The sequence below is a fragment of the Procambarus clarkii genome, chromosome 12 (genome assembly GCF_040958095.1).
Source record: "Procambarus clarkii isolate CNS0578487 chromosome 12, FALCON_Pclarkii_2.0, whole genome shotgun sequence".
In the NCBI taxonomy this organism is placed as follows: Eukaryota; Metazoa; Arthropoda; class Malacostraca; order Decapoda; family Cambaridae; genus Procambarus; species Procambarus clarkii.
Genome location: NC_091161.1, coordinates 19,768,134 through 19,832,910, shown reverse-complemented (window position 1 = coordinate 19,832,910; position 64,777 = coordinate 19,768,134). Strand labels below are relative to the sequence as shown.

Sequence of the window (64,777 nt, the reverse complement as noted above, 5' to 3'; positions counted from 1 at the left end):
GAAGATAGGGTCTTCAGTAGCAGACAAAAACCAATTGTATACTGCCGTTATGTAGATGACATATTCGTAATAGTAAAAGACTCAGATGAACTAATTGACCTAAAAAGACACCTAGAGAGAGAGAGTCAGTACTCCGATTTACACATGAAAATAGTGAAAATAACAGTCTGCCATTCTTGGATGTACTAATAACAAAAACAGGAACCTCTTTAAGCACCAACGTATATACCAAGCCCACCAACATAGGATTATGCCTGAACGGTAGAAGTGAGTGCCCCCAAAGATACAAAGCCAGTGTTCTCAATGCTTATATTCGTCGAGCGCTTACCCACTGCTCTGAATGGAGCAACGTGAGTAGAGAGTTTGAAAGAGTAACTCAGGTATTGGTGAACAACGGATATAGCAACGCGGAAATAAACGCTGCTATAAGAAGACACTTGGACCGTTGGTATAATTCAGAACCTAGAACAGAAACCACAACACCCCCAATAAAATTATATTACAAATCAACCATGCACAGTGAACATATAAAAGAGGAAAGAATAATGAAAGAAATAATCCGTAAAGGAGTAAAAAGCACTACTCCTAACCAAAACATAAACCTGATAATATTCTACAAAACCAAGAAGACTTCCGAACTCCTTATCAAAAACAGCCCGAAGCCGACGGAGAACCCTCTACAGCAGTCAAGCGTTGTATACATGTACACTTGCCCCCACGAAGGATGTAACCTTCAATGTAAGTACATAGGTATGACGTCGACCAAGCTGACGAGGCGTTTGACATGCCATCTTCAATCTGGTGCCCCTAGGAATCACATGAGACAAGCCCATGACATTACTCTAACAAGAGAAATGTTGAACAAGAATACTTGCATAATAGACAAAACCCAAGATTCAAGAAGATTACAAATTCTTGAGGCAATTCACATAAGAATAGAGCGACCTACCATGAACACCCAAATCACGGAACTATTTACTCTACCCACCATGAGAGTAAGGACAAGACAAGAACATATCGATGCCAACACAGAAGACAATGTCCAACATAACAGGCCAATTACACTGGATTAATCTTTGTGTTTAGATAGGAGATGCCTCGTATGGGCCAATAAGCCTTCTGCAGCCCCTATGTTTATCCCTTATGTATCCCCCCATGTTTTCACCTTCATTGTATTATCACCTGACCTAATGCGGGTATAAAATCAACTAGTATTGTAAGATCTGTTCACTTGAAAATGAACCATGGAGGTTCGAAACGTCGTGCAAATTATACAAATAAGTGTAATACACTCTATAGTAAATCACTTCTTTTCTTCACCTTAAAAGTACGAAAATGAGTTTTGGAGAACTCCTATTTCTATTAAGCCCTGATGCTAAGAAAATAGTTAGAGGATAGAAGCCCTAAACCAGAAAATAATAAATACAGAATATGCGGTCATATTCAATGAAACATGTTTGAAAGAAAACCTGCTGCCAGTATACACCAATATATATATATATATATATATATAATATATATATATATATATATATATATATATATATATATATATATATTATAATATATATATATATATTGTTGTACCTAGTAGCCAGAACGTCGTACTCGGCCTAATATGCAAGGCCCGATTTGCCTAATAAGCCAAGTTTTCCTGAATTAATATTTTTTCTCTAATTTTTTTCTTATGAAATGATAAAGCTTCTCATTTCATTATATATGAGGTAAATTTTTTTATTGGAGTTAAAATTAACGTAGATATATGACCGAACCTAACCTAACTTAACCTATCTTTATTGGTTAGGTTAGGTTAGGTAGCAAAAAAAGTTAGGTTAGGTTAGGTAGGTTAGGTAGTCGAAAAACAATTAATTCATAAAAACTTGGCTTATTAGGCAAATCGGGCCTTGCATAGTAGGCTGAGAAGTGCGTTTCTGGTTACTAGGTACGACATTATATATATATATATATATATATATATATATATATATATATATAATATATATATATATGTCGTACGTAGTAGCCAGAACGCACTTCTCGGCCTACTAAGCAAGGCTCGATTTGCCTAATAACCGAAGTGATTTTCTTATTTCAATAAATTGTTTCCAATTCGTTCATTTGAATTATTATTATTATAATATATTAGGAACTTAAATTATTGACTTAGTTGTGTAAGTTTTGGTAAGGTTAAGATAGATTAGGTTAGGTTAGGTAGGGTTGGTTAGGTTCGGACATATATCTACGTTAGTTTTAACTCAAATTTAAAACAAATTAAGTGATACATAATGAAAAAGCCAGATTTATCGTTTCATAAGGATTTTGTTTTAGAAAAATCTATCAATTCAGGAAAACTTTCCTTTTTAGGCAAATCGATATAAATTCAACATTACTAACCTATTAGTTAGTAGAGTTTGTAGATTATAATGTGGAGTACAAGAACAGTTTCCTAAAGTACTGAATGTTAGCAATTAAGTGTTGGAAATTTCCGACATCTGGAGTTTCCCTTCTTTCTATCCTGTCTGTCATGTCTCCTGTGTCTTCTTTCTCATCTCCCTCTATTCCTTCTTCCCATCCTTCTCCCCCGTCTCTTAGCTCTCCACAGCGCCTGTCTGTACAGGCTGTTGTCCATCACTCTCCCAGCGATCGTGTTCGCTCTCGTTCTTCTCCTGTTGAGATACTCGAGTCTGTTTGCCCACTACGTTGTTGCTGGAACACCTGTCTCTTTGAGTCGGAAGCAAAGCCTGGCTCATCTTCTTCCTTCTACCCGGCGGGTAAGACGCCTTTGCTTTCTTCCTCGCCCCCCTCCTCTGACTTTATCTCTCCATCCCCTCCCGTTTCGGTGGTGGAGTCCCCTGTTCCTGCTATGGAGGTTTCTTTGGCCCCTGCTTCCCTCTCGGTTGCTGCCCATGCTGAGGTGCGCTCTCCGATTTCTGCCATCCCCCCCCCCCCCTCCTGCTCTCCTTGACCGCCCCCTCTCGGTTTTTCTCCTCCTCCGGACCCTGCTCGTTGACCTCTAGTCTGTCCTCCCGCTCCCTTACCCATCCCCCCTAACCCTGACTTCGCTGAATCTGATCCTGAGCTTCTTTAACATGCTATGTTCCTTTTTAACTTTTGTTTCTTCATTGTTCTCTGTTGCTGTCCTTTCTCTTTTTGTTGATGTCTATTCTTTAATGGAATATTCGTAGATATTACACCAATTTCCATGAACTCCAACTTCGGATGTCACGGGTTTCGCCCCTTTGTGTCTGTCTCCAGGAGCCGATGATTGGTGCTTGTCCTGGTAGCTACCGTGGCTATTCCTTTCTGCCCCCCCCCCACCACCCACCAATTTGCTGGGGCCCATAACTCTACTGCTCTCATGATTCGTTCTGATATTCCTTCGTTCCCCTACTTTTTCTATCGCCTCTCCAATGTTCTGCTGCCCATGTCTTTGAGTTAAAGGTATACAGTTTGTCCACTGTCCACTGTAAAGACTCAGTGATGACACTAATACGTATCGTTTTTAACTGTAGTGCCAAAGTGAAGGCAAACAGCGTGTCCTTGAATGAGCGTCTCCAAACAGGACCTAGCCTAACACAAAAGCTATACGACTTATTATTACAATTTCCGTACTGGTATTTTTGCTTATACTGCTGATATCAGTAAAACTTTCCTTAGAGTAGGCTTACAAGAGGAGGATCGTGATTTTATCAAATTTCTCTGGATTAAGGATCCACTGGATCCTGACAGTGATGTCATTACCTACAGGTTTGCCTCTGTGCTATTCGGAGCGACCTCTTCACCGTATCTACTTCAAGCACGTAGATACACATTTGAAGAAGTCAAATAGCCCTTATAAAGCAGAAATTAGCGACAACTTGTACGTAGACAACTTTTAAGGAACCACTAGAGGACGCCAGGTACACATCCATACTCAGAACGCTGCCGTGTGTACTAGTCCTCAACATTGCCAAGACTACTTGTTAATTGGAAATAAATCTGTAGATCCATTTGATCAACATAAAGTTAATTTCTAAATTGAGGTTCTCTGTCTTTCAGTATCTCTCTCTCCGTCTCTCTTCCTCTCTGTCTCCTTCTCTCTCTCTCTGCTGTCATTCACGTCCAGCTGCGACTCCCGGAACCATCCTGGCGTTTAATTATCATGCTCAAACCCAGGATGTTTTGAGTGGATCAAAATCATAAAAGCACAATAGGTAAGTAACCTACGCCGCTTTCACTACTGGATTACTTAAAGTATTTACGTTCTAGAACATTCTGAAGGAAATTACACCCATTCACCTAAATGTTAAATTTGACCAAATCCTGAAGAAGATTACACCCGGTTACCTACGTGTTAAAATTAAAAAGTTTCAGGCGATTCAAATTTCTTGAGTGTCAAGCATGAGCCATGACGGCTCTGGCATGCAAAGGAAAAGGTATGTGTTCATGGGCTTGTGTTGGTGTGTATTGACTTGATTGTGTTGGGCGGGAGACGAGCTCCATCCTCTCAGCTATCATTTAACTGGTGTAAAGATATCAGAACCAAATGAGCTCTGATATAACTGCAGTGTACGAAGTCTGTCTCCATCCATTCACTTCTTGAAGTGTTACATAGTGTCACAAGGGTTGGGTTGGGCAAGCCAAGGGGGCTGCAAGGGGTTGACGAGAATGAATAGTCAGTCTCTCTGACTCACATAGCTCACCAGAGTCATTTGGTCCCCTAAAGTGAGGACCACGTAATGCCCACCACCGCAGGTCTATGCTCCCACCACCTGGGTGCCACTGACTTGTCCTGGGAGCCTTTCAGTCAACCACGGGGAAACTGCTACCAGCAATTCCGGCCTTGACCCACTGAGGAGTGTGGTGTTGTGTGTTGCTGAGGAAGTCTTGGTTGTAGGGTTGATATAAAGCCATTGCTTGGTTACTTTCTTTAATACTTAAACTGATACATGACTAGCAGCTTCCAAGCTTGGCAGGCGTCCTGTATGCTCTCTTGTTTATCTCTTGCTGGCGTCCGAACCGCAGCGCATACAAACGGATGGTGCCGTTTTCTTTGAACATGACATCCCTCCTTTTCTTTAAAATGAATGAATACAGGATGTCAACCATGCTTGTAGCACAAAACAAAGTTATTGACACGAAGTAAGTTTTTTTAACATATCAAGATATTGCATACATTTAACATTAATTAAGCACACAAAGAATTTAAACAACTTAATCTTTACCACACAGGATTTCAATGTTAAAAATACAAATGCAATGTTAAACAAAAATGAAAGAACCTGTACAACAAAGTTACAAATATTGAATGAGAGATCTGCATTATTCAAACAATATTAAATTTAATGAGCATAATCAGTAAATACTTAGCATTACATAGGAACACAATTAATCATCAAATCGCTTAGGGCGTTTAATATGACGCTTAGGACGAGAGTCCTTAAATACAAGAATATCCCTTGATGAATTGTTACCTGAGTTATAAGTCATTTTTTCTTTAGCCTTTGTACGACTTTGCACTTTTCATTTTCTACACTAGTTGGAATCACTTTAAAATAGGCCATATTACCTGTTATACTATGATTCTATTACTAGCTGTTACCATAGTTCCTTTTACACTAATCACTTTATATGGTTTTGTATCATACGGCATATCTAGCTTTCCCTCTTTTTTTTTTAACGAATAGTGTCTCCAACCTTCATGAATTGCCTTTGCACGTTGATCATGAGCAATTTTAATTTTGCCCTTGGCTAGTGCATCCTTCTGAGCGAGACGTTTATCCGTTACCTCGGCTGGCATGACAGGTAATGTGATCCTCATAGGACGTCCAAATAAAAGTTCACCAGGCGACTTGCCCAGTGTTCCATGCGGTGTTGCACGGTAGTTCCTGAGAAAAGCATACATAGCTTGTTTCCAGGATCGTCCTTCGGCATGAGCACAGCGTACCGGTTTCATGAGAGGTTGCATGAATCTCTCGACTTCTCCATTTGCTTGAGGATGTAGTGGCATCACACGGCGGTGTTTGAATCCAATATGCTCAGCAAAATTGACGAAGTCTTGTCCATTGAATGGCGGTCCATTGTCCGTCTTGACAACTTCAGGAATGCCAAAGTTTGAAAAGATCTTGTGAGTTTCGGGATGACTGCCTTTGCAGATGTGGAAGTGATGATTTCTACTTCTGGTTAACGTGAGTGATCATCAATGACTACCATCAAGTACTCTCCAGTTGGTAGCGGTCCGCAGAAGTCCATCGATACTTCCGTCCATGGTGCAGCAGGTAGTGGTGAAGGTTGTAGAGGTGTTGGTCTTGAAGTATCCACTGCAGCTTGGCAAGGAACACAGGCATCATGTATGTCCTTTGCTTGACGATCAATACCAGGAAACCACACCTTTTCTCGTAGCAGCTATTTGGTCCTAACAGACCTTGGTGTCCTTGATGTGCAAGTTTCAGAGCACGCTGCTGGAGAACTGCTGGAATAACGATACGAGTACCTCGCAGCACGGTGTCGCGTTGTTGCGTAACACTTAATTCTGTCTGGATGCGTTCAAGTGCTTTGAATGCATCTTGGTCAACTCCTGAGGGTGGGATGCGTGGAAACTTTTTCTTAGTCAATGCATCCACTGTTGCTTGCAGAGTTGGGTCCTCTAGGGTTGCAGTATGGATTTCATCAAGAGCGAGAGCCTTAGGGACTGCATCACAGGTTACAGAGTGTACATATTCCTCGGCAACTTGCTGATCCTTGGTGATGGTGAAACTGTTGGCAGGATGTCGACTGATGTAATCAGCGGTATTGCCTGCACCCGGCTTATACTTCACAGTAAAGTTATATGGTTGCAGACGAAGAACCCATTTCTCAATGCGAGCTGGTGGTTTGGACTTTGGATTATTGAAGATGGTCTCCAATGGTTTGTGGTCAGTGACTATCGTGGTGAAAGTTGCACCAAGCAGATACACATTCAATTGTTCACAGCCCCATACAAGAGCAAGAGCTTCCTTCTCTGTCTGACTGTATCGTTGCTCAACATCTGTGAGAGAACGGCTGGCGTAGGCAATTACTACTCTGGAATCTGGTTGACCAGGTTTGTGTTGGGCTAACAGCACCTAAACCAACAGGACTAGCATCCACTGTTAACTCAGTGTCTATTGATGGATCAAAGTACGCAGCAGTCGTATTCTCTACTAGTGCATCTTTCACAGCATCAACTGCATTTGCTCGATATCGCTCCAGTACCATGATGCATTTTTCTTCAGGAGCTCACGTAGAGGCTTCGTAATGGTAGCAAAATCTGGAATGAAGCGAGAACAGTAGTTTGCATTCCCAGAAAACTATGTACTTCAGTGGATGTTGAAGGAGGTGCAGCATTCTTGATGTATGCAACTTTCTTAGGATCTGGAGACAGACCTTTGTCACTAAGTACATGTCCAAAGAATTCAATTTTATGTTGATTGAACTCACACTTTGCTCGGCTTAGTGTCAGATTCTCTTCTCGTAAGCGTTGCAATGTTGCACGAAGAGCTTTGTCGTGTTTAGCTTGGGTACGGCCATAAACAATGATGTCATCCGACATGTTGTCAGCATTAGGTATATCTTGCAATACCTGGCTGATGATGTGCTGGAATACCTCGGCAGCACTGTTAATACCAAAACTCAGGCGCTTGTACCTATACAGACCTCGATGTGTCGTAAACGTTGTGATGAAGCGACTCTCATCATCAAGTTCAAGCTGATGATAGCCCTTGTTTAAATCTAACTTGCTGAATACAGTTGCACCATTCAAGCGGTAGATCATATCATCTACAGTGTGTGTAGGATGGCGTTCACGCATTATTGCCTTGTTGGGAACACGCATGTCCACACAAATGCGTATCTCATCTGGATTCTTCGGCATTGGTGGAGTGACAATTGGGCCTACCCATAGTGTTGGGCCTGTTACTGGTTCAATGATATCTAGTTCCATCAGCCTATCCAGTTCGACATTGACTTTCTTGCGAGTATGGAATGGCTGTCGGCGATGTGGTTGGGCAACTGGAATTATATCTGGGTTGATATGCAGATGTACTTTGCTATCAGTATAACAACCTATGGATTCAAATCGATCCGAAAATTCAGCAACAATGGCATCAACATTGTTTGCAGATTCCACTGCTACAGCATTAGAAAGCGTTTTTGGTTGAAGTCTTGTAACTGAGAAAGACTCCTTTGCATTCCTAACAACATGGAATGTAGTAATGAGCATTGCATTCTTTGACTTAATCTCTGCAGTGAAAGTTCCAATCACTGGCAAGGCTACCTTTGAAGCACAGGCAGTGGCTTTGCCATTGTAATTTTCAAGCTTTGGGAACTGTTTTTTAAATTTTTCATAGTGGCACTCAGCAATGGTGTCAATGTTTGATCTAGTGTCAATGAGAACTTTGAGAGATTACCAGCAATGTATATTAAAGTCTCTGGGTTGTTTGGAAGACATTCCATTCTGTGATTGTTTGTACTCCATAAGTATAATCACATTCACTGTCATCTGAGACTGGTTGTAATGACATGTTGTTTTGTACATTATTAACATTCTGGATATGAGGTGCAATATTGCGTTTACCACCTCGACACCTATGACCTGATCCTCGTACAGTGCTTTTATTCACTGACTGTGGTTTCTTGAGTGCGGAACGACACATAGCACCAAAATGACCTAGTTTTCCACACTTATGGCACTTCTTACCTTGAGCAGGACAAACATTATCTTGGTGTGGGTAGTCTCCTCCACAATTGTAACATTTATTGTTGACACCCTCTGATGTGGGTCATTGTGACTGCTTGAGTCTTGTTCTTGACCCCAGTTGTGATGTGGTTCTCGGCTGAATTTGCTGTTAGGTTTGCTATGATTTCTTCTTTGATCACGGTGTCCTCCCTGAACCTTACATACCTCATCACTGTTAGTAACAGTGGCAGAACCGTTGTTGGCACAGCACTCCATGACACGAGCATCACGTGCAGCATCTTCCATTCGACGAGCAATATCTAGTATCTTGGTAAGAGAACTGTCATCAACAACAAGTTCTAGAGCTCTTCGACGGAGACGTGTAGATGTGCATGTTTCAGTTATTTGCTGTTTAATTTCTTTGTCAACATCAGCAAACTCACAATGGGCTGCTAAACCCTGCAGACCTGTGTGATATTGATCTACGGTTTCATTAGAGAGTTGTTTTGCTCTCCTGAAATGCATAGTTTCCATTGCAGTATTTTGTCTTGGTTTGAAATGTTCAGTTAATTTGGCTTTATCAATGTCATAATCTTTGGCACTACCAGTGTCGTTCAGTGTGTCAAAGATGTCACAAACTCGATCACCTACATAATGAAGTAGAAAGGCACGCTTTCTTTCAGCACTTTTGATGTCAGAAGCTAGCAACAAATTCTCAAACCTTTAAAGCCATCTGGTCCACCTCTGTGGCAGGTTTGTCTGGTCACAGTCAGGATCAAATGCAGGAAACTGAGGTATATTTGCCATTTTTTACTGTATAAATGTAAACTTATCACCTAAATGTTCCTCGGAATACTAAACACTTACTGCACTGTATATGTTAGTTAAGAATTCACTGTAATTACTTTAATCTTGCAAAGCACACAAGCATTTTAATGCAAAAGTTCACAACAGTGTACAATACAGCAGCAACTGACCTCTTACCTTGCCTTGTGTACATGTGGAGTTGTTCCTACTCACAGCTGCACAGCAGTTGGCACAGCTGTTGGTACAGCAGTTGTCAGCAATGTTGTTGTTTGATGAGTTTTCAGCACTGTCAACACAGCACAGTTCACAGCATGATGAATTGTGTAGCACAAAGCGTCGTTTCGAATACAAAACATCGGGTTTTGTACATAGCGTCAAAGCGTCGTTTCGTACACAGCATCGGTTCCTCAGCACATAGCTTCATTCAGCACATAGCTTGCGTAGCACATAGCTTGGGTAGCACATAGCTTGGGTAGCACATAGCTTGGATAGCACACAGCTGTTGGTTAGCACACAGCATCGGTCAGCACACAGCATCGGTAGGGCGCACACAGACAGCACGATTTCTCTTCCTTCTCCAGGCAGCATGCTTCTTCCTTGTGTTTTAAGCTGAACAAATACCTACGTTCACAGTTCATCCTCGTCGCCAGTGTGGTGTTGTGTGTTGCTGAGGAAGTCCTGGTTGTAGGGTTGATATAAAGCCATTGCTCGGTTACTGACTTTAATACTTAAACTGATACATGACTAGCAGCTTCCAAGCTTGGCGGGCGTCCTGTATGCTCTCTTGTTTATGTTGTTGTTGTGTTGATTTAGGGGCGACGACGATCGTGGGATTGGATGCGCCCCGGCTGCCCGATACTGGGAAATAGCAGAGGGAAGGGGTCCCTACAGTCTCTTCAGGCCATAGACCCTACAATCTCCTCAGGCCACAAATTTTACAGTCTCTTCAGGCCACGGACATGACGGATGAAGCGGAAGGTATGGCGAAGGATGTCATGACGGACGTCTTCGTCTCTCGCACCTGCCCCGTCAAGGAGAACGGGAACTATGAGGCGGGGAATATTCAGCCTACGAACGGCACTCTGTAGTCTGACGCGAGCGCTATGAAATCGAGGGCAGTGAAGTAGAAGGTGCTCCACTGTATCCTCCTGGGTCGGACACCACTGGTAGTATGGGAAATCTACTAGCCGTAGACGATGGAGATGTGCGGCCAGGCAAGTGTGCCCAATCCGGAGACGAGTGATGGCAGTGTCGAGGAGTCGAGAATGACGACGAGTCCATGGACGCGGGGTGGAATCCTCCCGTAGACCCGCCAAAGAGGAGGACCTGAGTGCTGGCTCCATCATTGCCTCCCAACTCGCGAGGCAAGCCGCCCGGAGTTGCGGGAGAATTTCGGAAAGGTCTAGAGGCACATTTGTAGAGTCATGGAGAGCATGCGCCATCCCTGCTGCTGCGTCGGCCACCTCATTGCCTTTAATACTGACATGTGACGGAACCCATTGGAGATAGATGGACCAACCTGGAGTACCAGAGTATGACAGCAGTTCTCCACGGATCTGTGACATAGTATGACGATGGACTCGTGGATGCCGAGATGATACCAGATGTAGGGCTGTAACTGAGTCCACGTAGAAAACCACTGCAAAGGGCCCTGAAACTTGTCGAAGGAGTCGTAAGGCTAGTAAGATTGCAACCAGTTCCCCGGCCAGGCACGAATGAGCAGGGGAGAGTTTAAACGTCTGACAGAAAGAAAAAGGAGCAAAGTATGCTGCCACAGATGTAGATGGTGGCTGATCTTTGCGGGACCCATCCGTGTAAACCTCTAAGTATCCAGGGTATAAGGAGGCTCGTAAGTCTGCAAAAATTAAAGGGACCAAACCCTCTAAATCTCTCTTCCGACGAGAAGGCTTGGAAAAGTCGACAGAAACCCGAATGACCTCTTCTGCCCACGGAGGCACCGGTGAGATGATCGGGCCAGGGGTGAGTACAGGGAGGAGGAAGGGAAAACTGTGAATATGCATCCAAGGCCCGAACGACGAAAGGCAACTGACGGCGTCTGGAGTGTCCAGCCGGCACATTCCACCAGTTAGCCTCGAGCTGGAGGCGAGTAAGTGGATGGGTAGCAGGGAGACGCACTATCCGTTGAAGTTGGCGGCAGTGGGCGAGAAGACGTTGAAAGCTCAGGGGCCATAGCCCCGACTCGGCATGGAGAGAAAGAACTGGCGAGGAGGGCATAGCTCCTAACGTTGAGCGAAGGGCACCATTTTGAATGGGATCCAGCCTTGCCAAAACAGATGCTGCTGCTGAGCCATAGACTTCACTCGCATACATTATCTTGCTATGAATGAAGGCCTTGTAGAGAGCTAGGAGCGACTCCCTTGAAGCCCCCCATGCCGCACCAGAGACCCGTTTCATGATGTTCACGCGACGAAGGCATGAGGCCCGAAGGTAGTCGACATGATGCCTCCACGTCAGCCGAGGGCTATCTAGAACGACCCCCAGCCACCTGTGTTCGGTAGCGATCGGGAGACGACAGCCCCCGAGGGTCACCACTGGCTGGTCTGGTAAGCGGGTCCAGGTGAAGTTCGTGATGCAACTTTTCACAGGGTTAATGGAGAGCCCCTTCCCCAGCACAATTGCTGAGAACACAGTCACGGCATTTTGCAGGAAGCCTTGTGCCTCTAGGAGAGTGGCACCATCCGCCACGAGGGTTACATCATCGGCATAGGCTAAAACCTGAACCCCCCGGAATACAGGGAGATCAGACAGAAGAATAGAGAATAGTAGTGGGCTCAGAATCGCTCCCTGAGGGACATCACGCGAGACAGGGCGGGACGTAGAGACGACTCCACCAACCGCCACTTTGAATGAGCGGCCCTGTAGATAGTTTTGGAACCACCTTAACGCCGGACCCGAGAGACCTAGTCGAGCCAGACTCTGAAGGACAGCAGAATGAGAAGCAGAGTCAAATGCACTCTTGATGTCGAAGAATGCTGGAAGGAGCACTCTTCTCCGGCGATAAGTGTCCATTATTCGATGTTCCAAGGAGAGGAGGCAGTCCATCGTGCTTCTTCCCGGCCGAAATCCACTGATACCCTCAGGTAGAAGACCTGAGGTTTCCACCACCCATTGTAGCCGGGTGTGAACAAGATGTTCCATCAGTTTCCCGAGACATGGAAGCAAACTTATGGGCCGATATGAACTCGGGACAGACGGATCCTTCCCTGACTTAGACAATGGTAGAAGAATGGCGTGTTTCCACGGGGCAGGGAAGACACCAGAGGACCAACAGGCGTTGTAGAAGTAAAGGAGGTGGGACTGAAGGTTCTTGGTGCCCTCCGAACAAATTCATATGGGACGTTGTCTATCCCTGGCATAGTGCCCGACCTAGATAGTGACAGAGCGTCCTTCAGCTCAACAGATGTAAATGGGCGATCCAGGTCCTGAGCTAGTCCTATACCCTGTCGGGAGCCCCAACCTATGGAACTCACAGAGAGGAGCGGAGAACGGTAAACATCTTCAAAGTGGTCAGCCAAGAGTTCGGCTATTTGTACTTCCCCCAGGTCCCCATTACCACTGGGGTCTCTGAGTGGGATGGTAGGCCGGGAGTACCTACCTGTCATCTTACGAACAAAGGCCCAGGCTCCCGCAGAGGAGGAGTCGAATCGGAGAGAGGCACAGTAATCAGCCTAGGCCTTGCGTTTGGCAAGGAGGACTGTTCGTCTACACCTGGCATCCACCCTGCGGAAGGTCTGCCGCTGCAGTGGAGTAGGGTGGCGCCGCCACGAATTCCACGCACGTCACCGGTCCAGTACTGCCTGCCGACATTCAGGAGTCCACCACGGTGCCCCACGGCGGGAAGGATTGGTTGTCTGGCCACTAGTCCTCCTGAAATGCCGAGAGCCTACACTGAAGAGGGACTCGGAGAGAGCATCTGCTGACCCATGGAGATCTGCAGTAACTGGGGGAAGGGTCAACCAGTCATCCGCCTCATAGCCATGCCACCCCTCTTCCGAGAAGATCCATTTGGATCTACGGGAGGTCAAAGTAGGCCGAACAGTGCCCCCGAAGGAGATGACGATGGGCAGGTGATCACTACCCAGGTACGGCCTGGATAGAATATAGAATACTAGAAATATAAAATAGTGGCAAGAGGCGGCATCAGTGGTTATAAATCGGGTAACTGGAAACTGGTGACATCAACCTGGGCCACAAGAGGTCACCTGTACCGACCGGGGACCAGCTTTGCTACCCTACGCTAAGTACCTGCCATAAAGTTTGAACAAAATAACATACATAATATTACAAATATACGGTATACATATAATATTATAAATATTAAACATATAAATATATATACATATATATTGTTACAAATATACAATATACATATAATATTATAAATATATAGATATATACAACAAAACAAGGCAATATGGGAGTAAATAAACAAATTTGTGGCCACTGTAACAACTTCTTAAAGACGAAGGTAACGGGAATTGAATGTTATATCTGTAAGACTAGATTCCATTCGGCTTGTACAGGAGTGAGTAACACTACGGCACTGAGAGCTGGCCAATTGCTCTGGGTGTGTAAAAATGACCTGCCAGCTTGGAATATCCTAAAAAACCTTCTAGATAACATGACGCATGATCGGAAAACATCATTCATTGGAAGCCTACCAGCCATCCAGAAGGAGTGGGAAAGGAACAAAAATTCTAATATACAAGGGGCGGAGGATATAGTCAGGGATGAAACTGAGGCTGAAACTCAGGAAGTTGTAAACTCTGACTCAGTAGGCCAGGATGTAGATGACAGTAAACTAGAAAGTGTAACAGACAGCACTGACAGCTCGATAGGTACAGACACTACGGACGGTTCCCGATTGAGCAATCAGAACAGAAGGACAGACCTTGATCTAGATCCCTATACAAGCCGAACTGCCAGAGATACTTGTAGCCAAGTCTTATACGAGCTGTGACAACATCTGTTAGTCTACTGACTTTGTTACGTGCCCCATACACATGTCTTGCTTCATACATTTCATTGTGATGAACAATGGACCTGCTAGTTCCAGTTTGCACAGTTCTACTTTCTTCAAATTCATCCAGGATTTCTCGTCTATGACACTTTTAAGGGACCTATTTGAAAACTCAAGATTCCGTTCAATACTGTCTTTATTTACTAAAGCCTTAGCAAGTGCGTCAACTTTGTCATGTTCTGCAGGCCAATGTGAGAAAGAATCCACAATATTTTTATATTTACCCTCTTGCTAAGTATTCTTATATATCTACGTCTAGCTTCCAAGACAAGCACATTATTACTTGATTGCAAACTGTTTATTGCTCGTAGTGAGGATAGGAGTCAGATATAATTAAGCTGTCTACTTCAGTGTTGTCAATAATTTCGAGTGCTACCAGTATCGCTACCAACTCGGCTTGCATTGTGGACGCCCAGTTTCAGTCTCTCTATATAGCTTAATCCTGTCAGCTACGGAACGAGTTTCCATGGCATATCTCTGAACCTTTTCTAGTTTTGAATTTATCAGGTAAGGGTTCAATGCTCGGGAAGCATATTCAAGGGTGGGTTTCACCAAACAGGGCCCGAAAAGCCCCTGTGTCCAAGTTTCTGAAGGATACAAGGATGTTGGCCAGTATGCCTACATTTGGATCTGCATGGAGTCTGCCTACATCACGTCACTGCTTAGTGCTTTCCATTTGTTAACTATCTATAATTAATGTACTTACCTAATTGCCTAATTTACCTAATGTACCTAATTGTGCTTGTGGGGGGTTGAGCTCTGACTCTTTGGTCCCGCCTCTCACCTGTCAATCAACAGGTCTACAGGTTCCTGAGCCTATTGGGCTCTATCATATCTACACTTGAAGCTGTGTATAGAGTCAGCCTCCACCACATCACTTCCTAATGCATTACATTTGTCTACTACTCTGACACTGAAAAAATTCTTTCTTGCATCTCTATGGCTCATTTGGGCACTCAATTTTCACCTGTGTCCCCTAGTGCGTGTGCCCCTTGTGTTAAAAAGTCTGTCTTTATCTACCCTATCAATTCCTCTGAGAATCTTGGATGTGGTGATCATGTCCCCTCTAACTCTTGTGACAGTAATCTCTTTCATGAGAGATTTAGCCTGCTCTTTCCTACATCTCGTTACTTCGTTACGTCTGCAACATCAAGATACCACATTCACGAATATCATAGAAGTGTAATTACAGACGTCTCTACAGGGAGGTACACTCACTTCACCCCCCCCCTCCTTACTGTCGCCGCACCACCCTCGTCTATCACCAAACTACCACTACAAGCCAACGCTCTCCCTATAGTCTTACACGAGCAGTTGGCCTCAGAATATTCTTTGTGCTCTAGAGCTGACGCTTCTATCTAAGCTTACGACCTGTATACTAAGTGGAGGTTTCAGCCAGCCAATATTCTCAGCACCATTTACTAATTTTTTGTCTTGCTAATTGTAGAGTAACGTAACCATTATTTTATTTTATATTGTGTTTCGTCTTTGTATTTTTTATCAGCACTGTACATAGCCAAGGGATTATCTTTATTTGGTTTCTGTTTGTTTAAAGTAAATTAAAGTTCATTATTTATAAAATTTGTTTTGTGTGTTTTTCCCTCTAACTTTACCACAGAAAGACAACTGCCAAGCAGTCAACATTTTTTTTTCTCTTTTTTTTTTCTAATGTGATTGGCATTTCCACCAGCCATAGAGACGACTGCCTTAACACCTACATTTCTCGTCACACTCTTCTGTCTCCAAGTGACGTGAGGTTTATTTCTTGTAGTCTCTCCTCGTAGCTCATACCCCTCAGTTCTGGTACAGGTGATTCGCTCACTGGCCACCAGAGGGCCAGGACGTGCTCGTTTGACCTGCCAGTTGTCGCCTGGTGCTGAGTGGAGGCGGGTGTGGATTGTGGTGTGGTGCGCCCGCTGGCCGGAGGGCCCGGCTGGTGGTATGGTGGTTGGTGGTGTGTCCCGCGTACGGCGGGTGGACACGGCGTGCCTTGACTTCTCAGGGGATGTGGACTGGGCGATTGTGGAAGTCGCTGTCGTCGATGTGCTTCAAGCGGATGTCCAGGATTTGATAGGGCTGGAAAAGCTTTCCCCTACGCGAGTGGCGATGACCTTCTGCAGGAGCTCGCTGTACAAGGAGTTTGTGGCGCGTTGGGCCGGCCACTCGGTTCCAGTCACCGACACGGCTGTGTCTGTGGCCGTCTCGGATCCCTGGGGGGCCGTGCAGTACGTGAGTGTGCATGGTGTACCGGTGACGTTCTCTGAGGATGAGCTGCGGGTTGTGTTTGGAAAATATGGAGAGGTGCAGTTTCATCGTTTCAACCATCTGCGTACAGGTCGGCTGAGCGGGCTGCGTACGGGCATTCGTACGCTAGGTATGAAGCTAACGTCACCGGTACCGTCTCATCTTCTGTATCGTGGGCTCTCGCTCAGAATATTCTATCAGGGACAGACTCGCACTTGTTTCCGGTGTGGTGCTGAGGGCCATGTGGCAGCGAGCTGTGATGCTCCTCGGGCTGAGGCCCCCTCCGTTTTCTTGGAGGGTGACTTCCCCCCTTTGGAGACGCGTGGGGCTTCCTCATCGCTTTCTCGCCCTGGCGAGGTGCCTGGGGTGGTTCCTGCGGCGGGTTCAGCAAGTGCTCCCTCGGTCCCTGCTTGGTCGGGACATAGTACGTCTGCTTCCCCAGTGTGCTCTGTGGGAACGGGAGCTCCTACCACGGGGGTTCCTCGTTCGGTGGTGGCGGAGGTGCTTCCACGGCCGGAGGTTTCTGTGCGGTCCTCGGCTGCTGCTGTTGGTGTAGTGCCTGCTTCCCCTGCTGAAGATTGTCTGCTGCCCGAGGATGCTGGGGTGGTGGGGTGTGTGTCCTCCTCCCTGCCCTCTGACTCTGCGTCGACTCCCTCGTCGTCTACGAAGGTCGCCTTATCCAGTGGTTCGTCAGCTGCGATTGCCTCGGCGTCCGTGGTGGATGCCCCCTGTGAGCTGGAGTGTGCTCTCCCGCTTTCTGGACCTGCTCCTTCTGCTCCGGTCTCCGGGCGTGGTGGTAAGCTGTGGCCCCATGCTGTGGAGGTTGCTGCTGTGTGTGCCCGTGCTGCTTCGGCTTTGGGCTCGCCCGCATCGGGTTCTGCTGGAGCACCCCTTGCTGGGGGTCGTTGTACCGACGATCAGCAGCCTCATGTGAAGCGCCGTCGTTCGGCTCAGGGTACATCACCTCGTCGGTTGTGGGCGGAGGGCGGTGTTGCGATGGAGGTTGCGGGCGAGGACATCGAGGAGGTTTCTTCTGTGGTGCCTCCAGTGACGGCAGCTGCGCCTCCTGATGGTGGCACCTCTGGTTGGGTGGCTCATCGCGGTGACCGGGACCTGGTGGTCGTGTTGTCTAAGAGTACCTGTCGGGGGTCTTCGGCCCTTGTTCCGGTTGGTGGGGGCTCTGCGGATCCGGCAGAGGGCTCGTCCGTGGGGCTGGGTACGGCGACTGGCGGTGTTCAGTGTGATCGCCCTGAGGTCCAGGCTGAAGTGCGGCCTGTGTGTCGCGACGGGTTGGGGGTGTCCTGAGGTTGTTCCGATGGCGCCCTCTGTAGTTTGTGCGTTCTTGAATGTTCGGGGTTTGAATGCTCTTGGGGTCCAGTTGGGCTTGTTGGATGTTTTGCAGGAGCAACGTGTGGATGTGGCTCTCATACAGGAACATAATGTGCATGATGTGTCTGTGTTGCAGTGTCTAAGTGTGCATTATCATGTGGTGCTCAACTCGCCGAGGACGCCTTTCGGGGGGACCCTTATGTTATTCTCTCGTAAGGCCTCCTTCTCCGTGCTTCACACGGAGTTGGACGAGGATGGGCGGGTGTTGTTTGTGCGGGTGGAGTTTTTGGGGGTCGTGATTCCGTTTTTGACGGTGTACGCCCCCTCGGGTGCAGCGCGTCGTCGGGAGAGGGAGGAGTTTTTTCGGGTGGGGCTTCTTCCTTTCTTGCGCCATGATACGCGGGGCATGATTTTTGGAGGGGACTTCAATTGTGTGACGAGTGCGCGGGATTGTTGTAGCGCCCGTCCGCAGAATGTCTCGGGTGCGCTGCTGGAGGTGGTGCGTTCATGTGGTTTCCGGGACGCTGCCGTGCTCTTTGGTGGAGGGTTGTCGTTTACTTTTGCTGCACGTGGGGTGCGTTCGCGCATCGATAGGGTGTATGTCAATGGTGGGGAATGTACGGTGTATGATTTTCGCACTGTCCCGGTTGCATTCTCCGACCACAGTTTGGTGGTGGTCCGGGTTGGGGTACCCAGTCAGGTGCGGGTCGGTGCGGGGTGGTGGCAGCTAAACTGTGGGTTGTTGCGTTCTCCGCGTGTTTGTCGTCAGTTTCGGTGTTGGTGGGTCGGGATTCGAGCCCGGCGTTGTGAGTTTCTCTCTGTCTTGGAGTGGTGGGAGTGGTGTAAAGAGCAGTGTCGTTTGTTTTTTCGCGTGGTTGCTAAGCGCGAGGCTGCTGGGCGCTTTGGGTTGCTGCGGTTGTTGCAGGCGCAGCTGTCGAGGTTGTATGTACGGTACGATGCTGGTATTGATTGTTTTGATAAGATTGTGGACTGCAAGGCGCGTATATGCGGGTTGCGGAGTGAGTGGGCGGAGGGTGTGCGTGTGAGGGCTCGTGTAAGTGAGAGGGTCGACGGGGAACGGATTTCTCCATTTCTTTTAAGTAAGGTACGGGCCGCGCGGGACTCTGTTCTTTTTACGGCCTTGCAACGGCCAGATGGGACGGTTGTTTCGGACACTGGTGGGGTGTTGCACTATGTTCGGCAGGAGTTGGCTGCGCTGTATGCAGAGGTGGCTGGGGACGCCGCACTTGCGGAGGATTTCTTGGGTCGGTGCCTTCCTGGGTTGTCGGTTGCGGAGTGTGCTGGTCTGGTGAAAGAGGTCTCCTTGGCGGAGCTGCTTGTGGTGGTGCGGTCGTTTCGTTCCGGGAAGGTGCCGGGTTCGGATGGTCTTCCTATTGAGTTCTATGTCGCCTTTTGGGATGTGTTGGGGGATGTTCTGCTGGAGGTGGTCCAGTCTTGTCTTCGGGAGTGTGTTCTGCCTATGTCTCAGTGCGTTGGGATTGTGCGGCTTCTCCCGAAGTCGGGCGATCTACGGTTATTCTCAAACTGGCGGCCCATTACTTTGTTGAATGTTGAATACAAGATCCTGTCTAAGGTCTTGGCTGGTCGGTGTCGCAGTGTTGTTGCGTCTGTTGTCTCTGTGGAGCAGTTTTGTGGTGTTCCAGGTCGTTCCTTGTTGCATTGCAATGCATTGTTTCGAGATGTGCTCTTGTACGTGTCCGACGCTCGCTTGTCGGCAGCGATGCTTTGTCTGGATTGGTCGAAGGCTTTCGACCGTGTGTCGCTCGATTTTGTGTTTCGTGTGTTGGGGAGGCTGGGATTTCCGCCCTTGTTTGTTCGTTGGGTGCGTATGTTGTACGCTCAATGTTGTAGTCGGGTCTGTGTAAATGGGTTTTTGAGTGATTCTTTCCCTGTGCGTCGCTCGGTGCGGCAGGGTTGTCCGCTTTCGATGCTCCTGTATATCGTCTTTCAGGAGCCGTTTTTTCGGGCGATCAAGGGATGCCCGTTGATCGTCCCCCCCCCCCCCCCCGTTTGCCGTCGGGTCTTCGGTTGCCTATCTGCGGTTATGCAGATGATACCGTCCTGTTCCTGGCCTCGGAGGGGTCGGTTGGGGCGGTCCAGGTTGTGGTTGAGAGGTTCGAGTTGGCCACTGGGGCGCAGGTGAATCGTGCGAAGTCCGGTCTTATGGGTCTTGGTGGGTGGTCCTCTCGCCTTGTGTGGGTGGGGTTATGGTTTCCGGTTGTCACTTCTATGCGGGTTTTGGGGCTTACCTGGTTCGCTTCCTATGAGAGGTCCTTGGCTTGCAATTGGGATATGGTTTCCCGGAGTGTCGGTGTTGCGATTGGGTTGCTGGCTGTGCGCCCGTTGACGCTTTATCAGCGGGCGTTGCTTGTGAATTGCAAAGTTTTGTCCCAGGTCTGGTTCGTGGCTCGGGTTTTCCCCCTGGATCGTTAGCTGGCTTTCGGGTTGGAGCGCCAGGTTTATCGTTATGTGTGGTGTGGTCGTTACCACCCAATTCGCCGGTCGACGTTGGTGTTGGCTGTGCGGGAGGGTGGAGTGGGCATTCCTGATGTGTTCACGAGGGCTCGGGCACTCTTTTGGGTCTCGTTGTGTCAGGGGTTTGAGTTGGGTGGGGGGCTCAATGGTTTGAGTGTTTATTATTGCTCTGTTAGGTTTAGCTATTTGGTGGATTTTGGTGTTTGTCGGGAGGCGGCGGTCTGTACCCCCCCGGTTTACTCTTGGGCGGTGGCAATTCTTCGGGAGGTATGCCGTTGTCCGGGGTTCCTGTCCTTGTCGGTCAAGGCAGTGTATCGGGTTTTGTTTCGTCGTGTTCGACCGCGGGTGGAGGGTTTGTTCCCGTGTTGGGATTGGGGGGATGTGTGGGCGGCGCTGGGGGCTCGGTTTCTGGCTCCGCAACAGCGGGAATTGTTGTTTCGGCTCTTGCATTTGTCGTTGGCGACTAATGCACGGTTGTGCATGCTGGGTTTGCGTGCCTCTGATGCGTGTGTGCACTGTGGGCTCCCTGAGACGCAGTTGCATGTCTTTTATTTTTGCGGGCGGTTGCGGGGTTTGCTTGATTGGTTTCGGGACGTGTTAGTTGGAGTTTGTGGACCTGGGTGTCGGGGTGACCTTTTGAGATTTTTGTTTTTGTCCTTTCCGCGGAGGTCGCGCCGTGTTCGAAATACGCTTTGTCTTCTTGTTGCTGACTTTGTGTATTGTGTGTGGGTGGGTCGGAGGGAGGGTTATGGGGTTGCTAGGCTTTTGGGGGTTTTGAGGGGTCGTTTGCGGTTCACGTGGTGGTGGGTGCAGCGTGCGTTTCCGAGCGAGTTCCGTGGCTGGTTCACGGGTGGGTATGTGCGTGGGGTTGCTTTTGGGTGAGTGGTCTTCTGTTTTCATCCTAGATCCCCGGCCCTCCGGTGGGCCTCCTCGGGGGAGTTGTGCTGGGTGTGTGTGTGGTTGCTCCTGTGGTTATGTGTTCGGTTTGGTGTGTGGGGTTGAGTGTGAGTGTGGGTTTGCTTCTATGTTGGCTCCTGCGTGGGCCGTTGCTTGTACCTTGCGTGAGTTGCATGCGGCTGTTTTGTTACTCATTTTGTTGGTTTGATTGTTGTTCTTCCTGGAAGTGTGATTGTTTAGGGTACATGTATCTCTGTGTTTCCTTCTTCGCCCCGGATTCTTTCTTGGGGTTGTCATATAGTAGTGCCTGGGCCTTGGCCATGGTTTGTTTTATGTTACTTATGTGATTTGTGTGCGATGTGCTTATGTTTTGTGTTATTTCTGTACTTGTGTGCATTGTGTATTTATATGTGTGTCTGGTTTATTCTTTATATGTTTCTTGTGTCTTTCCATGTCCGTATGCGTCCGTTTGTTGTGTGTCTGTTTCTATGTTTATGTGTATTCGGACTTGTGTCCCTGGAGTTTCTGGGGTCTTATTATGTAATGTTCTCTTCTATGCCTGTTTATGATTATGTTTTTGTTGTTATATTCTGTTCTTAGGTTCATGTCATGTATATATTGTGCTATACTTTGTATATTTCTTTTATAAAAATAAAAAAAAAAAAAACTACAAGCCAACGCTCTCCCTATAGTCTTACACGAGCAGTTAGCCTCAGAATATTCTTTGTGCTCTAGAGCTGACGCTTCTATCTAAGCTTACGACCTGTATACTAAGTGGAGGTTTCATCCAGCCAATATTCTCAGCACCATTTACTAATTTTTTGTCTTGCTAATTGCAGAGTAACGTAACCATTATTTTATTTTATATTGTGTTTTCGTCTTTGTATTTTTTATCAGCACTGTACATAGCCAAGGGATTATCTTTATTTGGTTTCTGTTTGTTTAAAGTAAATTAAAGTTCATTATTTATAAAATTTGTTTTGCGTGTTTTTCCCTCTAACTTTACCACAGAAAGACAACCGCCAAACAGTCAACATTTTTTTTTCTCTTTTTTTTCTAATGTGATTGGCATTTCCACCAGCCATAGAGACGACTGCCTTAACACCTACACTTCTCGTCACACTCTTCTGTCTCCAAGTGACGTGAGGTTTATTTCTCGTAGTCTCTCCTCGTAGCTCATACCCCTCAGTTCTGGTACTAGTCTGGTGGCAAACCTTTGAACCTTTTCCAGTTTAGTCATATGCTTGACTAGATATGGACTCCATGCTGAAGCCGCATACTCAAAGATTGGTCTGACATATGTGATATATAATGTTCTGAAAGATTCCTTACACAAGTTTCTAATGGCCGTTCTTATGTTAGCCAACCTGGCATATGCCGCTGATGTTATCCTCCTGATATGAGCTTCAGGGGACAGGTCTGGTGTGATGTCAACCCCCAGATCTTGCTCTCTCTGACAATTGCAGGATTTCATCTCCCAAATGATACCTTGTATCTGGTCTCCTGCTCCCTACACCTATCTTCATTGCATTACATTTGCTTGGGTTAAACTCTAACAACCATTTGTTCGACCATTCCTGCAGCTTGTCAAGGTCTTCTTGAAGCCTCAAGCTGTCCTCCTCTGTCTTAATCCTTCTCATAATGTGTGTGTGTGTGTGTGTGTGTGTGTGTGTGTGTGTGTGTGTGTGTGTGTGTACTCATCTAATTGTGCTTGCGGGGGTTGAGCTTTGGCCCCGCCTCTCAACTGTCAATCAACTGGTGTACAGATTCCTGAGCCTATACTGGGCTCTATCATATCTACATTTGAAACTGTGTATGGAGTCAGCCTCCATCACATCACTTCCTAGTGCATTCCATTTATTAACTACTCTGACACTGAAAAAATTCTTTCTAACGTCTCTGTGGCTCATCTGGATACTAAGTTTCCACCTGTGGTCCCTTGTTCGTGTCCCACCCATGCTGAAGAGTTTGTCTTTGTCCACCCTGTCAATTCCCCTGAGAATTTTGTAGTTGGTTATCATGTCTCCCCTTACTCTTCTGTTTTCCAGGGATGTGAGGTTCAGCTCCTTTAGCCTTTCCTCGTAGCTCATTCCTCTCGGTTCCGGGACGAGCTTGGTGGCATACTGCTGAATCTTCTTTAGCTTTGTCTTGCGTTTAACTAGGTATGGACTCCAGGCTGGAGCTGCATACTCCAGGATTGGTCTTACATTAGTGGTATACAGGGTTCTGAAAGATTCCTTACACAAGTTTCTAAAGGCAGTTCTTATGTTGGCCAGTCTAGCATGGCCAACATGCTGTGTGTGTGTGTGTGTGCGTAAAGGGTGTGTGTACGTGGGTATATTTATGTTCCCTTGTGTTTGTATGAACTTTTAAATATTTACGGAGCTCGATAAATGCCCAACAGACCGCGAGAACATAAGACACTGCAATATTGCAAATCAAATCAGATTGACACTGTGATATAACTAAGGAACCCAGCAGTGTTAAAATGCATTGTATTAATCATGCTGAAACCAACATTCTTCTTCACCATGCTTAATACTTAACACTTACACTTATCCACCGTCTCGGTGATACTGAGTGCACGAATGTACAGAGAGGAAACTCTGTGGACATGGAGGACGGAAAGCGAGATACGTGGCAGTGTCGAGCATGTTGACGCCAGAGTGAGCTAACCTTCTGAGCAAAGATGAAATGTTGCCTTCTGATTCATGCTCAAATATGGGAATTTTGATGAGAGTTCAGAGTAAATATGCTCCCAGTGATAGTGTGTACAGAGATGCAGGTGCAAAAATTAAACATAACCTGGATATAGATCGAGGGAGACTTGGCATGAAGCTTCCCAGGACATGTCAACAAACGCAACCAAGAAACTAATCACAACCAACCCTCAGGCTCAGTTTGTTCCTAAATTAAGCACCATAGAACACATTCACAATATGCAAGCTGAAAATAACATCGCACAGACCATAAACACTGACGGATCACTCAATACAGCTATTGGGAGGGCAGGAATTGTTATTGCTCATTAGCCCGATGGCAGCACAATTCAAAGGAATATAAGAATTAGTAACTGGGCATCTACAATGCAAACTGAGATGGTAGCAATACTGGTATCACTCTAAATTATTGACAACACTGAAGTACACAGCTTAATTATTCCCGACTCCCTTTCTTTACTACTAGCAATAAACAGTTTACAATCAAGTAATACCGTGCTTGTCTCCGAAACCAGACATAGATATATTGGCAAACTTAACAAGGTGGTAAATATAAAAAATGTTGTAGATTCCTTCTCACACTGGCCTTCAGGAACATGACAAAGTTGACGCCCTTGCAAAGGCTGCAATAAATAAAGACAGAATTGAAAGGAATCTTGAGTTACCAAATAGGTCCCTTAAAAGCGTCATTAGACGAGAACTCCTGGATGAATTTGATGAACGTAGAACAGCGTAAACTGGAACTGGCAGGTCCACTGTTCATCACAATGACATGTGTGAAGTAAAACATGTGTATGGGGCAAGTAACACAATAAACAGACTAACAGATGTTGTCATAGCTCGAATAAGACTTGGCTACAAGTATCTCTGGCAGTTCGGCTTGTATTTGGATCTAGATGAATTAAAGTGTAAAGTGTGTGGACAAAGACAGAGAGACACACTCGAACACTATATCTTGGATTGTAGTAAAATTGAGCCATTTAGAGATAAATCTAAGCTCACGTTGAATGATATGGCAACCTATCTTATCACTAAGGATAAAATACCTGAAATCCTTGCATTGTATCAATATTTTGCTTCCAGTAGATGAACGACATATGAGATTAAGAAACAAGTAGTGTATTGTGAAGACTAATAATAAACAGCAGCTCCCCTAAGACTCTGTGGTATCTCCATTGCTCAAACAATTATGTATTAGCGATAATCCCTTTAATGTAAATTGACTTACTACACATATATATTGCTCTTGAAATGGAACATTCTCTGTAACTTGCTGACATTGTAATTATAAGGTTTATAGGATAGATGAAATTATTTATGTAATAATCTCCGTTGAGGTCTGATAAAAAGCTTTTGTGCCCTCTGTAATGCTTTTTGCGCTACCGCTCACAGGATGAGTATGGGGTGCACAATAAACAAGCAGCCTCCGGCGGCAACAATCAAAATCAATCAGGCTCTTTTGCGTATTGTTGTTTATTGTGAGTAAATTCACAAGCATGTTAAGTTCCTTAGTACAGACGAGAGATAAAGCGGTGCTGCTGCTGGCGACATTCGACACCACAGTTCATTATCAGTCGTCTGATATACAGAAGTTTCTACCATGTTCGAAATTGTTTGTGATGATTATGAGAGGCTTCGATGGTTCTCAGTCACGCCTGTGTTCCTGTCCTCTTGCGAGGCCTCATCCAGTAACTCCCCCCTAGTGTTACTACTTCAGTATACACCCCCTAGTGTTACTACTACAGTATACACCCCCTAGTGTTACTAGTACAGTATACACCCCCTAGTGTTTCTACCACAGTATGCACCCCCTAGTGTTACTACCTCAGTATACACCCTCTAGTGTTACTCCCACAGTATACATCCCCTAATGTTACTACCACAGTATTTACCACCTAGTGTTACTACCACAGTATTTACCCCCTAGTGTTACTACCACAGTATGCAACCCTTTGTTTTCCTACCAGAGTATACCAGTATACCCCCCTGGTGTTACTACCACAGTATAACAATACACCCCAAGTGTTAATACAACAGTATACACTCCCAAATGTTACTAGCACAGTATAACAATACAACTCTAGTGTTACTACCACAGTATTCCCCCCGCAGTGTTACTAGCACAGTATAATAATACACCCCTAGTGTTACTACCATAGTACCTGATATCATGGTGGATAGCGCGCAAGACTCGTAATTCTGTGGCGCGGGTTCGATTCCCGCAACAGGCAGAAACAAATGGGCAAAGCAGGCGATGAGTCACAATAACGTGGCTGAAGTATGTTGACCAGACCACACACTAGAAGTTGAAGGGACGAGGACGTTTCGGTACGTCCTGGACCATTCTCAAGTCGACTAATCGACTTGAGAATGGTCCAGGACGGACCGAAACGTCGTCGTCCCTTCAACTTCTAGTGTGTGGTCTGGTCAACAAATGGGCAAAGTTTCTTTCACCCTGAATGCCCCTGTTACCTAGCAGTAAATAGGTACCTTGGAGTTAGTCAGCTGTAACGGCCTGCTTACTGGTGTGTGTGCGTGTATGTGTGTGTGTGTGCGTGTAGTGTGGGGAAAAAAAGTAGTTATTAGACAGTTGAGAGGAGGGCCGAAAGAGCAAAGCTCACTCCCCGCAAACACTACTAGGTGAAAACACTATACACCCCCAAGTGTTACTAGCACAGTATAATAATATACCCCTAGTGTTACTACCACAGTATACACCCTCTAGTATTACTACCACAGTATAACAATACACCCCCTAGTGTTACTACCATAGAATCAGTATACAACCCCCTAGTGTTACTAGCACATTATATTAATACACACCTAGCGTTACTACCACAGTATATCAATATACCCCTAATGACACTACGACAATATAACAATACAACACCTAGTGTTTCTGGCACAGTATACCAGTATACGTCCCTAGTGTTACCAAAGTATCAGTATACACCCACCCTAGTGTTACTAGCACAGTATATTAATACACCCCAAGTGTTACTACCACAGTATATTAATGCTTCCCTAATGTTACAATAACTGCAGATCAATACACTCCAAGTGATACTACCACAGTATAACAATACACCACCTAGTGTTTCTGGCACAGTATACCAGTATACGTCCCTAGTGTTATTACCAAAGTATAATAATACACCCCTTAGTGTTACTACCACAGTATAACAATACACCTCCAAATGTTACTACCATAGTATAAAAATACACCCCCCTAGTGTTATGGCACAGTATACCAGTATACCTCCCTATTGTTACTACCACAGCATAACAATACAACCCCTTGTGTTACTATCACAGTATACATTCCTAGTGTTACTACCACAATGTTCAGCAAAATCTCCCTCCCCCCACACCCAATCCCCACCCTTCTACCCCTCCCCTCCTCCCGAGTCCTCCCTCCCCCCCTTTCCTTCCCGTCCTCCCTCCCCTTTCACCCCATACCCTCCCTGTCCCTCCCCCTTCACTGGATCCCCCGCCCCTCATCCCAGTATCCTCTGAGACCCTGTTATCCACCTCACAGGTCCTCACACCCATGGAACAGCCTCCCCCACCAGCAGAACACTCACCAAGGAGGCGATTTGAGAAGGGACAGAAGAAAGTGAGCCTCAAAGCGATGTACACAAACATAGATGGAATTACAAATAAAGCAAATGAGCTTGGAGAACTGGTACTAGAGGAAAACCCAGACATAATAGCCCTCACAGAAACAAAGATCACGAAAGCGATAACAAATGCAGTGTTCCCACAGGACTATTATGTTATGAGGAAAGAGAGGGAAGGAAGAGGTGGGGGTGGTGTAGCTCTGCTGGTAAGACAAGGCTGGGATTTTGAGGAGATGGATATTCAGGGCTGCGAAGGTTTCAGTGACTACATAGCAGGTACTGTAACAAATGGAGGGAAAAAAATTATAGTCGCAGTCATATATAATCCACCACCAAATGACAGAAGACCTAGACAGGAATATGATAGAAACAACATGGCCACCATTAACATAATAGAAAGAGCAGCTTCTGTTGCTAGCAGGAATGGATCTGGACTACTAATTATGGGAGACTTCAACCATGGGAAGATAGATTGGAAGAACAGAGACCCGCATGGAGGACCAGAAACATGGAGAGCTAAGCTGCTGGACGTGGCAACAAGAAACTTTCTAAGCCAGCACACCAAAGAACCAACAAGAATGAGAGGAGAAGATGAACCAGCAATGCTTGATTTGATATTTACCCTAAATGAATGGGATATAAGGGAAGTTAAGATGGAAGCGCCCTTGGGAATGAGTGACCACAGTGTATTGAACTTTGAGTACCTGGTAGAGCTAGGACTTATCTCCCCCCAAAAAGAACTAGGAATCAAAAGGCTGGCATACCGAAAGGGGAATTATGAACAGATGAGAAGTTTCCTAAGTGAAATACCTTGGGACACAGACCTCAGAGACAAGTCTGTACAGGGTATGATGCACTATGTTACCCAAAAGTGTCAGGAGGCAGTAAACAGGTTCATCCCGGCCCAAAGGGAAAAATCCGAGAAGCAACAGAAGAATCCATGGTATAATAGGGCATGTATGGAAGCGAAGAAACTGAACAAAAAGGCGTGGAGGAACTTCCGGAATAACAGAACACCAGAAAGCAGAGAGAGATACCAGAGAACCAGGAATGAGTACGTCAGGGTGAGAAGAGAAGCAGAGAAAAATTTTGAAAATGATATAGCAAACAAAGCCAAGACCGAACCAAAGCTACTCCACAGTCACATCAGAAGGAAAACAACAGTGAAAGAACAGGTATTGAAACTTAGAACAGGCGAGGACAGGTATACAGAGAATGACAGAGAGGTGTGTGAGGAACTCAACAAGAGGTTCCAGGAGGTCTTCACAATAGAACAGGGTGAGGTCACTGTGCTAGGAGAAAGGGAGGTAAACCAGGCGGCCTTGGAGGAGTTCGAAATTACGAGAGAGGAGGTCAAGAGACACCTGCTGGATCTGGATGTTAGAAAGGCTGTTGGTCCAGATGGGATCTCACCATGGGTACTGAAAGAGTGTGCAGAGGCACTTTGCCTGCCACTCTCCATAGTGTATAGTAAGTCACTAGAGACGGGAGACCTACCAGAAATATGGAAGACGGCGAATGTGGTCCCAATATACAAAAAGGGCGACAGACAAGAGGCACTGAACTACAGGCCAGTGTCCTTGACTTGTATACCATGCAAGGTGATAGAGAAGATCGTGAGAAAAAACCTGGTAACACATCTGGAGAGAAGGGACTTCGTGACAAATCGCCAACATGGATTCAGGGAGGGTAAATCTTGCCTTACAGGCTTGATAGAATTCTACGATCAGGTGACACAGATTAAGCAAGAAAGAGAGGGCTGGGCGGACTGCATTTTCTTGGATTGTCGGAAAGCCTTTGACACAGTACCGCATAAGAGGCTGGTACATAAGCTGGAGAGACAGGCAGGTGTAGCTGGTAAGGTGCTCCAGTGGATAAGGGAGTATCTAAGCAATAGGAAGCAGAGAGTTACGGTGAGGGGTGAGACCTTCGATTGGCGTGAAGTCACTAGTGGAGTCCCACAGGGCTCTGTACTCGGTCCTATCTTGTTTCTGATATATGTAAATGATCTCCCGGAGGGTATCGATTCATATCTCTCAATGTTTGCGGACGATGCTAAAATTATGAGAAGGATTAAAACAGAAGAGGACTGTTTGAGGCTTCAAGAAGACCTAGACAAGCTGAAGGAATGGTCGAACAAATGGTTGTTAGAGTTTAACCCAACCAAATGTAATGTAATGAAGATAGGTGTAGGGAGCAGGAGGCCAGATACAAGGTATCATCTGGGAGAGGAAATTCTTCAGGAGTCAGAGAAGGAAAAAGACTTGGGGGTTGATATCACGCCAGACCTGTCTCCTGCAGCACATATCAAGCGGATAACATCAGCGGCATATGCCAGGCTGGCCAACATACGAACGGCATTCAGAAACTTGTGTAAAGAATCATTCAGAACTTTGTATACCACATATGTCAGGCCAATCCTGGAGTATGCAGCCCCAGCATGGAGTCCATATCTAGTCAAGGATAAGACTAAACTGGAAAAGGTTCAAAGGTTTGCCACCAGACTAGTACCCAAGCTGAGAGGTATGAGCTACGAGGAGAGACTACGGGAATTAAACCTCACTTCGCTGGAAGACAGAAGAGTTAGGGGGACATGATCACCACATTCAAGATTCTAAAGGGGATTGATAGGGTAGATAAAGACAGTCTATTTAACACAAGGGGAACACGCACAAGGGGACACAGGTGGAAACTGAGTGCCCAAATGAGCCACAGAGATATTAGAAAGAACTTTTTTAGTGTCAGAGTGGTTGACAAATGGAATGCATTAGGAAGTGATGTGGTGGAGGCTGACTCCATACACAGTTTCAAGTGTAGATATGACAGAGCCCGTTAGGCTCATGAATCTGTACACCTGTTGATTGACGGTTGAGAGGCGGGACCAAAGAGCCAGAGCTCAACCCCCGCAAACACAACTAGGTGAGTACAACTAGGTGAGTACAGTATACCCCCTGGTGTTACAACAACATTATAACAAGACGCGAGTGCAAATATTAAACTTAAACTTCGAAAAGGGAAAGATGACACTAAGATAGTGTCAAGTGAGATAATGACGGATAAAGGGTAATTTTGGTTTCTCTTCAAATTCCATTCGTGAAGCCAATTAATTTTAATTGTGCTACTTTGAACATTAATGGGCTCAATTGTAGAAATAAACAGTTGCAGCTGTTATCATTGTTTAAATATCATAATTTGGATGTACTTTTAGTGCAAGAACACAATGTACAAGATGTTAAGAAACTTGATGTGCTGCTTGATTTCTTTGAAATATTGATAAATCCAACGACCTTGTTGAAAGGTGGTACGATGATATTGATTGCTAAGCAAGCCCACATCAAGGTTCTTAATACTGAAATTGATGATAATGGTAATGTTTTATATGCTAGGATTTCCTTTTTTGACACAATAATTCCTGTACTTAATGTGTATGCTCCGTCTGGCACCCGCAGGAAGAAAGAGAGGGAGGACTTGTTCTCTAACGAGTTATTATATTTTTTCAGAAATGATACGCGTAACGTTATTTTTGGTGGCGACTTTAATTGTGTCACTTCTATGAGAGATTGTAGCATTCAGTCGAACGCATGTGTATCTCCTGCTTTAATTACACTTTTGAAATGTATTGGTCTAAAGGATGCAAATAGCATTAACGGAGGTGTATATGAATACACATATGTTCGCCAGAATTATGGTTCTAGGCTTGACAGATTATATATGCACTCGTTCCATGATAAAATTAGTTCTTGCAGTACTGTTCCGGTCAGCTTTTCAGATCACTGTATGGTTGTGGTGAAGCTTGTTATTGACGATCAGGTTAAAGTGGGGACAGGGTCATGGAAGCTCAATTGCAGTCTGTTGCAGAGTAGAGATGTAATTGATAACTTTCAAGTATTGTGGGAACATCTGGTTGGGCAAAAACGTAAGTTCAGATGTCTATTGGAGTGGTGGGACATGTGTAAAGTTGCATGCAAAAGTTTCTTCGTGAAAGTATCCAAACGAAAGGCTGCTGAAAAATATGGTCTGTTAAACTTATTCCAACAAAGACTAAAACAACTTTATGTAAAGGTCAATATGGGACTAGACAAGTATGAGGAAATTACCAGTTTAAAAGACAGAATTAACAAATTGAGGGATGAAATATCTGAAGGAGTCAATGTTCGCCTCCAGATTAATGATAGGATGTATGGGGAAAAACTCTCTCCTTATTTGTTAAGTAAAGTCAAGAATAACAAGGGTACAGCACTTGTAACTAGTATTAAAGCAGGTGATGGGACGGATATGACAAATACGGATGGGATTGTATATTATGTTCGGGGTGAATTAGAGAAATTGTACAAAAAAGTGAACGTGGACCAAGGTATGCGGGAGTATTTCCTTGGAAAATGTACACGGGTTTTAACCCAGGATGACAACACGTCATTATTGGCAGATGTAGATAAGCAGGAAGTGTGGAGTGTTGTCAAGAGTTTAAAGAAGGGTAAATCACCTGGCTGTGATGGGTTCCGGGCGGAATTTTATTTCTATCTATGGGATGTCATTGGTAAAGACTTTGTACAAGTGGTGCAGTATAGCATACAGCATAGGAAGCTTAGCATGTCACAATCTCATGGGATTATTAAGATGATACCGAAAACGGGTGATTTGCATATTCTAACGAACTGGAGGCCACTTTCCCTACTAAACCAGGATTATAAAATAATATCGAAACTGTTGGCAAATAGACTTAGGATTGCAATGGATAAAATTCTATCAAAGGAACAGTTTTGTGGTGTGCCTGGAAGATCTATAATCAATTGTAATAATGTAATTAGGGATGTTGTGTATTATGTGTCTGAGAATAATGTTCCTTCCTCCATGATAAACATGGACTGGTCGAAAGCCTTTGACCGTGTTGATGTTCAGTTTGTATTAGCAATATTGGATAGGGTAGGAGTGGCACGAGAATTTATTGATTGGATCCGTATGCTTTATAAAGAGTGTCGGAGCAGCGTTTGTATCAATGGAGTCTTAAGTAAACCTTTTTCAGTTGAACGATCTGTACGTCAGGGATGTCCCCTTTCAATGATTTTGTATGTTATATTTCAAGAGCCACTGTACTTGGCAATAACAAGCAATGACTTTATTGTTCCACCTCGTCTTCCTAATGCAATGACACTTCCTGTTGTTGGTTATGCAGATGATACAACTATTTTTGTGTCGACAGAAGACTCGGTGGTGAATGTTCAGAATGAGTTAGACAACTTTGAACGAGCGACAGGTGCTGTTATTAACAAGAACAAAACGTGTATGATGGGTCTTGGCAGTTGGTGTAATAAGGTTAACTGGACAGGTTCATGGTTCAAGGTTGTGGAGTCTATTAAAGCTCTTGGGATTTGCTGGTGTAAAACATATGAAACAATATTGGTTACGAATTGGCAAGTACTATGTGGGAATATAATAGTTGCAACGAATATGTTGTCAAATAGGAAATTGACCCTGTTTCAGAAGGCTGTAATAATCAATTGCAAAATTTTGTCTAAAGTGTGGTATTTGTCTCACAGCTTTCCCATAGACAAGAAAAGTGCTATAGAGATTGACAAAACTATTTTTAGATATGTATGGTATGGTAGATACCAGCCAATTAAACGAACTACCCTATGTAAAGGTAAGAAAAACGGTGGAATAGGAATACTGAATGTGTACCATAAGTCATTGGCAATCTTATGTGTTACTTTTAGAAAGGAGATAATGCAGAGGGATAGTGTAAATGCACTAGGACATTACTATTGTAACTTACGTGTTAGCTATTTGATACATATGCCAGAGTATACTGACCTTGCTTTTATTTCACCGCACTTTTATTCATGTGCAATTGATGTTCTCAGGCGTATTTGTAATATTGAAGGTTTTTTAATGATGAACAGTAAACAAGTGTATGATGTTATACTACCAAATATAGTTGCTAGAGTAGAGGAGGCATATCCACTCTTTAGCTGGCAAGTAATATGGGCAAACCTTTATGTTAAATTTATTGCCCCAAAACAACGTGAGCTATTGTATCGCTATATTCATGAGACCCTTCCTACTAATGATAGGTTGTTGATGTTGGGCATTAAAGACGACAATAGGTGTGACCAATGTACTGAAATTGAGAATAATATGCATATATTTTATTTCTGTAAGCAGAAAGTTGTTCTTGTAAACTGGATTAGAGACACTCTTAAAGATTTATGTGGACCAAGTATTAGAGTGGAGTTAATGAGGTTTTTAATGTTTCATATTGACATAAAATGCAAGAAAATTAGGAATACAATAATTATGTTACTTTCTGATTACATTTTTTGTGTGTGGATAGGCAGGCAGGAAGGTTACTCAGTAGACAAAATATTGAAGTTCTTGCGAGGCAGGATCAGGTATAACATTTGGGGTTTAAGGCTCATGCTCGGTGATGATATAGAAAATTGGTTTACTGCGGCTTATATAAAATATATATAAATGTAATATTTTCCCCTGTATTTTAATGTAAGTTTATTCTTCAATTTTTGTAACTCGTTTATAGGGGTTTTCTAAAAGATCTTGTTCTGTACTACTGAAACACTTGTTCACTAAGAATTGTAATGTATAATTGCCTTGTAACACTTATGTATATGTAACTTATATTGTATTTTTTTAAATAAACGTATACCCCCTATTGTTACTACCAGATTATAACAATACACCCACAAGTGTTACTACCACAGTTTAACAATTCACCCCAAGTGTAACTACAACAGGATACTAGGATACCTCCCTAGTGTTACTACCATAGTATACATCCCAAGTGTTACTACCACAGTATACACCCCATAGTGTTACTACCAAAGTATACACCCCTAGTGTTACTACCACAGTATACATCCCAAGTGTTACTACCACAGTATACACCCCTAGTGTTACTACCACAGTAAACACCCCTAGTGCTACTACCACACTATGCCCCCCCTAGTGGTACTACCACAGTACATACACCCTAATGTTACAACCACAGTATACACCCCCTAGTGTTACTACCACAGTATGCACCCCCCCCTAGTAGTACTACTACCACAGTATACCAGTATTCAACCCTGGTGTTACTAAACAGTATACCAGTATACCCCCCCTGGTGTTACTACCACATAACAATACACCCCCTAGTGTTACTACCACAGAAAACAATACACGCCTTAGTGTTACTACCACAGTATAACAATACACGCCCTGGTGTTACTAGCACAGTATAACAATGCACCCCCTCATGTTACTACAACAAAATACACCCCCATAGTGTCACTATCACAATATACACCCCCTAGTGTTACTACCACAGTATACACCCCCCTAGTGTTACTACCACAGTATACACCCCCCTAGTGTTACTACCAGAGTATACACCCCCTAGTGTTACTACCACAGTATACTCCCCCCTAGTGTTACTACCACAGTATACACCCCCCTAGTGTTACTACCACAGTATACACCCCCTAGTGTTACTACCACAGTATACACCCCCCTAGTGTTACTACCACAGTATACACCCCCCTAGTGTTACTACCACAGTATACACCCCCTAGTGTTACTACCACAGTATACACCCCCCTAGTGTTACTACCACAGTATACACCCCCCTAGTGTTACTACCACAGTATACACCCCCTAGTGTTAAAACCACAGTATACTACCCCCTAGTGTTACTACCACAGTATACACCCCCCTAGTGTTACTACCACAGTATACACCCCCTAGTGTTAATACCACAGTATACACCCCCTAGTGTTACTAGCACAGTATAACAATACATCCCCTAGTGTTACTACCACCGTATACCAGGTTCAACCCCTAGTGTTACTACCGCAGTATACCAGGATACGCCCCTAGTGTTACTATCAAAGTATGACAATTCTCCACCATATTGTTACTACCAGAGTATACCGCCTTAGAGTTACTATCACAGCATAGCAGTATATTCCTTGATATAACCTCCACCGTATAGCAATATTCCCCCTGTTGTTAATTCTGCAATTTAGCAAATATTCCCCCCTGGTGTTAATCTTGCAGTTTAGTAATATTCCCCGTGGTGTTATTTCCGCAGTATCGCTATATTCCCCCCCTGGTGTTACTACAACAGTATAGCAATTCCCCCCCTGGTGTTTATTCTCCAGTATAACAATATACCCCCTGGTGTTAATTCTCCAGTATAGCAATATTCCACCTGGTGTTAATTCTCCAGTATAGCAATATTCCACCTGGTGTTAAATCTTCAGTATAGCAACACACCCCTCTGGTGTTAATTCTGCAGTATAGCAATATACCCCCCCCTTTCCTGGTGTTAATTCTGCAATATAGCAATATACCCCTGGTGTTAATTCTGCAGAATAACAATATACCCCCCTGGTGTTAATTCTGCAGTTTAGCAAAATACCCCCCTGGTGTTACTATCACAGTAAAGCAATATACCCCCCTGGTGTTACTATCACAGTATAGCAATATACCCCTGGTGTTACTACCACTCTATAACAAACAGTTGTAAAATCCAAGAAATTGTTAACAGTTGTGAAATATATAAAATGGGATAAATGTTTGGTGCATATGGGTCAAGTTTATTATATAATATTGGTCACTGCTAACCTGGCTGCTGGTGTAGTCATTGTGATCTGTGAGTCAACGTGGACTTTCCACTAGAGTTCCCAGCACCAGTCACCCGGTGTGACTCTCCTCACACGACTGATGTCCAGTCTCAGGGAGGCGAGGCGTGCATCCATATTGCAACAGAACACGTCAAACACCAGTGTTTGTAGCTGCTCTCAGTAGAGATGAAACAGGGAGATGTCCTATGTTATATGGAAGGAAGAAGAGGCAGGAGAGTGCCATGAGGCAGACAAGCGTTGTACCAACATCAATGGAAAGACGGAATCACTACGTTATCATATACTGGAGAGGGAGAAAGGGAGCAGTACGGACAGCAAGGGGGCAAGAATATGAGTTCCACGAGTACACCTGGAGGCTGGTGGGAGGAGTCACTGGAGTCGGGTCGGAGGAGTCACTGGAGTCGGGTGGGAGGAGTCACTGGAGTCGGATGGGAGGAGTCACTGGAGTCGGGTGAGAGGAGTCACTAGAGTCGGGTGGGAGGAATCACTGGAGTCGGGTGGGAGGAGTCATTGGAGTCTGGTGGGAAGAGTCGGGGGGGGGGGGATGTCACTGGAGTCGGGGGGGGGAGAGTCACTGGAGTCGGGTGGTAGTAGTCATTGGAGTCTGGTGGTAGTAGTCACCGGAGTCGGGTTGGAGGAGTCTCTGGAGTCTGGTGGGAGGAGTCGTGTGGGGGAGTTGTTACGTATCCCTAGTTGGATACTTCCATAAATTCATGATAAAACTTATTAAGTTCAATTCCTTCATTTATCTGTATATGTATATATATTTTTTAAATGTATCATATGTTTTGGCAACACAGTGGAGCAGGAGCGGGTTTCCTCTAGTCACGTTTAATACCTGTCAGTTTCAAGATTAGAATGCTGGACCTGTTCAGTTCTGGGAGTTTCAGATGTCACCTTTTAACATTTATATTATTGTTAATTTCCTGTGATTAAGTGTGTGGCATTGTTACTTATATTATGTGTATGTGACAATTATATTATAGTTACATTCTGATATATTTGAGAACGATTGTTTGTTTCAATTATTATAAATATTAAAAAGTCCTTATTAACCATCCATCATCCTGGATGAAGGCGGAGGGAGAGAGAATTATGGGTAGTGATGGGGAGAGAGCTCAGTCAGCTGGGAGACTCGCCTGGGAAACATATTATGTTAAGTGTTTTGTTCTGTTGTAGTAAGGTAGCATAAATTTAATTATTTAGCCATTAATTCACCAGTGTTATTCAAAGTGATTGCCATGTTTGATAGTATTAATATTACATGCTTTTAGTTTTTGAATATATATATTATGCTATATATATAAATTTTGCCTATGTTTATAGCCTGGTGTTATTTTTTTTCTCTTGTACTGTATCGCGGGGCACCCTTGTACATCATATTTAGATACGGTCAGTATCCTTAGATTATACCTAACACGATATTACGAGCGGTGCGTACGTACAGTAACAGGAGTCACTGGAGTCGGGTTAGAGGAGTCACTGGAGTCGGGTGGAGGGAGTCACTGGAGTCGGGTTAGAGGAGTCACTGGAGTCGGGTGGAGGGAGTCACTGGAGTCGGGTTAGAGGAGTCACTGGAGTCGGGTGGAGGGAGTCACTGGAGTCGGGTTAGAGGAGTCACTGGAGTCGGGTGGAGGGAGTCACTGGAGTCGGGTTAGAGGAGTCGGGTGGAGGGAGTCACTGGAGTCGGGTGGGAGGAGTCACTGGAGTCGGGAGGGGGAGTCACTGGAATCGGGTGGGAGGAGTCACTGGAGTCCGGTGGAAGGTGTCACAGGTGTCGGGTTGAAGGTGTCACTGGAGTCGGGTGGGGGGAGACACTGGAGTTGGGAGGGAGGAGTCACTGGAGTCGGGTGGGGGGGAGTCACTGGAGTCGGGTGGGGGGATTCACTGGAGTCGGGAGGGAGGAGTCACTGGAGTCGGGTGGGGGAGTCACTGGAGTCGGGTTGGGGGAGTCACTAGAGTCGGGTGGAAGGTGTCACTGGAGTCGGGTGAGAGGAGTCACTGGAGTCGGGTGGGAGGAATCATTGGAGTCGGGTGGGATTAGTCACTGGAGTCGGGTGGGGGGAGTCACTGGAGTCGGGTGGGGGAGTCACTAGAGTCGGGTGGGGGGAGTCACTGGAGTCGGGTGGGAGTCACTGGAGTCGGGTGGGAAGAGTCACTGGAATCGGGTAGAAGGAGTCACTGGAGTCTGGTGGAGGGAGTCACTGGAGTCGGGTGGAGGGAGCAACTGGAGTCGGGAGGGAGGAGTCACTGGAGTCGGGTGGGGGGAGTCACTGGAGTCGGGTGGAAGGTGCCACTGGAGTCGGGTGGGGGGTCACTGGAGTCGGGAGGGAGGAGTCACTGGAGTCGGGTGGGGGGAGTCACTGGAGTCGGGTGGAAGGTGTCACTGGAGTCAGGTGGGAGGAGTCACTGGTGTCGGGTGGGATTAGTCACTGGAGTCGGGTGGGGGGAGTCACTGGAGTCGGGTGGAAGGTGTCACTGGAGTCGGGTGGGGGGAGTCACTGGAGTCGGGAGGGAGGAGTCACTGGAGTCGGGTGGGGGGAGTCACTGGAGTCGGGTGGAAGGTGTCACTGGAGTCGGGTGGGGGGAGTGACTGGAGTCGGGAGGGAGGAGTCACTGGAGTCGGGTGGGAGGAATCACTGGAGTCGGGAGGGATTAGTCACTGGAGTCGGGTGGGGGGAGTCACTGGAGTCGGGTGGGGGGAGTCGCTGGAGTCGGGTGGGAGGAGTCACTGGAGTCGGGCAGGGGGAGTCACTGGAATCGGGTAGGGGGAGTCACTGGAGTCGGGTGGAAGGAGTCACTGGAGTCGGGTGGGAGGAGTCACTGGATTCGGGTGGGAGGAGTCACTGGAGTCGGGTGGGAGGAGTGACTGGAGTCGGGTGGGGGGAGTCACTGGAGTCGAGTGGAGGGAGTCACTGGAGTCGGATGGGAGGAGTCACTGGAGTCGGGTGGGGGAAGTCACTGGAGGCGAGTGGGGGGAGTCACTGGAGTCGGGTGGAGGGAGTCACTGGAGTCGGGTGGAGGGAGTCACTGGAGTCGGGGGGTGGGGAGTCACTGGAGTGTGTGATAAGTGTTCGTAGTCTGTGATAGCAGGACTGGAGGTTACTCCCCCACCGGGATATTAGAAACATATCTCGTTTCACTCATATTTTTCCACATGGTGCATGCCTGTGAGTGACGGTTATGAGGGCATTATGGGACAATATGTGAGTGACGGTTATGAGGGCATTATGGGACAATATATGATTGACGGTTATGAGGGCATTATGGGACAATATGTGAGTGACGGTTATGAGGGCATTATGGGACAATATGTGAGTGTCGGTTATGAGGGCATTATGGAACAATATGTGAGTGACGGTTATGAGGGCATTATGGGACAATATGTGAGTGACGGTTATGAGGGCATTATGGGACAATATGTGAGTGACGGTTATGAGGGCATTATGGAACAATATGTGAGTGACGGTTATGAGGGCATTATGGGACAATATGTGAGTGACGGTTATGAGGGCATTATGGGACAATATATGAGTGACGGTTATGAGGGCATTATGGAACAATATGTGAGTGACGGTTATGAGGGCATTATGGGACAATATGTGAGTGACGGTTATGAGGGCATTATGGGACAATATGTGAGTGACGGTTATAAGGGCATTTTTTTTCTACCACAGACGTGGCCACACATTTACAATGGTAATCAGCATATAAACATTTTCTTCTGTCCTCCATGGACAGGGTTAGAGAAGTGTTAAACATATAGTTCAAGGGTTTATTGAACACTCAACCACAGAAGGTGATTCGGTGCTTTTAAAATGCTAAGCTAACCTACATACGTAAATACATAGATACACAGATTTACGAATGCCCTTTATAAAGTGTTCGGTGTGTTTTTTACATAGTGTCATTAATGTGCATTTACAAAGTGAAATGTAATTCTGATCAGCTTCCATATATACTTTATACACATACATATGCATACTCACACACATATACTTACTTATACATATATACACACACATGCATTCACATACATTTGTCTCTATTACTCTTAATGGGTAAGATAGCTAATAGAGAAATTAGTGTGCAATTAAGCATTTAATCACTGAAGGTGATTAAGGAGCTTTTACAAGCTCAGATTATATAATTACATCACATTCATACATTGTATAATTGATACATTACATGGTTAATCTTGGGTACAATTCCAATATATCATCAAGTGTTTCAGTACTCATATAGTAATTACACAGCTCAGCATACCTTAGCCCAGGAGGGCGAAAGTCAGTCAGTATTGGACACTCTACAATATAATGTTCAAGAGAGTGCATGTTTTCTCTTTCACAAAGTTGACACATTGTGTACTCGACATTTGGGTTTTGAGAAAGCTGCCAGATACGTCTATATCCCAGGCGTATTCTGGCCACTATAACATCACATTGCCGGGTTCTTGTTCTATTAGTCCCATATGTGAATTTCTCCTCACGATATCTATCATAATATTTAATGCTACAACTTTGCGGTCTTTGTGATTTTGTTAGGTCGGTGAGATTTTCATTAGATATTTGTTAAGTATTCTCTTTGTCACTGCTAATGAAACACCCATATCTATATCTTCCACTGGTTTTCTACAGGCTGTCTTTGCAAGCATATCAACATTGTCATGCATTGAGATGCCAACATGTGATGGTATCCATAGGAATTTAATTTCAAATCTGTTTTCTTTAGCAGCTAAAACATTCATTCGAATATCACTATTTTCTGGGTGTCACTACTATGTGAGTTCAATGCCAGGAGTGCATTCTGCGAGTCACAGTATATAAGTCCACTGCCTTTGTCTTTTAAAAATTTAGTGGCAAGGTATATGCCTGCAAGTTCTGAGTTGTACTTGCCAAGTCATTGACGAGCTTCATTGCTGTATGTACGAGAGAAGATTGTTCAAATATATTACATGCACATCTGGTACATCGTCCACCTTCTTTTACAGAGCCGTCGGTATAGCACTGATACACATCGTTACCCATACTCTGAGTACTTTCAGTGATGCTTTTCAGTGTTAACTGTTTTAATAATGTAGAGTGCACACTATCTTTCTTGGGTGCATTTACAAAATCAACTGATAGATCCCAGTTATGCCATGGAGTAATTGGTTGATTAATCATTAATTGTGTTGGATAAATATTTAATATTTTGATGAAGTTGGCTACCTTGTAGAACCAAAATACATAATCAGATTTCGTTCTTCTTCTATAGACCTCAGGTGAGTGCAGCATATTAGAAAGTTTAGCTTGAAACTTCATGTGTTGTCTAAATCTATTCATTGCCTTCACGCCGAAAACTGTGCTAATGGAAAAAATTCTCTCACTTATAGTAGGTAATTTTAACTCTGCTCTAATATTAACTATTCTCGTGGACTTTGGAGCCCCAAGGATGAGACGCATAGCTTCATTTTGCAAAAATTCAAGAGATTTCAGCTCTTTGTCAGTATACAGTGTGAGATGTAGAGCATTGTAGTCAATCACGGAGCGTATAAATGATTCATAAAACATTCTAGCAAGTCTCACGTTAATTCCATGATTGAAACCAACAAGGACTCGCTATTATGGGTCAGTATGTGAGTGACGGCTTTGAGGGCATTATGGGACAATATGTGAGTGACGGTTATGAGGGCATTATGGGACAGTATGTGAGTGACGGTTATGAGGGCATTATGGGACAGTATGTGAATGACGGTTATGAGGGCATTATGGGACAGTATGTGAGTGACGTTCATAAGGACATTAGGGGACAGTATGAGAGTGACGGTGCTTCACACTGGTGCTCAAGGTGCCTCACGCACACAAGTCAGGTAAGTGAGGAGAAATCAGTGACGGTTAGTGTGGGAAGCCACCAGTGGGAACAGTGAGCAACCAGGGGGTGGAAATCATTGACAACAGTGAGGGAACCGAGCAACCAGTGAGGTGAAGGGAAAAATTTTTGTAATACAAATGTAATAATAATAATAATAATCTATATAAATAAAAATGGAAATGTTCGTTTGTTCAAAATCGCTAATATCCGAAAGTTCTTCACCGATTGCTTTTATATTTTCACACAACGTTCGATTCGCATCCAAACAAATTTTTATATACATACTATATAGATGTCACGTCTGTGACGGATAAAAAACATGCTTTTTCTGAAAAAACTGTGTTTTCATGTGTTTTTCCATGTGAAGGAAATCTTTGAAACCTCTTTACCGATTGTTTTGAAATTTTGACACAACGTTACATTCGAATAGGCGCGTGTTTTTATATATCTATTATATACATGCCTTACCTGTGAGAGGAAAAAAAACATGCTTTTTTCGAAAAACAGCGCCATCAGTTGGAAGTAAGGGCAACACATGCTGTAATCTCAAATAGTTCTTCACCGATTGCTTTGAAATTTTGATACAACGTTGCATTCGAATAGGCACATCTTTTCATATACCTATTATATCGATGCCACCCCTGTGACAGATAAAAACATACGTGTTTGAAAAACAGCGCCATCAGTTGCATATAATAGCAACATGCACGGCATACTAAATATGTCACGAATTCCATTTCAATGTTTCCGATTTCATTGATATATTTTATTTTCACAGATTTCATTATATTTTATTTTTTATTGAATTATTATGTGTGACATTGTGTTGGAATTGAGCTGTGTTGTTTACAATACCATTCATTTCGTAAGTATAAGTATAGATGCCACACCTGTGACAGGTAAAACTATGCTTTCTTGAAAAACAGTGCCATCTGTTGCATGTAAGAGCAATACACAAGCTAAACTAAATATGTTACAATTCCATTTCAGCGTTTCTGGTTACATTGATAAATAGAATTTGTTAAAGATTTTGATAATTTTCATTTTGATTTAATTATTTTGTGTGAATTGAGCTGTGTTGTTTACCATACCGTTCATTTTGTGAGTATTGCTTAGTTTTTTAATTAATTTTTCATATTTTCATTTCATTTTTTAACTTTTTTTATATTTCAGTGATGGGCACATCAGATCCCTTGATGTTCCCAATTTTCTGATGGGATCATCAGATCATTTGGGAAGGCATCGGACGAGGGATTGGGAAATGGTGGGGATAACGAGGGGACGGAAATGAGAGATGGTGGGGAGGACGAGGGGACAAGAGAGGGGGGTAATGATGGGGAAGGACGAGGGGACGGCGGAGTTTAGGATGGTGGGGACGAGGGGATGGGGGAATGGAGAATGGTGGGGGAGAACAGAGGGACAGGGGAGTGGGGCATGGCGGGAAGGAAGAGGGGATGGTGGAGTGGGGAATAGTGGGGAGGACGAGGGGATGGTGGAGTGGGGAATGGTTGGGAGGACTGGGGGACAGCGAAGGTTGCTGTGAGTCAGCAACACTCACGCGTTGCTGAGCCACAGCAACGCGTGGCCGGGCACTGCTAGTAATAATAATAATAATCTATATAAATAAAAAAGGAGATGTTCGTTTGTTCAAAATCGCTAATCTCCGAAAGTTCATCACCGATTGCTTTGAAATTTTCACGCAACGTTCCATTCGCCTCCGGCCAGGATTTATATACATACTATATAGATGTCACGTCTGTGACAGATAAAAAACATGTTTTTTCTGAAAAACTGTTTTTCATGTGTTTTTCCATGTGAAGGAAATCTTTGAAACCTCTTTACCGATTTTTTTTAAATTTTGACACAACGTTGCATTCGAATAGGCGCGTCTTTTTATATATCTATTATATACATGCCTCACCCGTGACAGGAAAAAACATGCTTTTTTTGAAAAACAGCGCCATCTGTTGGACGTAAGGGCAACACATGCTGCAATCTCAAAATGTTCTTCACCGATTGCTTTGAAATTTTGATAGAACGTTGCATTCGAATAGGCGCGTCTTTTCATATACCTACTATATCGATGCCACCCCTGTGACAGATAAAAACATACGTTTTTGAAAAACAGCGCCATCTGTTGCACATAATAGCAACATGCACGGTATACTAAATATGTCACAAATTCCCTTTCAGTGTTTCCGATTACATTGATATATTTTATTTTCATAGATTTCGATATATTTTATTTTTTATTTAATTATTATGTGTGACATTGTGTTGGAATTGAGCTGTGTTGTTTACCATGCCATTCATTTCGTTAGTATAAGTATAGATGCCGCACCTGTAACCGATAAAACTATGCTTTTTTGAAAAACAGCGCCATCTGTTGCATGTAAGAGCAATACACATGCTATAATAAATATGTTACAATTCCATTTCAGCGTTTCTGATTGTATTGTTAAATAGAATTTTCATAGATTTTTATTTATTTTCATTTTGATTGTAATTATTTTGTGTGAATTGCGTAGGAATTGACCTGTGTTGTTTACCATACCGTTCATTTCGTGAGTATATATATTTTTTTTTCATATTTTCATTTCATTTTTAACTGTTTTTTTTTTATTTCAGTGATGGGAACATCAGATCACTTGATGTTCCCAATTTTCTGATGAGAACATCAGACCATTTGGGAAGGCAAAGGACGAGGGAGTGGGGAATATTGGGGATGACAAGAGGACAGAAGTTAGAGATGGTGGGGAGGATGAGGGGACAAAGGAGCGGGTAATGGTGAGGAAGGACGAGGGACGGGGGAGTTTGGGATGATGGGGACGAGGGGATGGGGGAATGGAGAATTGTGGGGAGGACAAAGGGACAGGGGAGTAGGGTATGGTGGGAAGGAAGAGAGGATGGTGGAGTGGGGAATGGTTGGGAGGCCGAGGAGATGGGTGAGGGGGTAATGGTGGGGAGGACTGGGGGACAGGGAAGGTTGCTGTGGCTCAGCAACGCATACAGCAACGTGGCCGGGTACTGCTAGTATTAATAATAATAATATTAATAATAATAATGACCCTTTAACAGAAGATCGAAATATGTATGGACGCATCTGAGTGCTACTGTCGGAAATCCGACACATAAAACACTAATATATAATAACAGAGTAACGGTCATAATATGTTATTAATTTACTTTAGTTAGACAGTAAAAAAAGAGAATGGGGCTATTTGTGACCTCACGTTCCAACTCCCATTTAACACATCTCGTATCTTTAAAACAACAGTCTAGTGATTAAAAATATTAAAAAAGTGTTCACTATGACTGGATCTAATATCTATTAGATGACTGGATCTATTAATTTTTCATCAATAAAAGTATAGGTTACCTCTCATTTATCTTAATAGACAAATTAGGATCCCCTATTCTTCGGACGCCTGAGGAGGAGGCAGCGAGTTGAGTCATTGAATGTAAACAAACCAAAGGCCACAACACAGAGAGCAGCTCAAATTGCCACGAGTAGATCTTACACCCTTCCACAAAGGAACCTCTAAGTTTCCGATCAAGCGAAGATCTCACTGCCTTGGGAAGTATTGCATTCGGTCTACAAATAGAATAAAATTTAACATAATTTATGTTGGCCATTATAATTATAGTTATATATCGCATAGTCAGGTTATGAGGAAAGAAAAACCAACCACAAGGGTAAGCAAGGTTTACTAGTAACATAAAGTTTCCTCGTTATATAACACATTTGTGGATGCAGTTTAGTATTCTGTAATCATTTCGCAGGTGTGTGGTTCAAGGGGGAGAAGTTACTGAGAGCTTTAACATCTACATACTCTGAACAGCCACCATTAACCTCGCTCCTGGAGCACTTGTGGCAACCAAAGAATGGTGTTGGAGGATCAGCTCTCACACATCCATACAGCTGAGGCCTGTGATTAACTTACTAATATAATCTTTTATACTAATTAATATAAAGTTACAATATAACATTATAATTTTACGATAGTACTAACACGTTATACTGTAGTTTTTTTATATTCACCAATAATGGTATAAACTATGTACCATTAACCCCCCTCTACTTGAGTTCAGGTAAAACACCTAGCAAGAAAAATATTAAAATACAGTCCATCTTGAAGAAATAATTTAATATTGAAGAAAGTTCAATAAACTAAAATTAATAATTAAATAAATTAAAAAGCACAATACTCCCTGCGAGGAATTACCCCACAACTACACAGTATTCATACATATACATCCGTATGTGTACTGAAGTATGTGAGGAGCCTCACATTCACTCGCAGCTGTTTGACAAGAGACAGTAAACTTAGCTACAACACACACACGTCGTGTCAGCAAGGCGGTCAGCGCGCCTCCTATCATAACTTTTACTATATTTCCCATTTCTAAACTTTCACTCCACCTGTGCCTCTACATCTTCTCTTCCTCCTCTGCCCTCCCATCATCAACCCATCTTCCTCCTCTGCCCTCCCATCATCAACCCATCTTCCTAACACCACCTGTTGGGTGGTGTCACGTGAGCAGCACCATGTGAATAATGTTGGATGAGTCCCGGAGACGCGGAATTAAGACGCACACACGGTATCAAGACAGACATACTACTAAGTGGCTCCCAGAGCTGAAGGGAAATAGCTACGAGGAGAGGTTAGAGGCATTAAATATGCCAAAACTAGAAGACAGAAGAAAAAGAGATGAAATAATCACTACGTACAAAATAGTAATAGGAATTGATAAAATCGATAGGGAAGATTTCCTGAGGTCATAGATTTGAACTAGCTAAACACAGATGCCAAAGAAATATAAGAAAATTCACTTTCACAAACAGAGTGGTAGACGGTTGGAACACGTTAGGTGAGAAGGTGGTGGAGGCCAAGACCGTCAGTAGTTTCAAAGCGTTATATGACAAAGAGTGCTGGGAAGACGGGACACCACGAGCGTAGCTCGCATACTGTAACTACACTTAGGTAATTACACACAAACACACACACACACACCGGAGTCATTGCTATAGACAACCGATGTCTAGAAAGGCGGGATACAAGAGTCAACGCTCGGTCCACCAGGCACTGTTAGGTGACTACAAATTGGTGAGAACACAATAGTATCTCAGGTCAGGTCTCAGGTGGAAATTGCCCAAATGAGCCATAAAGACATTAAAATAAATTTTGTTAGTACAAAATGGACGAGTACCGGAGACTCGCTGCAACATAACGGTGCTACCTAACACAGCCAGAGTAGTTAATAAATGGAATGCATTAGGAAGTGATGTGGTGGAGGCTGACTCCATACACAGCTTCAAATGTAGATATGATAGAACCCAGTAGGCTGAGGAATCTGTACTCCAGTTGATTGACGGTTGAGAGGTGGGGACCATAGAGCCAGAGCTCAACACCTGCAAGCACAAATAGGTGAGAAGACACACACACACACACACACACACACACACACACACACACACACAGGGGGGCCTCGTAGCCTGGTGGATAGCGCGCAGGATTCGTAATTCTGTGGCGCGGGTTCGATTCCCGCATGAGGCAGAAACAAATGGGCAAAGTTTCTTTCACCCTGAATGCCCCTGTTACCTAGCAGTAAATAGGTACCTGGGAGTTAGTCAGCTGTCACGGGCTGCTTCCTGGGGTGTGTGTGTGTGGTGTGGGAAAAAAAAAAAAAAAAAAGTAGTTAGTAAACAGTTTGATTGACAGTTGAGAGGCGGGCCGAAAGAGCAAAGCTCAACCCCCGTAAAAACACAACTAGTAAACACACACACACACACACACACACACACACACAGGGGGGGCCCTCGTAGCCTGGTGGATATAGCCTGGTGGATAGTAGCCTGGTGGATATAGCCTGGTGGATAGCGCGCAGGATTCATAATTCTGTGGCGCGGGTTCGATTCCCGCACGAAGCAGAAACAAATGGGCAAAGTTTCTTTCACCCTGAATGCCCCTGTTACCTAGCAGTAAATAGGTACCTGGGAGTTAGTTAGCTGTCACGGGCTGCTTCCTGGGGTGTGTGTGTGTGGTGTGGGAAAAAAAAAAAAAAAAAAAAAGTAGTTAGTAAACAGTTGATTGACAGTTGAGAGGCGGGCCGAAAGAGCAAAGCTCAACCCCCGTAAAAACACAACTAGTAAACACACACACACACACACACACACACACACACACACACACACACACAGGGGGGCCTCGTAGCCTGGTGGATAGCGCGCAGGATTCGTAATTCTGTGGCGCGGGTTCGATTCCCGCACGAGGCAGAAACAAATGGGCAAAGTTTCTTTCACCCTGAATGCCCCTGTTACCTAGCAGTAAATAGGTACCTGGGAGTTAGTCAGCTGTCACGGGCTGCTTCCTGGGGTGTGTGTGGTGTTGGAAAAAAAAAAAAAAAAAAAAAAAAGTAGTTAGTAAACAGTTGATTGACAGTTGAGAGGCGGGCCGAAAGAGCAAAGCTCAACCCCCGTAAAAACACAACTAGTAAACACACACACACACACACACACACACACACACACACACACACACACACACACACACACACACACACACACACACACACACACATGGTACCATGGATAGTACCATGGATACTAAAGGAAGGTGCAGAAGCACTAAGTGTGCCACTCTCTATGGTGTATAACAGGTCACTGGAAACAGGAGACTTACCAGAAAGTTGGAAGACAGCTAACGTGGTCCCAATATACAAAAAGGGTGACAGGCAAGAGGCACTGAATTACAGGCCAGTTTCCTTAACTTGTATACCATGCAAAGTGCTGGAGAAGATCGTGAGGAAAAGGCTCGTAGAGCATCTGGAGGGAAATAACTTTGTAACGCACCACCAACATGGGTTCAGAGATGGTAAATCGTGCCTCACAGGGTTAATAGAATTTTATGACCAGGCAACGAAAATTAGGCAGGAAAGAGAAGGGTGGGCCGACTGCATTTTCCTGGATTGCCAAAAAGCCTTCGACACAGTACCCCATAAAAGGCTGTTAAAAAAGTTGGAGCAACAGGCAGGAGTAAAAGGGAAGGTGCTCCAGTGGATAAGGGAGTACTTAAGCAACAGGAAACAGCGAGTAACGGTGAGGGGGAAGACATCAGAGTGGCGAGATGTCACCAGCGGAGTCCCACAGGGCTCAGTACTTGGACCCATCCTGTTTCTAATATATGTGAACGATCTTCCAAAGGGTATAGACTCATTCCTCTCGATGTTTGCTGATGATGCAAAAATTATGAGAAGAATCAAGACGGATGAAGATAGACAGAGACTACAGGATGACCTGGATAAACTGGAGAAATGGTCTAGAAAATGGCTGCTGAAGTTCAACTCTGGAAAGTGTAAGGTGATGAAATTAGGCGAAGGGAGCAGGAGGCTGAACACAAGGTATCATCTGGGAGGGGAAATCCTGCAAGAATCAAATAGAGACAAACATCTCGGGGGTTGATATCACACCAAACCTGTCCCCAGAGGCCCACATCAAAAGGATATCATCAGCGGCATATGTTAGATTGGCCAACATAAGAACTGCCTTTAGAAATTTGTGTAAGTTTATAACAGCTCAAAGATTGACGTCTACTAGAAAGGGTAATTACAGTTTCTATAGAAACAGTAAAGAACAACAAACCTTTCAGTTAAAGAGATCCTACTAACCGCAAAATTATTCTTAATGAAGCTAAATTGACAAATATAATTAATTACGAGGAGAGACTACGGGAATTAAACTTCACGTCACTGGGAGACAGAAGAGTTAGAGGGGACATGATCACGACATACAAGATTCTCAGAGGAATTGATAAAGTTTAGTTTAGTTCATTTATTATGAATTGATAAAGACAGACTATTTAACACAAGGGACACACGCACTAGGGGATACAGGTGGAAACTGAGTGCCCACATGAGCCATAGAGACGTTAGAAAGAATTTTTCAGTGTCAGAGTAATAGACAAATGGAATGCATTAGGCAGTGATGTGGTGGAGGCTGACTCCATACTCAGCTTCAAGTGAAGATATGACAGAGCCCAGTAGGCTAAGACAGGCTGTACATCAGATGATTGACTGTTGAGAGGCGGGACTAAAGAGCAAGAGCTCAACCTCCGCAAGCACAACTAGGTAAGTACACACAAACACACACACTAATGCCCTATTCACCTTGCAGTAAATTGGAATCTGGAAGTTAGAAAGCTGCTACAGGCTGCATCCTGGGGCTGTGTGTGTTAGATAAAAATATATGTTGTTAAGATATGATGGAGGAAAAGAGGTCGAGAGTCGGTACATTAGACAACCGACGCTTAGAAAGGCGGGGTCCAAGAGCTAACAGCTAAATCCTGCATCCTAAATTCTGCAAATAATAAATAAAAATATTTAATGCGCACACATACATGTTTTACATGAATTTGCCTGTGGGCGACCATCTCTGATGGCCTCGACGGGACAGGAAGTCGGCGGTTGCTCAAAGGCCTCCCCCATCCCCGATAAACCTGAGGATTTTTCCGGCTTAATTTTAAACGGAAGTAATGGTTGGCATTTACGGCTTCAGCGGGTGGGCGGGTCCGTGGGGTTTATTACACTATGAGTGAAAACAATCGCCTGTTCTCTCTTTTATATTGCCGCTTATTGAACAAAGGAAAAATCAAACAGGAACTTACTTAAGCACTTTCGTGATAATCAACACGTCATAATATACTTTGTTGTTGTTGTTAAAGATTCGTTACCTAGAACAAAGTTCCAAGTAGCACGGGCTATGGTGAGCCCGTTGATGTGTTGATTAACAAGGAAGTGCTTAAGTAATTTCCTGTTTTAATTTTCCTTTGTGGTCTTTAACTCTACATTGTCATACTATTTATTACTTGTTAATTTTTTCGTGAAGCCTGTGAGGTGCGGGTATTAGATAAACTTGTAGCCAGTTTTTTACTCACAGTTTGTACTTCCAGCACAATGTTGCGTATACCTATGCCTATTAATGAATAAAGGGATTTCTGCGGTTGGAAGAAAACGCTCACTGAGTGGGGGACTTGTTTATTTTATAATAATAATAATAATTAATTATTTAAACCAAATAATTAATTAATAATAGTCATAATTAATGAATTAATAATTGATAATCCTTAAATGAGGAAGCCTAGTAGCTCATTATAACGAATAAATAGATGATTAAAGTAGAATTAATTATGGTGACTAATAATGATTAGTGAATAACCATAAATTATTATACAGAAATAAAATTATTGGATAGCCGTAATAATGATTAAATCAAATACAATGAAGAGAGATCTCGTATTCTTGGCTTATCACTTTGGGGGTTCCGTCGGAGCACCCCAAATCCCGTGAGGGCCAGCGGCGCGGAACCCCCACCTCCGAAGGGCGAGCGGAAGCTGGCTGCTATAAGTAGGAACATGACATCTCGCTACCGTGGCCGTAAGCGTACCCGTATGCCCAGAGAGGCCATTAAAAAACAATCAGGATCCTGACTGAAAAAGGTACCAATCCGGGTCTACTAGGCAGATGCTGCTAACTGACGCAGCTCGCTTGGTGGGCCGACGGAGCGCCATCTTGACGAGCCGTGGAGCAGAAGCGGGATGGCCCACCAACTGTGCCCTGGGAGGAGTACATACTGCCGAGTTTGTACTCCATCCAGGGAGCGCTTTCCGCCATGGCGAATGACTGGTCGATCCCGTGTATATCTTCGTCGTAGTAGCCCGCCCTCACAGAGACCAGTCCTGGAAGGCTGGCCCTGTCGGAAATTCCGACACCATTTAATAATATCATACAGGCAGATAATATTGCTGTGTTGTATAAACAAGTTAACCCATAGAAAATGTAACTTGTAGTGGAATTTCCGTCTATAGAAAACGGGATATCATTACCACATACTATTATATTTCACCAGCTATTCTGCTGGGAATTATTCTTAAATACATTAGTCTTTGGACTTTACCATCATAAAAACATTTTTAATTTTTTAATTTTTCTTGCAGTTGTGACGGCTACTTTACTGTGTTCTTTAAAGGTAAGGACCTAGATTCAGGAAGCTCTGTGTATTTCTTCGTAAGTGGGTTTGCTACGAAGGTTCCTAAGTGCGCCCTAAGAAGATGCTTAGGTGCTATTCAATAAGGTATACTTAGGAAGAAAAATTGTTGGTTCACCTGCGTGCCGATAGAGGTCACTACTGTGTTTCGTTTGGCCAATCAGAGAGCAGCAACATTCTTCATATTGAAGATTTAGCGCTGGCTTATCGCAGCTCTACTGCCTCCTATTTACGTCGAATTTTCTTATAAAATTAGTATATTTCGAAGTAAAACAATGTTTTTTCAACTTCTACAGCCAGCACCGACATTGTAGTAAACAAATATGTTACATTTGTTGTTTACCTACGTAATTCTAAGAGATACTGTGTAGCTGTCCTTGTTGCTCGGAAGATGCGCTGACAATTATTGTATATATTTACTGAATTTACCCAAGGGCCACTAACTATCTAGTGACCTCGAAGAGGACAGAAAGCCGGCGGCTTGTTGAAGGGCCCGCCAATTGTCTTAATTATATTTTTTAGCTGGAATTTGGCATTTACGGCTTCAGCGGGTAGGCGGTTCCATGGGTTTATAGCCCTCTTGGTGGAAAAAACATCTGTTTTCAGTCCTACTTGAGAGAACATACTCTCCAACACTATATCTGTGATTGTCCTGTTATCAGTGACTTCATACCAAATGGTATGAGGTATTTTGAGCTCTGTAATTACTTCATACACTCAGGAATATTGGAAGATATTCTTGTGCTGCACCCAGATTTTGCCAGTGGAGGCTAATAGATCAGCATTAAGTATTTTGTTCTCTCCTAATTCCATGTATGACTGGCCATCCTGTGAGGTGAGCTTGTAGCTGGTTTTTGATCTACACTGTGTGGTCCTTTAGACAGAATAGGGAAGCAGCACATTGCTGTGTATACCTAAACATGTTTAAAAATACATTGTTTGAGAGGAGTTTTGTAGAAACTGGTAAGAGTAATTATAATATAATGTTTCCATGATTCAGTGCTTACCTCTTGTGAAAATTGCTTAGAGTTGTTTAGTCAGAGTTGATTTGTTTTTTGTATTGAGGCTGGTATTTTCTAAATTGATTCCATGTACAGTATGTCTAACCATCCTGTGAGATGGGAGTATTAGATAAACTTATAGCTAGTTTTTTATCTACACTGTGTAATATTCCATATAGAATAGGGTAGCAGCACATTGCTGTGTATACCTAATCTTCTTAATAAAAAAAATCAGTAATAAAGATTTTAAATTATAGTTTGTATTATTACAAATACAGTACTGTATTATCCTTATTAAATCATGTTGACCATGGATCATTAAGATCTCATGTTGATATGTAATACAAGTCATATTTCTTTTGAACTGCCAATCCATGCTAATCATTCATTAAATTGTGTATTATGTCTCAATTTTTCACTTCCTTGGATATACTGTACAGTACAAAAAGATAGGATAAAAATAAACCAGTAATATTTCTTTCATTATATTTTTCATTTAAATAACTGCATCAATATTTTTACAGCTCACAGGATTTGTTTTACCATACAGGTGCATTATTTGTTAAAAAAAAATTGGTTTATTGTTACACACAATGGTGCTACATAGCCTTCCCAGCTTGGTGCCTTCTTTTAATACTTACTGATTAAAAAATAAATAATAAATACATTTTATTCAGGAAAAGTACATACAGTTGATTTACAAACATAATGTTGGATTTATAGACAGAGCTAGTACATACAATACCTAATACTAATACTCATAGCATTTCGGGCAAGGTGTGGGGGAAAAAACACAGACTAAAACTTAGTAATCGGGATTAGGTATAAATTGTGTTGAAAGAAGGAATAAAAAATACAAAAAGGGGGGTTAGCATAGCATAACTCAGCAATTGCACATGTTGGTGAACAGCGTTGTTTAAAAAATAGCAAGACATGGGTTGACATTTAGGAGGTAAGTTAGGTTACATGGAGTTAATTAGGCAGTACTTGGTTTAACTCTTAAACTGGTTGAGAGAGGTACAGCCTTTGACATGATTCGGGAGGTCATTCCACATTCTGGGTCCCTTGATTTGTAGAGCACTTCTAGTTTGGTTACACACAGCCAAATTGAGTAACAGGAAGAGGTCTTGGACACAAATTTGTTCCATGCTAAATGTAGAGGAATCAGCTGAGTATTCCTCAAATAAAATAAGTTGCCTCAGCTTATAAGGTAAATAAAATAAGCATTTCTCAAATAAGTAGCTGCCTCACCTCACTGCCTTACTGCTACATAGCCTTCCCGGCATGGTGCCTTCTTTTGATAATTACTTGTTCCACACCCAAATTGTATAACAGGAAGAGGTTTTGGACCCCTACTTCCCTCTCTCTTTTTTAATAATCTACAGTATATAGTCATAATTATAGCTTTAAGTATTCAATGAATAAAGTTTGTGACATTTTTACCCTTCTCCTTACCTAACATCATTTGTGCAGCATATTTTTATTTTATGTCTCACCCAGATTTAATTTCAAAATAAAACCAAACTAAATAAATTAGAAATGGGTATGTATAGCTAAGGTACACCCTTACTACTAGGTGAACAGGGGCATTTGGTGATAGTAAATGATCCCATCAGGCAGGGCTCATCACCTTCTCTCATATTTCATGTTCACCAGTGTTTATTTACTTAATAACTACTGGTATAATATCTTGCTATTATAAAACTAATTCTACTATCATCAAACACATATTTACTTCAAGTTTCAAGCAGAGAATGCATATATAACTAACACGAAGGATTCCTCTTCACTAGATTCACCAGCTATAATGTTTTGGTCATGTTCCAATATCATAAATCGATCCCAGTGTTATGTAGTAGAGAAAAAATGACTTATATCCAGTTTACGTAAAGCTACGAGTGGTCGAAACCACACTTAAATCCCGGAATGAACTTACGAAGGTTTTTCCACTTAGGGTACCTACTTGAATACGGACCTAGCCGCCACGAAGGCGCTAAGAAGGAATTCGCTCTTAGCTAAGAGGAAAAACCTTCGTAAGTACCTTCCTGAATCCGGCCCAAGGTCTTCCGACATGAGTACACCCAGATCCTTTACATTGCCTTTTCGTTCTATGTTATGATTTGCTTGAGTTTTGTACGTGGTTTCCGTTTTTATATTTTCATTTCTTAGTGACAGACACCAATATGTAACCATCAATGATACAACTTCTTCCACTCTACCAATTACCGTTGGAGTGCCACAGGGCAGCATCTTAGGACCTCTTCTATTTCTTATATATATAAACGATCTGCCTAATGTCTCTAATATTCTCAAACCTATATTGTTTGCTGACGATACTACCCTTATCTACTCAAACCTCAACCCACATACACTAAATAATGTTGTGAATAATGAATTAAAAAAAGTCCACTTATGGATGTCAACGAACAAACTAACATTAAACTACTGATCTCCCTGATAATTAGCTCTACTGATCTACCTGCTGAACAACAAGGTGAGGATTGCTGTAACATAGCCAACACCCTAATTAATTCAAAGATCAGTGTCAATGTTCAAATCAAATCGGCTATTAGGTTAGATAAAAACAATCCCCGTACCATTAGGAGAATGCTCATCAAACTTGCAAATCCCTCTGTGAAGTCTGACCTCATACAATCAGCTGCTCAGCAAAAAACCAACCTCTATATAAATGAGTGTCTTACAAAGCAGCGTGGATCCCTCCTCTACAGGCTGCGTCAAATTCGCAAACAAAACCTTGGTCTTATCAAGCAGTGCTACACTAGGAATGGTACGATTTTTGCGAAGAAGGAAATTACAGGAAAAAGATATGAAATAAAATGTGACCAACAACTCCTGGCCTTCTTAAGTGATTGTGGTATATCTGAAAACCTGAACCCGACCAATGCCAGTACTTAAAATAACTCTTTCAGTGCCTGAGCCTAACCTAACTTAATCTAACTTTGTCTAAGGGGCTGTCTCTGCCTTACCTTTTACCTAATGTTCTCTCATTCATATAATTTCCTAAATAATCCATCAAGTCTCCATGCACTTATGCAAGCATCTACCTCAGTTTCATTGTAAAATTTTACTCTTAAATCTAATCTTACCCTATTCCATTTATATTTTAAATTTATTTGTATTGATCTATATCATTTATTGAAATCAATTATTGATCTCATTTTTGTTATTTTAATTAAATTCATACTAATTATAAGTTAAAACTAAGCTTAATAAAAGTTTTTATCTTTAAGATTATTTTACTTTACAATTATCATTTGTCAAATTTTTTTATACATTCATCTTGTCAGTCTCTACTGATTTTTTGTTCTCTCCGCCAAACTTGTGTATCCTCCATGGCTATCTAGTGACCTTAATTCTACCTCTAATTGTTTCAATTCTTTTGTTTACTTGCATTTATTGTTGTGTCTTGCCATAATTATTCTCTAATTTAGCAGACTCAATACTTTGTAAGCTCTTATTGTATTGTTATATTATTATATTGTTGTGTTTTGCTATAATTACTTTCTATTTTACAGCAGATTTGTCTTTCATCTGTTCATGTAACTGCTCATCTTATTGTATCGTGACATTCTTATCTATATTGATATATATTATCTATCTATTGTTACTTACAGTGTACCTGAGAGCACTTGTAAGCAATCTACCTCATTTTTCATTTTTGCTCAATTTGTTTTTGTATTGCTTAGTCTTGTTTATATTTTTGTTTTGTATATCTATATCTTGTGTTTTGTATAGTCCATGTTTATATGTTTTTTCTTTAATCTCATTTATTACCTAGGTTGCCTAGCCTAGCCATACTCCCTTACTCCATTGTTCCCCTGTAAGCCCCTTTTGTGTTTGTTTTGCACAGTATTGTGTACATTTTTTTTTCCCCTATTTTATAGCTTATTTCTACCTTGTAATTTGCCTTTCTTCCCTTGTTTTTCCTGCAATCAGCTTTTTTTAATGCAGTCAAGTATAGACCCTGAACTTAACCTCTTATCCACTATCTATGACAATAATCACTTTAATGATCTAAATTGCAGATATTTTGCAGCACATGATGTAAACAATGTATTAACTCACAATCACAATATCTCTGTAATCAATTTGAACGTTAGATCCCTAGGTAAACACTTCGATGATGTTAGTGCCTTGATTGAAACTATTGACAACAAATTCTCTTTTATTATACTTACTGAAACATGGTTGAAAGAGGATACTACTCAACTCTTTAACATGCCTAACTACTCAGCAATTCACAACTGTCGTCAACTTCAGAGAGGTGGTGGCACTGCTCTTTACTACCACCAAGAACTAACATGCTTAAAAGAAATTAGAACTAGAGACTGCTATGGGGAGTATATCTTCGCCAGCTTCAGAGTCAAGGGTGCCGAGTCTGTCCTGTCTGTGGGTGCAGTTTATAGAATTCCTAACACTGATGTGTCCGAATTCAACTCAAACCTTAGAAATCTAATACTTGATAACAGACTGAACAAAAACCACCTAATTATTGCAGGGGACTTTAATATTGACCTCTGCGAGCCAGAACACCCTACTGCTGTTAGCTTCCTCAACTGTATGAATTCCTGCTTCCTCATACCCTTAATCACTAGACCTACTAGAATCACTGATAGCACTGCCACGACTCTAGATCACATCTGGACAAACATAACCTCTCCGCTTACTTCAGGTATAATCACCGATAGCACTACAGACCATTACCCCACATTTCTCTTAACTAACATTAGCAAACCACCTCTTGAGTCAAGAGAGATACGTTTTAGACTACACAATGAAACTGCTATAAACAATTTTATAACTGCTGCTGATAATGTCAACTGGGAGTCCGAGTTAGGTAACATAGAAGACATCAACCTAGCAGTGCAATCTTTTCTTCAAAAAACTCTTAGCCTTTATAATACCCACTGTCCTATGCTTACAAAACAAGTCACAACCAAAAGGCTTAACAATCCATGGCTTACAAAGGGAATACTTAAATCTATTAATAAAAAACATGACCTTGAGAAGAAGTATAGGTTAGGAATTGTCTCCAAAGAATTCTCAAAGAATTACTCATTATTGCTGTCTAAGATAATTAGACGAGCCAAAACTAAATACTACGAAGATAAATTTACCCAAATAAAGAGCAACATTAAACAAACTTGGAGAACAATTTCACAAATATTGGGATCAAAGAAGTCTATAAATAACAAACCAACACTCCTGTCTAATAACGATGGTCAGCTTTCAGCCTCTGATTCTGCTATTGAGTTCAATAGGTTCTTCTCTTCCATTGGTTCATCCCTTGCTAATTATATTCCATCTTCCAGTACTGACATTAAGGACTATCTTACAGGTAACTATCCACAGTCTCTGTACGTAAAGCCTATTAATTCCACTGACGTCACTGAGATAATCCTTTCCCTTAAAACCAAGTCTGGTGCCCTTGAGGAGATACCAACTTTAATCTACAAAAAAGCCTCCAGATCTTTAGCCCCTGCTATTGCTTTGCTCTTCAACAAGTCACTTGAACTCCAAACCTTTCCAGATATTCTAAAAAAAGCGAGAGTAACGCCTGTCCACAAATGTGGTGATCTCACAGATGTTAACAACTACAGACCTATATCAATCCTGCCAAACTTGTCAAAATTTTTTGAAAAACTAATCTATAAGCAGCTTTACTCATATCTAGCCAAACTCAATATACTTAGCCCTTGCCAATATGGCTTCAGGCCCAAAAAAAGCACTAACGATGCACTTATTAGTATGCTTAACTCGATTCATACAGCTCTTGATCAAAATGAGTTCCCTGTTGGGTTATTTGTGGACCTGCGTAAAGCTTTCGATACTGTCAACCACCAAAACCTTCTTCTTAAATTACATCATTATGGTGTCAGAGGACACTCCCTACAATACCTCAAATCCTACCTTACTGACAGGCTCCAATGTGTTTCTGTGAATAATACAATTTCTCCCACACTACCCATCAACATTGGTGTTCCCCAGGGCAGCATACTTGGCCCTCTCCTCTTTCTCATCTACATTAATGACCTTCCAAATGCCTCCCAACACCTCAAACCAATTCTATTTGCTGATGACACAACCTTCATTTACTCCAGTCCTGATCCCCTTGCTCTAAATGCCACAGTAAATACTGAGCTTAATAAAGTCCATCTGTGGCTAACTGCCAACAAACTCACCCTTAACATTGACAAAACTTTCTATATTCTGTTTGGCAATAAATCCTCTAATCAAATAAATCTCAAAATGAACAATTCCCAAATTTGTAACAAATTAGATGGCAAATTCCTTGGCATTCTCATTGACCACAAGCTGAATTTCCAGGGACACATTCTAAACATATCAAAAAAAGTTTCAAAAACTGTTGGCATTCTTTCTAAGATCAGATATTATGTACCACGCCCTGCCCTGGTGACTCTCTATTACTCCCTTATCTATCCATATCTCAACTATGGTATTTGTGCTTGGGGCTCTACTACCCAAAATCACTTACGTCCTCTAATTACTCAACACAAAGCTGCTATTAGGACAATATCCAATTCTGGCCCCAGACATCACTCGGTACCCCTACTCAAATCTCTGAATATGTTCAGATTCAGATTTCAGATTCAGATGTTTATTCAGGTAAGGTATATACATACAAGTGATGTTACATTAATGGATTGATATATAGATAGAGCTAGTACATACAATGCCTAAAGCCACTATTACGCAATGCGTTTCGGGCAAGAAAACATTAATATCTAGAACTTAATACTAATTGAGCATAAAGAATAAAAGATGATGAGAACAAATACAAATAAAGATAAAAAAAAGGGGGAACATGACTGAAAAAGCAGCACAAATACAATTAGGTTGACAAACAGTGTTGATTAAAAAAAAAAAAAAAGAAAATAACAGACATGGGTTGACAATAGAGGAGTGAGGTAGATTACAGGGAATTTATTAGGTAGTGTTTAGTTTTTATCTTAAACTGGTTGAGAGAGGTACAGTCTTTAACATGGTTGGGAAGGTCATTCCACATTCTGGGCCCCTTGATTTGCAGAGCATTTCTAGTTTGATTAAGACGTACTCTAGGAATATCAAAACTGTATTTATTTCTGGTGTGGTGCTCATGGGTTCTGTTACAACCTTCTATGAAGCTTTTAAGATCAGGATTGGCATTATAGTTTAGCGTTTTATATATGTATAATACACATGAGAGAATGTGCAGTGACTTAATATCTAACATATTAAGAGATTTGAGTAGGGGTACCGAGTGATGTCTGGGGCCAGAGTTGGATATTGTTCTAATAGCGGCTTTGTGTTGGGTAATTAGAGGACGTAAGTGATTTTGGGTAGTAGAACCCCAAGCACAAATACCATAGTTGAGATAAGGATAGATAAGGGAGTAATAGAGAGTCACCAGGGCAGGGCGTGGTACATAATATCTGATCTTAGAAAGAATGCCCACAGTTTTTGAAACTTTTTTTGATATATTTAGAATGTGTCCCTGGAAATTCAGCTTGTGGTCAATGAGAATGCCAAGGAATTTGACATCTAATTTGTTACAAATTTGGGTATTGTTTATTTTGAGATTTATAAGGCTAGAGGATTTATTGCCAAACAGAATATAGAAGGTTTTGTCAATGTTAAGGGTGAGTTTGTTGGCAGTTAGCCAAAGATGGACTTTATTTAGCTCAGTATTTACTGTGGCATTTAGAGCAAGAGGGTCAGGACTGGAGTAAATGAAGGTCGTGTCGTCAGCAAATAGAATTGGTTTGAGGTGTTGGGAGGCATTTGGAAGGTCATTAATGTAGATGAGAAAGAGGAGAGGGCCAAGTATGCTGCCCTGAGGAACACCAATGTTGATGGGTAGGGTGGGAGAAATTGTATTATTCACAGAAACATATTGGAGCCTGTCAGTAAGGTAGGACTCGAGGTATTGTAGGGAGTGTCCTCTGACTCCATAATGATGTAATTTAAGAAGAAGGTTATGGTGGTTGACAGTATCAAAAGCTTTACGCAGGTCCACAAATAACCCAACAGGGAACTCCTTTTTATCAAGAGCTGTATGAATCGAGTTAAGCATACTAATAAGTGCATCGTTAGTGCTTTTTTTGGGCCTGAAGCCATATTGGCAAGGGCTAAGTATATTGAGTTTGGCTAGATATGAGTAAAGCTGCTTGTATATAAGTTTTTCAAAAATTTTTGACAAGTTTGGAAGGATTGATATAGGTCTGTAGTTGTTAACATCTGTGGGGTCACCACATTTGTGGACAGGCGTTACTCTCGCTTTTTTTAGAATATCTGGAAAGGTTTGGAGTTCAAGTGACTTGTTGAAGAGCAAAGCAATAGCAGGGGCTAAAGATCTGGAGGCTTTTTTGTAAATTAAAGTTGGTATCTCCTCAAGGGCACCAGACTTGGTTTTGAGGGAAAGGATTATCTCATTGACGTCAGAGGAGTTAATAGGCTTTAGGTACAGAGACTGTGGATAGTTACCTGTAAGATAGTCCTTAATGTCAGTACTGGAAGATGGAATATCATTTGCAAGGGATGAACCAATGGAAGAGAAGAACCTATTAAACTCAATAGCAGAATCAGAGGCTGAAAGCTGACCATCGTTATTAGACAGGAGAGTCGGTTTGTTATTTAAAGATTTCTTTGATCCCAATATTTGTGAAATTGTGCTCCAAGTTTGTTTAATGTTGCTCTTTATTTGAGTAAATTTATCTTCGTAGTAATTAGTTTTGGCTCGTCTAATTATCTTAGATAGCAATAATGAGTAATTCTTTGAGAATTCTTTGGAGACAATTCCTAACCTATACTTCTTCTCAAGGTCGTGTTTTTTGTTAATGGATTTCAGTATTCCCTTTGTAAGCCAAGGATTGTTAAGCCTTTTGCTTGTGACTTGTTTTGTAAGCCTAGGACAGTGGGTGTTATAAAGGCTAAGAGTTGTTTGTAGAAAAGATTGCACTGCTAGGTTGATGTCCCCTATGTTACCTAACTCGGACTCCCAGTTGACATTATCAGCAGCAGTTATAAAATTGTTTATAGCAGTTTCATTGTGCAGCCTAAAGCTTAACTCCCTTGTTTCTAGAGGTGGTTTGCTAATGTTAGTTAAGAGAAATGTGGGGTAGTGGTCTGTAGTGCTATCGGTGATTATACCTGAAGTAAGCGGAGAGGTTATGTTGGTCCAGATGTGATCTAGAGTCGTGGCAGTGCTATCAGTGATTCTAGTAGGTCTAGTGATTAAGGGTATGAGGAGGCAGGAATTCATACAGTTGAGGAAGCTAACAGCAGTAGGGTGTTCTGGCTCGCAGAGGTCAATATTAAAGTCCCCTGCGATAATTAGGTGGTTTTTGTTCAGTCTGTTATCAAGTATTAGATTTCTAAGGTTTGAGTTGAATCCAGACACATCAGTGTTGGGAATTCTATAGACTGCACCCACAGACAGGACAGACTCGGCACCCTTGACTCTGAAGCTGGCGAAGATATACTCCCCATAGCAGTCTCTAGTTCTAATTTCTTTTAAGCATGTTAGTTCTTGGTGGTAGTAAAGAGCAGTGCCACCACCTCTCTGAAGTTGACGACAGTTGTGAATTGCTGAGTAGTTAGGCATGTTAAAGAGTTGAGTAGTATCCTCTTTCAACCATGTTTCAGTAAGTATAATAAAAGAGAATTTGTTGCCAATAGTTTCAATCAAGGCACTAACATCATCGAAGTGTTTACCTAGGGATCTAACGTTCAAATTGATTACAGAGATATTGTGATTATGAGTCAATACATTGTTTACATCATGTGCTGCAAAATATCTGCAATTTAGATCATTAAAGTGATTATTGTCATAGATAGTGGATAAGAGGTTAAGTTCAGGGTCTATACTTGACTGCATAAAAAAAGCTGATTGTAGAATCAGAAATAAGTAGAAAAAAGCTATAAAATAGGGAAAAATATATACACAATACTGTACAAAACAAACACAAAAGGGGCTTACAGGGGTACAATGGAGTAAGGGAGTATGGCTAGGCTAGGCAACCTAGGCAATTAATGAGATTAAAGAAAAAACATGTAAACATGGACTATACAAAACACAAGATATGGAAACACAAAACAAAAAATATAAGCAAGACTAAGCAATACAAAAAAAACAAATTGAGCAAAAATGAGGTAGATTGCTTACGAGTACTCACAGGTACACTGTAAGTAACAATTTGCAATTTGAGATGCAGGCAAAGCCAGGGGTACAATGGAGTAAGGGAGCATGGCAAGGCTAGGCAACCTAGGTAATAAATGAAATCAAAGAAAAGTTGAATAATAAACATAGGCAAATTTAAGCTAATGATTAATAACTATAGATAGTTCAGTAATGACTGTATAATTAAAAAGACCTGAAGAACTACTTAATAACTCAATTAAATAATTTCGGTAAATGACTAGGTAAGAGTAAGTTAAAAATTAAGTCAGAAAATGAACCAAGGAGACTTAGGATACCTAGCCCCACTAGTTGACAGGGGGTTAATTAAGTTAATTCATTGGGAGTGATAAGGTGAGACAAACCACATTGGGAGAGGAAAGTGTTGAGGTTTTCTTCTCTAGTAATAGTAATAGTAATGTTAGACATTAAGTCACTGCACATTCTCTCATGTGTATTATACATATATAAAACGCTAAACTATAATGCCAATCCTGATCTCAAAAGCTTCATAGAAGGTTGTAACAGAACCCATGAGCACCACACCAGAAATAAATACAGTTTTGATATTCCTAGAGTACGACTAAATCAAACCAGAAATGCTCTACAAATCAAGGGGCCCAGAATGTGGAATGACCTTCCCAACCATGTTAAAGACTGTACCTCTCTCAACCAGTTTAAGTTAAAAACGAAGCTATACCTAATAAATTCCATGTAACCCACCTAACCCCCCTGTTGTCAACCCATGTATGTTTTTTGTTTTTTTGTTTTTCAAATCAACGCTGTTTGAATGTAATTTTCTGTAATAATTTGTAATTGTATTTGTGCTGCTTTTTCAACAATGTTCCCCCCTCTTTTACCTCTATTTTTTATATGTACTCATCACATCTTTTCTTTTTACCCATTAGTTTTAAGCTGTAGTCATTAATGTTTTTCCTGCCCGAAACGCTTTGCGTAATAGTGGCTTTAGGCATTGTATGTACTAGCTCTATCTATAAAGCCAACAAACTTTGTAAATCTCTTTATGTATGTACCTTACCTAAATAAAGATTATTATTATTATTATTATCGAAAAGACTTACTACATCTTATTTGGAAGCAAATCATCAAATGCAATTTAGCTACAGATAGACAACATTAACATCAGTAATAAAAATGATGGCAAGTTTCTTGGCCTATTCCTAGACAAGAGACTCAACTTCAGCACCCACAT

The 64,777-nt window shown here is 42.8% G+C and overlaps 2 protein-coding genes across 2 annotated transcripts; both read left to right on the top strand.

Moving 5' to 3' along the window:
* Positions 1–16,898: 16,898 nt before the first annotated feature.
* LOC138363969 (uncharacterized) lies at positions 16,899–18,071 on the top strand. Its single transcript, XM_069323422.1, has one exon. The coding sequence runs from the start codon at positions 16,899–16,901 to the stop codon at positions 18,069–18,071; it is 1,173 nt and encodes a 390-aa protein (XP_069179523.1).
* A 21,563-nt stretch (positions 18,072–39,634) lies between these two features.
* Positions 39,635–46,249, top strand: LOC138363968 (collagen alpha-1(XXI) chain-like). The gene is made up of 3 exons (XM_069323421.1): positions 39,635–40,108; positions 42,085–42,321; positions 46,121–46,249. Exons 1-3 carry the CDS (start codon positions 39,635–39,637, stop codon positions 46,247–46,249), a joined length of 840 nt encoding a protein of 279 aa, XP_069179522.1.
* The last annotated feature ends 18,528 nt before the right edge of the window (positions 46,250–64,777 follow it).

What these genes read in the sequence shown, in the direction of transcription:
- LOC138363969 (XM_069323422.1), top strand. Translation starts at nt 16,899, where the DNA reads ATGAAGCTAACGTCACCGGTACCGTCTCATCTTCTGTATCGTGGGCTC.
- LOC138363968 (XM_069323421.1), top strand. Translation starts at nt 39,635, where the DNA reads ATGCCTGTGAGTGACGGTTATGAGGGCATTATGGGACAATATGTGAGT. An exon ending in AGGGCATTATGGGACAATAT is followed by an intron (nt 40,109 to 42,084) that starts GTGAGTGACGGT and finishes ATTATGGGTCAG; the next exon opens with TATGTGAGTGACGGCTTTGA. An exon ending in GCCTCACGCACACAAGTCAG is followed by an intron (nt 42,322 to 46,120) that starts GTAAGTGAGGAG and finishes GTGTGGTTCAAG; the next exon opens with GGGGAGAAGTTACTGAGAGC.